We start from the raw sequence: 72,089 nt of genomic DNA on the forward strand, positions 1-72,089 counted from the left end.
GGCTGATAAATGATGCCGGCAATATAATTTTTCCCGTTAAGATCGAATACGACAAACAGCGACTCCTAAGGACCATCATTATTATTGAAAGATAAGTCGTGTCTAATTTCACATGGTTCTATCTGGTTTTGTATATAAAGAACAACTCCCCCGTCTAGTTGTTGTTCGGTCTAGGCTGAATAAGCGGTGGAATCTGGGGCCTTACTCAGATTCACAACTGATTCTGCTTCCATTGAAACAGGACCTACTTGTTAAAAGGTAATTCGGGTGCAAATTAAATTTTGACCTTGTCTTAAGTGACCTTTCCACCACATCAGCTGGTCCTCAGTTGGTGTATTGATGGAGAGATCAAAGCCTTAACCTTTTCCACAAGTCTTCGATCCGCTCTGTAGGTTAAAATGTACTCGTTTTTTTCTCAATTAAAGCAGAATCATCTCACCAATGCGGTCGCTGTGAGTTCAAGTCCAGCTCATGCTGGCTTCCTCTCCGGCCGTACGTGGGAAGGTCTTCCAGCAACCTGCGGATGGTCGTGGGTTTCCACCGGGCTGTGCCCCGTTTCCACCCACCATAATGCTGGCCGCCGTCGTATAAGTGAAATATTCTTGAGTATGGCGTAAAACACCAATCAAATAAATAAATAAATAAATAAAGCAGAATCAAAGGTCATTCGGTGCACATTTACCTTTGACCTTATCTGAAGATCAACTTATGTGGTGGAAAGGTCGCTTAAGTTAAAGAGATCAAACTCATTTATGTTGAACCTACATAGCTGAAAGCTGGTGGAAAATATAGTCGACTAAAGCAGAATCAAAGGTAACCATTATAAGCAAATTGACCTTTGAGATTGTCTTATGTGACCTTTCCACAACATTACTGATGAAGATAGGAGTCTCTACATTTCCCACCAGTTTTCATCTATGTAGATTCTTTGTCAATTAAACAAGGCTGCAACAAGGGTTTATGTGGACAGGTAGGCTTACCAAATATTCAAAGTGTTAATGCCTTCCATGTCAATTCGGCGTAAAACACCAATCAGATAAATAAATAGCTAAATTTCATGGCAAGTGAAATTCAGCTACTTGGGCTATATAGGCCTATACACCATATCCCAATCAATATGCATTTACGAATTTCCAGACAACTTGAATGAATTTTGTTACACTGAATATTGTAACAAGTTTGTAGTAAAACTGAATGCTGACTAATTTGTAACGTGGGGTATGTGCAGTTCCGATATTATCGCGATGCAATGTTTGCTCTAAAAGCCCAAAAAAAAAAAAAATTCGGTGAAATCCGCTCCGTGAGTGATGGTTTTTAAAGTACACATAAAGTGTGCCACTAAATATACATAGAAAAATTTGTATAGGACAGTTATCACAGAAAAATACGTAAACAATTCTATAACGTTTTCAAAGCCGAGAAGATGAAGTTCAGCACTGGAGATACGGCACTGACGGACAATTCACTCCGAGTAACCATGCTGTAGAAGCCGTCATGGACTTGGCCAGTCACTAGCGCTGAAAGCGTCACGTGATAATTGGATGTCACGTCAAAGAACCTATTAGCTCTCGATTGTCAGTGTGGTTTCCTATAGTGGATGGACAGACATCAATGCAATAAATTGGATTTTGCGGTTAGTTTAAATGTTATACTGATGCATTGTTGACCGCACATTTACGAGCGGGGAACTGAGAACGGCTGTCCTTTTCACAATGCGTACATGTTAGGTAGGAGACTGAGCTGCCAAGAAAATCGCCTCGGGATAGTCATTGCTTGAAACTGATATCGTGACGCTGAATTATTTTTCCTCAGCAAAGTCAGATTTATTACGAAAATATCATCCCAAAATCTGAATGAAAAAGTCTGTTATCAGTCAGAAGGTCCAGTTAGGTTCGGTAAATTCCCTTATGTCGGTACAGCCAGCTGGGCCAAATGCCTACACCCATGCAGAACGAGGACGAGCTGGACCGCTAAAACACGACGTTTGTGTCCACAAACATCGCCCTGACCAGGGCCAAACTAAAAGAAACATCGGCCCTTTGATCACGTAACAGAGTAAATACTCTTTGGTTGGGTATCAGGCGTTTTTGTTTGTATTTTCTTATTGTAAGATTGATTAATGCCTATGGTACGGGAGAGCCCCAAGGTTTTGTGATGTGACTCTAGATAGCCATATAACATGGCAAAATGGCGTCACCAAATGAGCGGCTAGGTGCTGGCAATTGTTTGCTATTTATTTTGTTGATAAATGGTGTATATATGTTTAAAAAAAATATTTTAGAACATTTCTGGAATTCTACTTATTAAATAATTCAGCTTTAGTGGCTGACATTAAGTTCACTTAATGATCACAAGATATGCAGTACCTATACGTATGTTCTGAACCACGTGTACAGGTTACTTCCCTTGGCGACCGCTCTCTAGACTTATGGTGTTCGCAACGAAAATCGAACCAAACTGTGAATGATGGGGTTGTGTTTTGTCCAAAAATCGTAAGTGCATATTGGTTTAAGTGGCTGTAATCGACACTCACAGTTCTCAAGTAAACATGAAATTTACTGGTACGTAGAAGTAACTAGATAATAAAGATTTCTTTACGTTGTCATGCAACAAAATCCCTTGGCTGTGCCTATACAACAACAACACTGAACACTTCTTCTCCAGTGACAAATGGCTGATGGAGTCAGGACTTCAGCTGCAGTTGAACACAGTTTAACATATGCATGCTGCACAGTTAATTTCTGTAGAATGATGTGATGGAGCAACAAAAACTACAGGCAGTAGGATCCAAATTTCTCACCAGTGCCGTTACGACACACAACCAGTTAGCTCTGTATAGCTGTGATTACTTGTAGGCCTATATACACTTTCATTTTTACAGTTCACAGCCTTGTCTTGTTCTGTAAGCTTACCTTGAACAGAACACCTTAGTACTTCCTGTGTTGTCCTCCATATACTTATGTGGTCAGCAAAGTAATCTGTCCATCTGTCCATAGTATGCGCCATATGTCATCAGGAAAGGACAGCAGAATTCCTTGCTGACCTTCACCAGCACCACTCCAGTAAAAATATAGGCTAAGTAAAAAAAAAAAAAAATTGCTGATGCTGTGATGTGTTCAGGCACAGCAAGGACTTTTGTACTCTGAGTTTGTGGTGACAATAGGTTTGGCAACAGTTTTTTTCCAGCCACGTTTTTAATTGTAGTGTGCTCTAATGTTGGTTTGGGGCCATTCTTGCCGAACAAAATTTTTGCCAAACCTAATGTCAGAACATTTGTGGAGTTAGAATTTTTGTTGTTGTTTGCTGATGTCTGATAGTATACAGCGATAAATATACATGGATCATATGCAGAAATTGATCCAGATTTAGTAGGGACATACACAGTTTGACAGACAGTATTAGTATACTGAGGACAAGGTACAGAGATGTGCAAGATAAATCAAGATTATGGAACAATACAGTTCTGTGATAGTGTACATAATCTCAGCCCTGCTGAGATCACAACTGATAAAATCTAGTGTAACAATGTAAGTGACGATCGTAAACCTTCTGGGTGTGGAGTATGGGTGATTGAATGCTAATAGTACAAAATTATAAGCATTATGGTGTAATAAAAGTCTGCTCATTGGTGGCTATTGTGTAGAAAAAGATCTCTATACTTCCTACATTTTCTCAAAGTTTCATCTCGTAATGCTCTGTGCATTTAATGGGCATATTGCCAACATCAGCTAGTCATATTCTTGTTGTATCCCTGAACCTCAGGGTAGCTGTTACCAATCAGTGTGCAGGGGCCTCCGTGGCTCAGTTGGTTAGCGTGCTAGCGCAGTGTAATGACCCAGTGTCTCTCACCAATGCGGTCGCAGTGAGTTCAAGTCCAGCTCATGCTGGCTTTCTCTTCGGCGGTATGTGGGAAAGCCTGTCTGCTACCTGCGGATGGTCGTTCTGCTCGGTTTCCACCCACCATAAATGCTGGCTGCCGTGGTATAAGTGAAATATTCTTGAGTACGGCGTAAACACCAATCAAAAAAAAAAAAAAAAAAGTCAGTGTGCCATAACCTTGAACTATTTTAAATTCCACTATTGCTATTTCAACACTAATGGTTTCTACAGAAAGAAACATGTAGTTGCAAATGTATGATGCGTATTGATGTGGTGCAGCTACAAGAGTTACTGTATGAAGTAAGATGCAGTGTATCGCAGTCCCTACCACTTCCACCGAAGGATATTGTGTGCATGATTTACTCAGATAAAAGCAATGCTTTCATCCTCAGTGGTCACTTGTAGTTGGAGATACAACATTAAACCCAAGCAGTCATTCATTGCAGTTTTAGAAAAGCGTCCATTTTTGTCGTATCTCCTTTCCTCTGTTCACAGCTTTTTTTTTTTTTCATCTCAGATGCACTTCTATCACAAATAAGTTTTGTTTTAGTCTGGTACCCTGCATGTACCTCCAATGCAGAGCAGTGCCACTGTCGGGAGGCAAGGGACCATGCTTCAAAGAAAAAAAACATCCCTTCTGTGCAAAGGTGTGGAGTTTGTAACTCTCTTGGCTGAACCACACAAATGAATAAATACAATTAGTTTGCAACTGAGGTTTCAAGGCAGCTGGCTTTCTGCATGAGTGTTTTTTTTCCCCTTCTTGTTCTTGCACTGTGATACATTGTAGTTATTTTGTAGCATTTCTGCTGCCCCTGTTAAAACATTTTGTGTGATTTGTAGAAACTTTGTTGCTGACAACAGTATGTCTTTATCAGAGCACACAGAAATGGATTTTTGTTGTGTGCATGGAAATGAATTAACAGCAGCATGTTGTAGTGTAGCATGGCTTTATTAAGATTTTTTCTTTCAGGCAGAAGGTAGAATGTTCAAACATTTTTTTTTTTTTGCAGTTGTTGACATTGATAAAACAGTTCCAACTTAGAGCCTTCTTGAGAGCATAACTAACAAGTAACCATGACAACAGAAGGGAGGGCACCTCACAATCAGCCTGGGAGGACAGAGGATTTGAAGACTGTCATTGAGGTAGATTACCTGTCAGACCAGTCTATTAAAAGAATATATGTATAAAGGTATACATGTGTATACTATGGTTACATGAGTGAGTGAGTGCTTCGGGTTGAACATCGTACTAGTTACATGAGCATTTTGCTGTTAACATTGGCCTACTCTGATTGAGGGCACAAAGAGCTTGGACCAGAAATTGTTGAGTCTTTCACCAGTGCCATCATGGATTAGAATCCCTGACTCCTGTTGCTGGTTTGATTTTATTAATTTACTTGATTAGTGTTTTGCGCCACACTCCACAACCTTTCACTTATACAATTATACCAGCACAGTGGTGGGGGGAAACTCATGACGGTCTGCAGGTTACTGGTTTGGTTGAAGCTGCTTTACTAGTGTCCTAGTGGTTGTCTCTGGCCTATGTGTGGATTGTCAAATATCTAACCTGCATCACTCCTAATGGTTTTTGTGTTCGTCTTGAATTTGGAGACCTGCGATCAAACCCGGGGTCAGGTCATATCAAAGATTTTAAAAATGGTACTTATTGCTGCGTCATTTGCCAGGTGCTCAACACTGATTTGAATGAGAGGCTAGAGCAAGGAAACAGGGGACACTTCCACTTTCCGTAAAGTACGACGTTAAACCCCAAGCACTCACTCCACTTTCGGTAAAAGATACTGTCTAGGTTATAGTGTCATAAGGGGATGACATATACAAGAAAAAACGTGAAAAATTGATATGTGGGCCCTGCAGGGCTTATTGTCCCCATGTTGGTATAATGTGACAGTCTGCATGATTTTTTTCAACTATAAACCTTACCTACCATCCTAAGAGTGAGAACGTTTTGAGAATAGTGTTCAAATGCATGTATGAATAAGATTTATTTACTTATTTACATTGATTGATGTTTTTTTACTGTATTCAATAATATTTAACTTTATGACGGTGAGCAGCATTATGGCAGAACCCAGCAGAAACCCATTACCATCTGCAGGTTGCTGTCAGACCTTCAGTATGAGTAAAATAAATAAATGCATAAATTTAATTATTTGAATGGAGGCATAGAATAGAATAAACCCTTTGTTACATAAGCATATTAGTATTTCATGTGAAATGCATTTTATGTGTATATTATTAAAAGCTCCTGAAAAAAAGAATAGACATCTTTGTTCTTCAGTTTTACATGTACTAACATTAAGATGTAATGAGATATAGTCCATTATCTGACCTCTGATCATTTTGCCTGAGTTAGGGTTTTATTCTATCTATTTGTGTAAATTAAACACCCCTTAGCATCCTGGCTAGAATTTTAATAAAAAAAAATATTAATTGATATTAATTGCAATTTAATAAACGTCACTGGTCTAGAATTACTCAAACTGCTGTGTTGCCATCATATTTTAATAACATACAACAGCATTAAAACATTTATAGCATTAGCATTAAGTTGCATTAAATATAAATGGTTTTAAAATCATAAATAAGAAAGTACAAAACACTTCCTAGTCTCATTCATTGTAGAGGTCAGGCAATGTCAGAAGTGCTTTTGCATTGCTATATATATATATATATATATATATATATATATATATATATATATATTACTAATGTTTGCAAATATATATATGTCTTTGATATACACTTGCTTGTTCTTTGTTTGAGTAGATTTTGAGCCTCTTACCAATGCAATTCAAGGCTAGCTCCTCTCTGACCACTTGTTGCAAGATATGTCAGCAACCTGCGTATGGCCATGTGTTTCCCCCAGGCTCTGCCTGGTTTCCTCCCACCAAATAATGCTGGCTGCTGTTGTATAAGTGAAATATTCCTGAATTTGGCGTAAAACACCAATCAAAATAAATAAATATAAATGTTTTTTTTTTATTTATCTTTCCACCATTTGTTGTCAGCACTTTTGATACAGTTTATAGCAATTATCGAGGAAATAATATGTTATCAAGATTCTTCATTTTACTGCAGATATTTGACACAGTCACAGCTATTGTTTCTCAACCCTTCCTCAACCTTTTCAACTTTGCTGATCATGATGCGTGCAAGAAGTTACTTCTGGAGGTATCAGAAGCGTCCAGTGTTGAGCTGTGTTCATCCCCAGGCACCAATCCCAACCACCCAGCATTCAGTCTCACAGGATCACTGTCCAGTCTCCTCAAGACTGAGTCTTTTCTTTTCGAGGTACTGTGAATGATTCCCTTTTGTACAAAGTACAGGCATGTCTTATGTCATACCCCAAGCATTGGCATCAGCATTAAATAACAGGCTGACTGGGAAAGCAATGTTTAAGTAGATGTTAGATTTGTTTTCTTTATTTGATTGGTGTTTTACGCCGTACTCAGGAATATTCCACTTATTTGATGGCAGCCAGCATTATGGTTGGAGAAAACCGGGCATAGCCCTTGGGAAACCTAAGACCATGCGCAGGTTGTTGGAAGACCCTTCCGACGTACGACCAGAGAAGAATGAGGATCGTCTTGGGTTTCCCCCGGGCTCTGCCTGGTTTCCACCCACCATAATGCTGGCAGCCGCCATGTAAGTGAAATATTGTACAGATTAAAAAACCAAACAAACAAAGCAAAAATAGAACATTTAATCAGAGAATATCATTTATTTCAGACACTTCAAGTAGTCATCAGTTTGTTAATAATTGCATTAATTTGAAAATATGAATTCCAAAATTTGCCTCTTTCAGAAATTTCAAGAATTGAACCAAGTGGGGAGAGCAGAAGCAAGTGTTGTCAGTGCTAATGGTAGGTTTCAGTTTATACAAAAAGTCAGACAGGGCTGAAGTGGCCCTTTGGTGTAGGTCATTGGCTCAAGAACGTGAATTCAGTAACGGTCTGTAGAAATGACTGGATACTTCTCTGTTGTGCTTCGCTGGTGCGGATGTATCAGTTGGGAAAAACTGCCTGGCAGCCATAGATTTTTAGCTCACCTGTGCTAAGTAAGGAAAGGAATTTTGAGAGGGGGATCATAAGGTGTTTGTAATGGTGTCAGTGTCCAGTTTGTTTAAAGGTTTTGGCCAATCATAGGGTTGCAGTGGCCACCCATTGTACACAGATAGCCATTTGTTGGTAGCGATATGCATATCAAAGACCAAAGAAATTTTTGACCTCCTACCTCAACATTTCCTCAGCCATCCAGAAGGTTGCAATTGCCATCATGGATTGCCAAATACATTTCACGATTTGCATATCAAACACCGCGGTGGGTAAATCTGCACATGAACATGTAATCATGGCAATGATTTACAGCTCCATAACCTACTTATGAATATGATAAACTGTCATAGTTTGGCCTTTCTTGTTAATTTCATTCCAAGATCTCAGCACTATGTAATTAGAGAATCGGGGCCTCTGTGGCTCAGTCGGTTAGCACGCTAGCGCAGCGTAATGACCTAGGAGTCTCTCACCAAAGCGGTCGCTGTGAATTCAAGTCCAGGTCATGCTGGCTTCCTCTCCGGCTGTACGTGGGAAGGTCTGCCAGCAACCTACGGATGGTCGTGGGTTTTCCACGGGCTTTGCCCGGTTTCCTCCCACCATAATGCTGGCCGCCGTCGTATAAGTGAAATATTCTGGAGTACGGCGTAAAACACCAATCAAATAAATAAATAAATACTAATTAGAGAATCCGATTTTGGTTTAGATGTCAATATTCGCACGTATCACATGACTTGAACATTATGCAGTTTTATGAACCGCTCAGTCAGGTGAGCTACTGATATTTCCTGAATGCCTTGATACCTTTTGTAATAAATTTCTTTTGTACATGATGTCATAATGGTGAAGATTGGCAAGGATAGTTGTGTTAAATGTTTCAGGGTAATTCCAGTGTTGAACATGCTCAAAGAGGGCCAGGAATCTAGTTTAGTTAAAGAATGAAAGATGTGTTTGACCGTTGTTCACGCTCTTTACATGTAGCTGTTGATTTGACTTAGAGCACTGCTACATGTAGATGAGTTGGATGTGTGATTGGTTATTGCTTTTATTTGAAAGGTTTACAAGTATTGGCAGAGGTCACAGAAGAAACCTTAAATGCTCCAAGAGTGATGTCTGAACCATTAGAGTCGTCTGTCCTTCCAACCAGGGTATATCAGCTTTCTGATGCAGCTTGTGCAGAGTTGAAGAGCTCTTCAGGAGAGAGCACTCAAGTTGATCAGGATTCGGGAATTACCACTGCTATTTTAAACCAGAGTTATCAAGGTAAACGTCCTGCTAGGCCGGAAAGCAAGGATTTAGTTGCAATTTCTCAAACTCTGTCCTCGAACAAAGAATCTAAGAGCAGTAAGCAAGCGTCTAGCAATGTATCAGAATGTAAAATTAGCCCGGAAAATAGGAAATATGAGACTTTATGCGCCTTGTTGGGTTTTGGAAAGCCACAGAACAAATTGGTTCATGAAGAACATGGGGCGGCAGCTCTCCGAGCTAAAGCCACGGAGTCGAAGGCAGAGGCCTGTCATGAAATTGAAGGAGAGTTAAAGATTGAAAGAGTAACAGCTAAACATCCTAATGTAGTGCCATCAATCATTAGTAAAGTCCATTCTGTGTTGGAAAAGTGCCGTGGCGAAAAACGCAAGCGAAATAGTAACGTCATAGTTGCTGATTCTGAAAGGAAAAGGTCTTTGAGAATTAAACAGAGGGCATCCGGTTCAAGCACTAATGTAAAAACATGTGGTGCACAGACGCAAAGGGTTACATTGTCTGCTCAGAAATATGTACAAAAAAGAACTCTGAACAAAAGGAATCATACAGATGACAGAAGTGAAGCTCCACGCAGAAGCCTGCGAAATAAGAGGAGTGGAGCAGCTGTGGAAAACACCCAGCCAACAAGCACCCGAAAAAGTGTGAAACAAACAAATGCTGAACCAGCGAGCACCAGAAATAAGGATTCCTTTTCCAATTCTGAATGTGAGACTTCCGCTCATCAAGAACCGGAAGTCCAGGATCATCAACTAAGAATAGACAGTGCATTTAAGCTAAGTACAGGATCTGTCAAATCGCAGACAGATGCACACACAAGTGAAGCATCTCAAGTGGAATGCCGGCCAGAAAATGAAGAGGAGAATCGTCCAGAGAAAGGTATGAAAGGTATGTGGTCCAGTGAAGCCGCAGAAACCAGTGGCTTAAGTGTAACGTCTGCTGTGGTTTCTGGGAATGATGACCTTTTAAAGGTTCCAGTGGAAACTCGTGCAGCGGATGAAGAAGTAGTTGCTCCAGGTTTAAGTGACTTAAGGCAGCCAGAGTCTTCTGTTGAAGAAAGCAGTAGCCAAAATGTAGAAAATGCAAATTCTGTCACAGACTCATTAGAGGATCTTTCTAATAAACGCCCAATACATACGGGTCAGATCAAGGGGAATAAAAGTGACTCCAACAATCAGAAACTTGCGGCTCTAACGAATGCGTTTCATTATTCAAATCCAGTTCTCAGGGAAATCGATATGTTTCGAGAGGATAACGGTATTGAACTCTTGCAAATCGTAGAATCAAACAACAAAACTGTCATCACGAAACAAAGCGGACATTGTGCGATATGTGGTCAGGAATTCGAAAGTTGTCAGTCCTTTGCAGCTCATATTATGTACAGTCACTTTAAGTTCAAATGTCAGAAATGTCTGTCTGTGTTCTCCAAGAGAGAAGCTCTCGAGGATCATGTGCGTGGCGAAAACATCTGTCAGGGACCTCGGCTGAAAAGCCGACGTAGGAAAAGGAGCGACGCTCGTTCCGAGTCGACTCCATCGAAGAGGAAAGATTTACGGTGTGGGGATTGTGATCAGGTATTCGGTCACCGTTCTCGACTTGACAAACACCAGTTAGAGGCTCACAATCCAATCGTCGTTTGTTCTGTTTGCAATGAAACGTTCCAGTCCTTCGCACGTCTGCGAGTGCACATTGATCTCATCCACACGGAACAGGAGCACATATGCGATGTCTGCGGGAAAAGTTTCAAAGCTTTGGCAAATATGGTCGGTCACAGAAAACGCCATAACGCTGAAAGACGCTTCGTGTGTGGGAATTGTGGTAAAGCGTTTAAAGACAAGTGTGCCTGGAAGGAGCATTTAGAAACGCACAAGCCCAAAGAGGAGAGGACTTGCCGATTTATTTGCCCTACCTGTGGTAAACGCTTCCAGTCAAAGCGGGTGTGTTTGGACCATCAAAACATCCATACTGGGACCAGGCCCTATGAATGCGAGCTGTGTCGCTTGAGATTCGCAAGTTTAGGCATTATGAAAAGTCACATGAAGATGAAACATAGTGATAATCGCCCTTACCGCTGTGACTTATGTCCCAAAGCCTTCAAGGAAAAACGCGCACTACAAGCGCATACTGTCACGCACACAGGCATAAGCGAACATAAATGTCTTCACTGTGGTCGCCCCTTTGGAACTGCGACAATTTGCAAGACGCACATGCTCAAATGCAAGAAGTCTAAAGGCGTCACCCCGATGCCCGGAACCTTTGAGCCCACCAAATCGTTTGAGACGAGTGAAACTTCAGTCGTGGATACGTCAGCTGTGGAAGTGCATCTAGGTGTGGAGGAAAGCCAGAGCGCGGTGGAGACAATGGAAATGACGTTTGACGATCAGCAGATTACAGAGTTACAAGTGACCACAGAAGTGGTGGAGGACCCTGTGGTGTTCATGTGCAGTGCTTGCAATGAAACCTTCGATAACATGGAATCCGCCGCTACTCACATCAGCCTGTGTCAAGTGGAGGGGAAAGAGGAGAACGCATTGTCTTAATGGCCGGATCGTAAAGGTCATTGAACTGTAAATGCTCGTCGCTCCATAGCAATGGAGACTTCGTTTGGCTGGTTATAGTTGTTGGCCCATTAATTGTTGGCCCATTAATTGTTTAGATTTGTTCATGAACAAGGCGTCATTATTATTCTACCGTGACTTAAACATCAGTACACGTTCACAGGAGATCATGTTATATACTCACACACTTATCAACATGTACTATGTGAAAACCCCAAGAATACATACACACACTGTGTGACAGGGAGCGAATGTTCGCCATTGCCAATCTTTGCGTGTAGGCACCTGGCGGGAATGCTTTGGAGATTCCGCGCTTCCAAATTCTGAACGATTTCATTTATTAAAATTATCGCTGATACTACCGTCAAAACATGCAGAATCTAACAAATGATATCGTCTGTGATTGAAAGCGTGAGATTGTCCCAGTTTGGCCTACACAAAAGTGGAATCCAATGTTGTAGCAGAAAACTTGCAAAATCAGACTTGAACTGTGTCAGAAGGATATATTGATTTGTGACAGGATAAGAGACCATTTTTGTGATGTAATGTAACTGAGATCATGGTTCCAACCCGGCGGAAATTCACAACGGCGCACATTCGCTCCTGTCCATGCATTATGTATTGAGATCACGTTGAACTATGGGAATATAAGAGCTACTGGGTACACTGTTTATTTGTCACGTCTCAGTTTGGCTATTGTCATATTGCAATTGTTGTATGTAGTTGAAAACAATGTTACATAAAGTTTGTTTCTCTTGGAAGTTGAAAGTTTCTGCGTTTTAATCATGTTTGGCGTTGTTGAACAAAAGTAAACAAGCTATGACAGATGGTATGGTTTCCCACGAACTAGAGTAGGGCTACACCTGCACATTTGCTTGTTTGCACCCAAAACTGACCTGTAAAGCTGTATAAAATGCGGCTGTAAACGGCAGTCATATTTTTGGGTGGGCATTCGATAAGAATAGAATTGACTTTTACCCAAGGTTATTATTATTTTTTCTGCATTGGACCAGTCTTACAATGTTTAACACGAGTACGCGTGCCATTTCTAGGTTAATCAAGTGTAAAGACATTATTCATCAAATTGATTTATTTATTTTATTTATTTGATGGGCGAAACCAAAGACCATACCAAAGCCTTTCAAACTGGTACTTGCTGTTGCCTCGCTTGGCGCTCAGCACTGAGAGATTAGAGCAAGAAAACATGACTGGTTAACCCGGTGTCAGTATAATTGACTGGGTGGGATGTCGTCTGGTGTCTTCGCTATGTTAGTTCAGTTATGGCAGCACTTTAGCGGCTTTGACGCCCTGCCACAACACATGTACACACATCTAATGACTCCTCGCCGTCATAAGACTGAAAAATTGTTAAATACGGCGATAAGCCCAAGCATACATAATACATGCATACATTATTTGTTTGACGTTATACGCCGTATTCGAGAGTATTTCACTGAAAAACGGCGGCCAGCATTATGTTGGGAGGAAACCGGGCAGAGCCTGGGGAAACCCACTACTATCCGCAAGTTGCTGCAGACCTTTCTAGGTACGACCGGAAAGGAGTGAGTTAGTGCCTGGGGTTTAACGTCGTACGCAACAATTTTCAGTCATATGACGACCGGAAAGGAAGCCAGCCCTCTAACTAATGGAAGAATACTACGTTAACTAAGCTACATGTACACGTATTTGTGCTCAAAGTATAGACCGTATTCAGAAATAGGGAAATCCCCAACAATCTGACTTACTTATTTTTTAAAGCCCTGGCAGGGGCCACGGGGCGTTTATGGTCGCATGCCATCTTGAAGAAGGTCACTTATATAGTCCTCGTGGCCCGGGTATACAATTTGGAACTTAAAGACCTGATAAAACTCAAATAGACACTTTAAATCAACTGCGATACTTGTTTACATTTACCAAGTGACAATATACACCACTGTATCCCACCTCCACCCCCGCCCTCCCATGTATATCATTGATCTCGTCCACACACAAGCGTAGCTGAACACAGTATTCTCCCCTGACATGCCTAAGTGAAATGATATGTCTCACTAGGACCAGTCGTTGATGAGATGCTGTAACGGTTTCCTACATATCCGTGACGAAATTCTGCTGAAATAGCATGACTTTACCAGTTGATAGATGGCTGGGCTCTTGCATGCGTGGATAATGTTGGATTCAAGTCGTAAATGCATGCCAGGGCAATTTTGGACAACGTGTTGATATTGCCCAAACCGCACAGGACAAAGCAGTTTTTGCCATGGGTTGTCGGACTCTTATAACATGTGTGGGTCTTATACCTTGCCTTTTCAAGACATACTGTAAATCTTCAACATTTTCAACCTCTTTAAGAACTTTTTATCAGTGGAATTTATGCATACAATTATTATGAAAATGACAACAAAATGATCTTTTTGTGTCACTAAAGATACAAGCTTTATAAAACTGTGCAGATTATTCCTTGACAACCCGTACTTTTGTCAAAATGTTTTAAAATATTGATCACAGTGTTGTTTGAAAAGTCGAAGAATTAGGGTAAATTTACATGCCATACGAAACCGCTGATTGAGTGACTACTTCAACGCCCCCTTTGTCTTGAAGTCGTACATCTGTGTGTTGCTAGTTTCGGATGCATACAGCTTAATGTCAGTGGGCATGATTAGTCCATACCTGGCTTTATAATGTCTTGGTTTCCCCACGTTCTCAATCCCAATGTATGTATGATATAGAAAAGTGCAGCATAGATAATAAAATATTAGAGTAGGTAATAAAATCAGAGTAGCGACGTGTAATAGCTGGCAAAGTCACGTCTAACCCGTGAGATACGACCTCTTTGCACCTTTTCCACAGTAAGGGTTTTTTTGTTTGTTTTTGTTTTAACTGTTCATGTAAAATGTTTACAAAGCAGCACCTTATATGTAACATATATTGGTCCAGGCGTCAGTAGAGCCTGTTATGAGGGTTACTGAATCATAAAAGCCGATGTACGGTCGAATCGCTTATGGGTCGTCATTGTTTTCACAGCCGATCAAAGGAAGATAACTATCAACAGGCCATACTCCTTATGGCGCATGCGCCGTTCTCTACTTATCGCTTTACATCAGTGCCGCCACTAGACAAGCTTGACCTTCAGAGCCTGAGTCGAATGTAGACTTGTTTAGCCTTAGCCTTCTCACGCGTGTCCTTCCGCGAAACTATTTAATCAACATTCATCAAAAAGATTGTTTCAGGTGTTGGTTGGAATCATGTTGTGCATAATGTAGTTAGCGGAAATGCATATGTATAAAGTATTGTTACAGACAAAGGTGAGACGGATTGCTTATGTTTTGTATCACTTCCTTACCTCATCACCGTGACACCACTGTCCTCGGCGTTGTTCAATATTTTCTGTACAAAATTTAATAGAGATGGCAGTGACGTAAAGCGAAAGGTAGAGAGCGACGCATTCGTTCTAAGGAGTACGACAAAGGACGCGTATGATATCGGCTGCAGAATATGGGAATATACACGTTAACCACTTGACTTATGCTGTCCAATGAAAACCGGAGTATTTTGCCAGATTCGGGATAAAGAGCAAAAAAACCAACGCACCTTTACCGGAGAAACTTTGATTTCTGTTTTACGCAGCACTTAGGAATTTTTGACTTAAATGACCGCGTTCAGGTTTATAGGTGGAGGGGGTGGGGGGGGGGGTGTCAGCGGTGTATACCCAGTTACAATTTACAGACATTTTTGGCAACTAATATTTGGTCTTTCCCTTTAGAATAAATGCCAACGAAATAACTACAAAGATTTTGAATTCAAACGCACATGAAACAATCGCCACACTTAAAAATAATTGGCCACACCCTCTGGGTTTGCCAGCTCTGGTGGCATTCCAATCACTGAAAATAAGTTTCCTTGAAAATCAGTCCGTGTTTTCAGAGTTGTAGATCTTTGGTAGTCTGAGAAGCTTAATTGGATATGGTGGGAAACCTCAACTGGATTAAAATCAAGCGAGCATTTTGGTGCCAAAGCAGTTTATTAGAGTCATTCTGATACATTCTCACAGCAGAGGAAATGCAAGCAGCTAACATCTTGATTACAGCACCGTGTTTTGACAAAATTCAGCCATATTAGTGACTCATTAGAATCTATTTACATACCTTTTTAACTGGTGTTTTACGTCGTACTCAAAAATACTTCACTAACATGATGGTGGCCAGCCTTCTGGTGGGAGGACAATTTGCAGAGCTTGGGGGAAACCCACTACCACCCGAAGGCTGTTGAGCAACCTTCCCAGTGAGGGCGAAGTCATATATTTAATTGCAGGCAGGCCACTGACTGTACATGAATGATACAGTCTTTAACATCTATGAATTTGGGGAAACACCAAGTGCAATCTAAAAGCTACAACCCATATTTACTTATGTTTTTTTTTTTTTTACAAGATCCGAAGGACTCTAACTATCAGGACACTTGTGAGACCAAAATATGGTTGTGGTATATTTCCGTATGAACAACTGGACTTTATATGAACGAATATGTGAATAAAAACACACACTGCTGAAAACACTACAGAAAAAAGAAAGTCTACACGCCTATATAAAATCATACGCACATGGCAGTTTGAAAAGGAGCTGCACATGTAGCATTCATGAACTAAACTTAATCCTACAATCTGATAATATCGTCTACACTGTAAACGGTATCTGGGATGTTCACTTAATCCAATACTCTGATAATATCGTCTACACTGTAAACGGTATCTGGGATGTTCACTTAATCCTACAATCTGATAATATCGTCTACACTGTAAACGGTATCTGGGATGTTCACTTAATCCTACAATCTGATAATATCATCTACACTGTAAACGGTATCTGGGATGTTCACTTAATCCTATAATCTGATAATATCGTCCATGCGGTAAAAGTTAATCATGATGTTTAGATTAAGATCACTATAATCACTTCACTTTTTATAAGTACATGTACAATAACATAATAAAGATGGCTTAACAGAGAACATGTAGAGGGCGCCGTAGACTAACTCACTCAACAGTTAGCAGGGTCCACTTCAACAATGCGTTTAATGTGTGTCTTTTTTTTTCATTATGAACTCATTAGAATTCTAACCCAGACAAATGAACAAAGAACATCTCTAAGAAAATCCGCAAACAATTTATACCCCATAACCAGAATCAAAATGTGGCCTTTTCTGCAGTTGTTGAAGAAAAAAAAAAACAAAAGCTTTGCCACCTTCACCTGTCTGATTAATCAGTGAACACAAGCAGCAAACTCAGAAACAAGTATTTGCATATGAACAAATGTTCATGTTTGCATATGAACAAATGTTCTTGTATGCATATGAACAAATGTTCATGTATTAAACTGCAAGGACTACAGATGCCACAACAGAGATCAATCAAAATTTGACAAGCTGTGTAACACAGCTCAATAACTGATTGATTGACTGACTGATTGATTGATTGATGGCTACGTTGCAAGGTTGTGAGGATCGCATTAATAGGCCCTGTCATGAGTGAGGGAGCCGTGTACCCCTATCACCAGGGTGCGTGTGCACTAGCTCGCTATGATGACATTTCTGTTTACTTCTTTCTTCCTCCTCTCTCCTTGAGTTGTAGTGACACACAAGATCCATTGAGGAAGTTGTAGTAAGCCAGAGTATTGGAATCTTTGATGAAAATCCCCTTGAAAAAAAAAAAAAGCAAAAAACACAAATGAGTTTACACAGGTGGAATAAAACTGTAAAAATATTAATTACAATTGCTATGATCAAATTAGAATTGCTATGATCAAATTAGAATTGCTATGATCAAATTAGAATTGCTACTATCAAATTAGAATTGCTATGATCAAAACTTTAAGTTTTAACCATATATATTACTAATATACCAAGGGAACTTTTCGGAAGAACTAGAAAAGTGCACAGGCAGTAAATAACAGCATCACACATTTTCAATTGTTGAGTGCGACGTTAAACCCCAAGCACTCACTCACTCACTCACATTTTCAACTTAACCCCCCCCCCCCCCAACCCCCTAACCCCACCCCGCACATCCACATACTCCACCACCCCTGCAAATCCAGGGTGTAGATTACAGAATGTGTCACAAATACATCTCTCAATCCAAGCTACGATCATCTGTTCAGGTCTTCATTGCATATTATTACAACATAGTGTCTTAATGCTTTTCACCATTTCGTCCAGAAAGTTTTGTTTCAAAATTTCCATTTCAATTATAGCAAACAATTTCAAACAGATTATTAATGTATACAAGAAGCATGAAAATCATGACAGGTATTAAAAATGTTCGCTTTACATAACTAAAAAAAGTGTACATGAAACAAAGTGACCAAGACAAACATGACCAAGTAAGCGACTTTTTGCAGGGCAAGGCCTAACTTTCTGTTTGATGCTTGCTTTCTTTTCTCACGAGCAAGAGAACATACATACCTCGTACTGGAGCTTCTGCTTTCCTGCTGGCATTCCCAAGGCTTCATTGACCTTTGCCTTAAGCACAGACACCTACAAATGGGACAAAAGTTTTTGTACCAAAGTGCTTTCTGTTTTGTTTTATAAAATAATAAACCATTATAATGTCAAATCATATTTATTTATTTATTTCATGGGTGTTTTCTGCCGTTCTCAAGAATACTTCATCTATATGAAGGCAGCCAGCATTACACCGGGAGGAAACCGGGAAGAACCTGGGGAAAACCCACGACCATCCACAGGTTGCTGGCAGGCCTTCCAACGTACTGTCAAATCATAGTACACACGACAGAAAATACAGTTTTCAAGAATGACTGCGAAGCTGATTTACTAGTTTCTTTTGTAACTAGGTTTGTAACCATGATTTTTTGAAACAGACTTGAAACCTTGGACATCCATACTATAGTAATCAAGCAAAAACATAACCCCCTAGGCTCGGGGGCTAATGGTCAAAAAAAAAAAAAAAATCTCCAATTCACGAAGCTAACAATATGCAGATACTTGTAGGTTATTCCTTAGCAAATATGGTGATATCAGCATTGATTTCACAAGAGTTCACAAGTCAAACAACACTCTGGCCAAAGAAATACTGAAAACTTATAGCAAATTTTGGCTGAGCAGTTTATTTGGAGACATTTAGGAAATGAACGGGGGAATATTTCAACAAAGGGACATAACTACGTAAATGATTTTAGGTTTCACCCAAGGCTGAGTGGCCCAGTTTGCCTGAATGTTCTATTGGTTTTAGAAAGGTGATTTGAGGTTGTTTGGAAAGTTGGATGATATCCTTCTACAAACATTTTCAGCACCAAATACAATATTTTAAGACATTTCTTTACCCCTAAAAATACAATTTTCTTGCAAACTTTAGGTAATTTACTGTGTGTCAAATATTGTCCATCAAAGACAAATAAACATGCCAAGTTTCACAGCAAACTGTACATGATTGGTTGCTTACATTGTCTGTAAGGGGCAGGGTGAAGTTCAACATCTGTCCATTCAACTTCCATTCCGGTTTGTCAGGAAGATTAGGCACCTGCACTTTGAACGTCACAGGACCCTGTCAACAAAAACAGATTGACTGGTTGATTGATGGTTTGTCAACAGATTTATTCACCATATGTAAAGGCAGGATAAAATTCAGCGTCATTCCAGAGTCAGATTTCTGTAAAAAACCTGAGAAAGGAGCAAATACACACACACTTGCTGATTACTCGATTCTCAACTTATACTTATTTATTTATTTCACTGGTGTTTTACGCCTTACTCAAGAATATTTCACTTATACGACGGCGGCCTGCATTATGGTACTAGGACCCCAACCATCCGCACACTGCTGGCTGACCACTACAGCTGGAGAGGAGGCCAGCATGAGCTGGACTTGAACTCAAAGCGACGACATTGGTGGGTGCTGATGTGCTGGTCACGGCGGTCCCTCTGACTTAATAAAGTCACTCACTGACATGTGGAACACCATGGAAAGAAGATGCCAGTACAGAAGTGGTTTACTCTATGACTGTGACAGCCTCTAATGATATTATTTGTCTATAAATGACTTCCTTGTTTACTTCGTATATACAATAATGTTTATGGACAGAGGTTAACTGCGCATAAGTAAGTAGAGGGCATCACAACACCACTTCGGATTCATGACAAACCCCTGTACTCAGAGACAAAGCCAAGGTAGCAAGAGCTGGATTTGAACCCACAACCCTGACTAGCCGAAGACCTGTGTTCTGCAGAATGATATCCCAGGTTACATTAATTTATCTGACAGGTGTTTCACACCACAATGAAAATCATATTTGTTTTGTATTTCTTATTAACAGCTCTATTTTATGCATACTTTCAATGCTTAGGAATATCATCAAGTGACATGATCAATGAATGTACCAGTACTTGACATGAAGGACCAGCTCAGTGCCCACAACAATTCGGCCTCTCCCCCTAGCAAAGCTGTTTTGACAGTTATTGCTGCTGACCTCACCATAGCATTCTACTTTAATTTTTCAAACTGACCGCTGGGGCCTTACGAAAACTGTAGTTTAAAGCAATTTTCATGCCCCAAGAAAAATGGCAAGAAGCATTATTTATACTTTCATGTCCCCCCACATCCTTAACTCCACATTAAAAATAAAAAACCAAGCGTTTAATGTATCCTATAAAACCGCAGGTGAACTAACAAGAGCTTTATACAAGCCTGCAACTCTTACAACTGCTTAATGGTCTCAGGAATACATTTGTACAAAAACAACCAGCTTACATTGTGAGTCCTGAGGAAGTCGTCTTCTGGGATCAGCGATTCCTCCGTCTTCTGTTTCTTGGAGGCAGGCTCCTCCTCCATGGGAGGTGGGGGCGGCCGGTTAGTCTTTGGTGGCGGACCCGGGTGGGGCATGGGGCCCCGCATGGGTGGGAAACCATGGCCCTGGTGCATGGAAGGGTGCATGGGGGGCTGGGCCAAACCTGAAGAGGAACACATCAGAGGCCTGAATAAAACATGCTTCGCCGCATTTGATAAGATCATCACAACATAAAATTAAGATTCAGCTTTTCAGCATTAAGGTGACCTTTATCTGATAATGTTGTAATTATAAATGAGGTCTGAGGTTATGGTGACAGGCCACAAAAACAATCTATATATCATTTAAGTTCAACAAACATTCCACTAGTGCACAATGAACAAACTTCCAACAACCATTCCACTAGTGCACACTGAGCAAACTTCCAACAACCATTCCACTGGTGCACACTGAGCAAACTACCAACAACCATTCCACTAGTGTACACTGAGCAAACTTCCAACAACCATTCCACTGGTGCACACTGAGCAAACTACCAACAACCATTCCACTAGTGTACACTGAACAAACTTCCAACAACCATTCCACTAGTGTACACTGAACAAACTTCCAACAACCATTCCACTGGTGCACACTGAGCAAACTTCTAACAACCATTCCACTAGTGTACACTGAGCAAACTTCCAACAACCATTCCACTGGTGCACACTGAGCAAACTAACAACAACCATTCCACTAGTGTACACTGAACAAACTTCTAACAACCATTCCACTAGTGTACACTGAACAAACTTCCAACAACTATTCCACTGGTGCACACTGAGCAAACTACCAACAACCATTCCACTAGTGTACACTGAACAAACTTCTAACAACCATTCCACTAGTGCACACTGAGCAAACTTCTAACAACCATTCCAATAGTGCACACTGAGCAAACTTCTAACAACCATTCCACTAGTGCACACTGAGCAAACTTCTATCAACCATTCCACTAGTGTACACTGAGCAAACTTCTAACAACCATTCCAATAGTGCACACTGAGCAAACTTCTAACAACCATTCCACTAGTGCACACTGAGCAAACTTCTAACAACCATTCCACTAGTGCACACTGAGCAAACTTCTAACAACCATTCCACTAGTGTACACTGAGCAAACTTCTAACAACCATTCCAATAGTGCACACTGAGCAAACTTCTAACAACCATTCCAATAGTGCACACTGAGCAAACTTCCAACAACCATTCCACTAGTGCACACTGAGCAAACTTCTAACAACCATTCCACTGGTGCACACTGAGCAAACTTCTAACAACCATTCCACTAGTGTACACTGAGCAAACTTCTAACAACCATTCCACTAGTGCACACTGAACAAACTTCTAACAACCATTCCACTGGTGCACACTGAGCAAACTTCTAACAACCACTCCACTAGTGCACACTGAGCAAACTTTCAACAACCAATCCACTGGTGCACACTGAGCAAACTTCCAACAACCAATCCATTGGTGCACACTGAGCAAACTTCCAACAAACATTCCACTGGTGCACACTGAGCAAACTTCCAACAAACATTCCACTGGTGCACACTGAGCAAACTTCCAACAACCATTCCACTAGTGCACACTGAGCAAACTTCCAACAACCATTCCACTAGTGCACACTGAGCAAACTTCTAACAACCATTCCACTGGTGCACACTGAGCAAACTTCTAACAAACATTCCACTGGTGCACACTGAGCAAACTTCCAACAACCATTCCACTAGTGCACACTGAGCAAACTTCCAACAACCATTCCACTGGTGCACACTGAGCAAACTTCTAACAACCATTCCACTGGTGCACACTGAGCAAACTTCTAACAACCATTCCACTAGTGCACACTGAGCAAACTTCTAACAACCATTCCACTGGTGCACACTGAGCAAACTTCTAACAACCATTCCACTAGTGCACACACAGCAAACTTCTAACAACCATTCCACTGGTGCACACTGAGCAAACTTCTAACAACCATTCCACTAGTGCGCACTGAGCAAACTTCTAATAACCACTCCACTGGTTAACACTGATCAAACTTCTAACAACCATTCCACTGGTGCACACTGAGCAAACCTCTAACAACCATTCCACTGGTGCACACTGTGCAAGCTTCTGGCAGACTAGAGAATCACCCAGGGTTTTGAAAGCACCCTTGCTCCACAACCTCTGACGAGCTATTCAATTACCTAAACTTTCTCCGTGAATAGAACTTGTACATTTTGTATGTCCTGTGTATAGGGTTCATCAGCCGTACATGTAAAAGCTGATAATACATGGATATTCTAGTATTCTGTTTAAATATTGAATAACAATGAAACCTTCCTTTGTCATAGTTACTGGTACAATATTTTTGGTATTGCGTAAAAATCAATAGTGCTGCACTATAATTCATTCCCACCCCACCACCCCTCCAAAAAAAAAAATCAACAAACTGGACTTACCAAGAGCGAACGGCTGCATTGGAGGACGTGGAGGCATCATCATGACTGGCTGGGTCATCATTGGGGGGCGGGGCATAGGAGGAGGTGCCATGGGGGTGGGCATAGGGGCAGGCATGGGGGGCGGAGGTTTGGGGGGACGCAGAGACTCAGAAGTCATAGGGGGAGGGGGTTTAGGAGCCTGGAGAAGAGGTTGGTTGGGTTTAGCCGGCCCAATCTTCTCCTTTTCCTCATCAGGCCTAAACAGAGAAGAGAAGAGTTTTTCACTTATATGATGGCAGTCAGGATTATGCCTCAAAGAAACTGGAATGCCTCGTGTAAGCCACAGCCCTTTGGCAAGTACATGTACCCTATAAATTCCCCAACCATTTTGCCCATGAACGAGCAACTTTCAGGGCAATGCATGCACATTTTTAATTTGTTATTGGAGACAAATCCACATTGGTTGGATTGGTCAGTTTCAGAACTCCACAAAAAGTATAATTTTTCCGATCTACATAAAATAATGCCTTCAGAATATGCTTGAATAAACACCTTGAAAACATGTGCAAAGGTTGAAGAATTACAGAACTTCAGCATTTGAGTGACACTTTTCTATCCCAGAATTCTTAGACAAACTAGAAGAAAGTTGATGAAATATGCTTCAAAATAACATTCCTGTTTTAAAACCGGAGCTAAAGCACAGAGGTCCAGAGAGAACAGAGCTGTGCATATGAATACAGGAACTACTTACACAAGACCTTTGACCTTATGAATGACAGCAATCTGGTCCTCAATAGAAATGTTCTCTCTGGCTTTTTGCGTGACTTTTTCCATGGAGGCTGTGTGTCCATCCCAAACCACCTTGATCTCTCTCTTTTCTTCCTCACCGATCTAAATCAGAAATAGGAAACAAGAGTAAATTCATTTATTTACCTGTATTTATCTGATTGTTGATTACCATTATACTGTATTCACCTATAGGAGCACAGGACAATGGTCAGCTAGAGGAAACTTGAGTGGCCAGGGTACATCACTGACCTTTAGCAAATTACTGAACACTTCAATTTCCAAAAGTGACGCACATTATGTATGTATGTATGTTTATTGGATAGTTGTTTAACACCAAACTCATTTTGGAAAAAACAAATTTAGGAAAAATTCATCATGCAAAATCTCAACTGCTCACCTTTTTACCAATTTGAGTTTCCTCGGCACCAGATCCAAAGATATCTGTACGTCTTTCTGCGAGGTGCTTCAGCGATTCTTCGATGGCTGAGCCAGGCGCATACACCTCTTCCTGGTCGCGTTTCTCGTGGATGGAACGGTTGCGCTCCTCGATCCATTTGGGATCCAGCAGCCCTGGAAATCAGTGTTCGGGACAATTAGACTTCACATTCCCTTTCGTTGTGAGAACTGTTAAGCTAAAATGAGCTTTCTTTGTTTCAAGTTCATTGATTTATTAAGGAATTTTTCACTTATATGGCGGAATATATTTTATCTGGAAATCGAACAATAGGGAAACCATTGTCCTTCACCAGGTGACGGACAAACTTAATGACGTACAGTTGAAGATGGGCTCCGTGCTGCGGCTTCATTGGTTCATTGCAAAATGTCTTCTATCCAGAACCTATAGTCTGCTACATGTATGGCAGCAGGAGCTCTTTATTACTATAGCTTTATTTAATCACTTGAGTTATAAGTTACTTATTTATTTGACTGATTTTATGCCGTACTCAAAAACACAGGTATTTCACTGCATACAAGATGGTGTCCAGTATCATGGTGGGATGAAACCTGGAGAAGTCCTGAGGGAAAACACGATCATCCCCAGGTTGCTGCCAGACCTTTCCAGGTATGGCTGGAGACGAAGGCAGCAGAAGCTAGACTTGAACTCACAACAATCCCCTTAATGAAAGGCTTCCGAGTCACAGTGCTGTTTTAGCACACTGACCACCTGGACACAGAGGCCACCACTTGATATTTAATCAAGAATGTTTCACAAAATAGCAATTTATTTTCTTGATTGGTGTTTTACGTTATACTCAAGAATATTTCACTTAGATGACTGCAACCAGCTTTACAGTGGGAAGAAACTGGGCTAAAAACCACGAGCATCTGCAGGCTGCTGGCAGACCTTCCCACGACAAAATGGCAATTCAGTTTATGGATAAAATTACAACTCATCAAACAAACATGAAAAAAGCTGGCAAAAACCTCATGGGTCAAGCCTTGCTTGTCTTTAGGTAAGGCAGTTTGGCCGGAAATGACCTCCAGCTACAAGCCTTGCTTGTCCTTAGGTCAGGCAGTTTGGTCAGAAATGACCTCTAGCTACAAGCCTTGCTTGTCTTTAGGTCAGGCAGTTTGTTCAGAAATGACCTCTAGCTACAAGCCTTGCTTGTCTTTAGGTCAGGCAGTTTGGTCAGAAATGACCTCCAGCTACATGCCCTGCTTGTCTTTAGGTCAGGCAGTTTGGTCAGAAATGACCTTCAGCTACAAGCCTTGCTTTAGGTCAGGCAGTTTGGTCAGAAATGACCTCCAGCTACAATCCTTGCTTCAGGTCAGGCAGTTTGGCCAAAAATGACCTTCAGCTACAAGCCTCGCTTTGGGTCAGGCAGTTTGGCCAGAAATGACCTCCAGCTACGAGCCTTGCTTGTCTTTAGGCCAGGCAGTTTGGCCAGAAATGACCTCCAGCTACAAGCCTTCATTTAGGCCAGGCAGTTTGGCCAGAAATGACCTCCAGATACAAGTCGTGCTTGTCTTTAGGTCAGGCAGTTAGGCCAGAAATGATCCCCAGCTACAAGCCTTGCTTTAGGTCAGGCAGTTTGGCCAGAAATAACCTCCAGCTGCATGCCTTGCTTTAGGTCAGGCAGTTTGGCCAAAAATGACCCCCAGCTACAAGCCGCGCTTTTGGTCAGGCAGTTTGGCCAGAAATGACCTCCAGCTACAAGCCTTGCTTTAGGTCAGGCAGTTTGGCCAGAAATGACCCCCAGCTACAAGCCTTGCTTTAGGTCAGGCAGTTTGGCCAGAAATGACCTCCAGCTGCATGCCTTGCTTTAGGTCAGGCAGTTTGGCCAAAAATGACCCCCCAGCTACAAGCCGTGCTTTTGGTCAGGCAGTTTGGCCAGAAATGACCTCCAGCTATAAGCCTTGCTTTAGGCCAGACAGTTTGGCCAGAAATGACCCCAGCTGCATGCCTTGCTTTAGGTCAGGCAGTTTGGCCAGAAATGACCTCCAGCTACATGAACTATCTCATTTCTTACCAATCCTCATGTGTTCATGCCTTGCTTGTCTTTAGGCCAGACAGTTTGGCCAGAAATGACCTCCAGCTACATGAACAACTATCTCATTTCTTACCAATCCTCATGTGCTCATGCCTTGCTTGTCTTTAGGTCAGACAGTTTGGCCAGAAATGACCTCCAGCTACATGAACAACTATCTCATTTCTTACCAATCCTCATGTGCTCATGCACTTTGTGAGCTGGAATCTTCTCTCCTGTGATAGGTGATATCATATACTGATCTGAAGTGGGCTCTGGGGCAACCGGACGCGCTGAAAACAAAGTAACAAACACATACGTTATACTGGGACAATAACAAAACAGAGGTGTGAAGTGTAGGATCATTATAATAATTATATTTAATATATTTTAATTTTAAATTTAATTAAATTAATATTTAAATTAACTGGGCAAATCCTACTCTTGTGTATCACGGTAAACAAGGTCTGTAAACAAGAAAAATGGAAAGATATATAAAACAAATAATATGTAGATCAGGGCTTAACACTATCAAAGTACACAACTCATACATGACCATTCAAATTCCTGACACTGTTCATCCAGTGTCTTAGCACAGCAAGGTCATCTTCATGTAAATCTCTGATTTATATCTGTATTTTTTATGATTTATTTACTCCCTTATACAACAGCAGCCAGCAATAGCATTATGGTGGGTAGAAACCCGACAGGTTACTGGCAGATTTTCCCATGTACAATCTGTATTTTATTCCTGTTTATTTATTTATTTGATTGGTGTTTTACGCTGTATGCAAGAATATTTAACTTGTGCAACGGCAGCCAGCATTATTGTGGGAGGAAACTAGGCAGAGCCTGGGTGAAACCCACAACCATCCGTAGGTTGCTGCAGACCTTTCCACTTACGGCCGCACTTGAACTCACAGCGACCGCATTGTTGAGAGGCTCTTGGGTCATTACACTGCATCAGCGCGCTAACCAACTGAGCCATGGAGGCCCCTTATTCCTGTTTAACACGGTACTATAAAATTCTGCACTAGCTAGGGCCACCATCTGGACAAACCAGATTTATTGATAGATCTGATCGAGGTATATTTGATATACAGCACATGAAGATCACGTATATTGTGACAGGAGCTGGAAATTTTTATTTAATCATTTGATAGGTGTTTTACGAGCTACTCAAGAATATTTCACTTATTCAACAGCGGCCAGCATTATGGTCGGAGGAAACCGGGCAGAGTCCTTAGGGAAACCCACAACTTTACGCAGGTTTCTGGCAACCTTCCCATGGATGAACAGAACTTTTGCTACACAAGAACAGAGGATATTGCCATCAGCCTCTTACACTGCTGAACTCTTACATGCTTTGTCATCATACTGGTGTTCTTGAGGTACAGTATTTCAAAAGTTGAGGTTTTTTATTTTTTTTTTAAAGCAAAGCATTTTGCTTGATTCTGACTGATTCATTCATTACATGATACCAATAATGATTCATTTGTGTTACTAAAGATGCAAGCATAAAGCTGTGCAAATTATTTCTCCATACCCTAGTTCACTCAGAATAATTCAAACTTTTGGTTGCACAGATGGACGAAGAATTAAGGTAGTCCGTCAGCCTTACCTTTAGGGTTGTAATCCTTCCTTACTACCACCTGATCAGGGGTAGGGGGAAGTGGAGGAGGGTTGGGCAGGTCAGACGGGGGTGGGGGCGGGGGTTTGGGGCGATCCTGCTTCTCTATCTCCATCTCATCATCAGAGTCTTCTTCCATGTCCTGAAAATGACATCACACAGATTACAGGTTATGATAACATGTTGACAATTCAATAAGCACAGTATTGATTGCTCTTCTTCAATATCTATGAGTAAAATAAAATAATAGTTAAATAAAAATAATAATAATAATAATAAATATAATAATAAAATTTAATAAAAATAAAATTTCTCTCTGCACTACAACTAATTCGAATGTGATTTACCTGAGTAATAAATAGGATTAATATTGGAGCTGATATGGACACATCATATATTTGCACACCCAAGAAATAGGGACTCCTCCATACCACCCAGTGTTCATTAATAAGGAAGATGGCTTGTTGGAGAAGTTTGTTGGTTTAGTCTTTCATATCTATTCATTTTTTTTATTTAATTGGTCTTTTACCCTGTACTCAAGAATATGACGGCAGCCAGCATTATTTAGGACACTGACAAAAATATAAAAAGACCATATTCACAGTCAAATAAATTCTTTAGACATGCATCACATCTTTATTTAGAACGCTGACAAAAATATAAAAAGACCATATTTGCAAATAAGTTTTCACACTCTTTCATCTGATTTTGGCATCATTTTTATGTTTTGTTCTCCTTTAATACCAGATACTACCAAACAAAGTAAGCTGTAATTCGGATGTCGGGTTTTCTTTCAAAACATTTGGATACGGCGCTGTGATCAACTTACCTGGACTTGGGTGTTATCCATGACCTGTGGGCAGGTTGCATTGGGGGGTGAGGCTGATTGGGCCTGTCTGGCTGCGGTGCAGGCTGCTGGGGAATGGTGGGACCTGCATCCTTGGGGCGTCGATTCTCAGATACCTCGCCTTCATCTTCGTCATCAGATTCCACTTCCATCTCCACGGCATCATCAAACTGGAATTATAGACACTGTCTACTGAAGAGTGGGATATTTAATGTCACTGAATTATTTTCATTTTCCTTAATGTTCAACACAGCAGCATTATTACAGAGGATATCGCACAGTGGAGGTGGAATACCACAAACATGCTTGCCAGTGAGAGATGGAAATAACAACCCACAACACATGAAGTTATTATTATTTTTTTTTTATTTCATTGGTGTTTTACGCTGTACTCGAGAATATTTCACCTCTACGACAGTGGCCAGCATTATGGTGGGAGGAAACCGGGCAGAGCCCGGGAAAAACCACGACCATCCGCAGGTTGCTTTCAGACGGCAGGAGAGGAAGCCCGCAATAGCTGGACTTGAACTCACAGCGACCGCATTGGTGAGAGACTCCTGAGTCATTACGCTGCGCTGGCGCACTAACCAAGTGAGCCACATGAAGAGTTGATTGGGCTATCATTACCAACTTTCATGAGAAAAATATTTACATTTATTTATTTATTTGGTGTTTTACTCAAGAAGATTTCACTTACACGACAGCGGCCAGCATTATGGTGGGAGGAAACCCGACAGAGCCCGCAGGAAACCCACGACCATCCGCAGGTGGGTGGAAGACCTTAACATGTATGGCCAGAGAGGGAGCCAGCATGAGCGGGACTTGAACTCACAGTGACCGAAAATAGTTATATATACACTATTCAACTTTCACTGTGCAATATTCCGTACATTATTTTAGCATAATTTAAACAATTTTGTATTTAAACAAGAATAGTCAATGTTTTCAGCTGTAGGCCTTCCCAGACTATACAGTATGACATTGCAAATAATCTCTTGTATGACTTTGCGTCTTGTTTTGTGATATAGGAATGTAATAATTCCCACTGAGCTCGGATTAGAGCATCATAATACAAAATGTTTCTTCACTGATGTCACAGCGTTCGGGTGGGAAATATCAAAATGCAATAAAAAAAAAAGTGAAACATGTAACTGATGAGTGAAATAACACTTTTATCAGTGAAAGAAATCCTGACATTTCAATGGTGTTCAACACAACTTTTCACTAAGGTAAGTTGCAAGAGTAAATTAGTAACCACTGCCAATTACTACATAAATATTTTGACCACGTTGATTTAAAGCTGTTGACAAACCTATGAGACTATAAATTTGGCCCTGAGAGCTCACTGTTCTGTACCACTGAATTTCACGTAGTTTTTAAAATAATGGTTTAAGGGCTGTTTCCCTCCAGGCACTGTGGTCCATTAAATCAGTCCTGTTTTAATTATAGATTTGTCAATGGCAGTCATTTCTTAGTTCCCAATGCCTATCATCTACTTACATTTGTTCAAAGATTTTGCATACTGACTTATTTATTTTTATTTGATTGGTGTTTAACGCCTAACTCAAGAATATTTCACTTACACGACGGCCAGCATTATGGTGGGAGGAAACCGGGCTGGGAAACCCACGACCATCCGCAGGTTGCTAATAGACCTTCCCAAGTACAGCTGGAGAGGAAACCAGCTTGACCTGGATTTAAACTCACAGGAACCGCATTGGTGAGATGCTCCTCATTGCACTGTGCTGGCGTGCTAACCTCCTCATCCACTGAGGCCCCGTGATGGTTTTGGTATCTACATGTAAAACCATCACGATAATCCAGGTTGCCGAGAGACCTTCCCACTTACGGCCAGAAAGGAAGCCAGCATGAGCTGGACTTGAACTCACAGCGACCGCATTGGTGAGATGCTCCTGGGTCATTGAACCGTGCTGGAGTGCTAACCTCCTCAGCCACTGAGGCCCTGTGATGGTTTTGGTATCTTCATGTACATGTTGACACACACAAGTGCACTGTGCATTATATACACAATAGGGGTCAGAGCTCATACTCTGCTTCTGACTAACCAAACAGAACAAGCACGAGGCAGGGCAAAATAGCATACGACTTACGTCTCCTTTGTCAAAGCGTTCTTGCTGAAGGACACGAACACCTACTTCCTCAGCAGACGTAGGAGGCGGAAGATGACCTGTTGGAAGACGAAGCAGAAAAACTCACGCACATGTACAGCTTAAAAATCACATCAATTCACATCTTGCATTTCCTATGTCTGATTTTCAAACGAAAACACAACATACTGTAATTCTCATAATTTTTAGGACAGATATTGGTAGCATTGAAAGCCAGAAAAGAAAATACATTTCTCTCACAGTTTTTCAGAGTTTAAGTGAACACATGTATATGTTGTTCACTGGATTTAGCACAGTGTTAACCAAGTGGGAAAATAAACACTGTGATCGTGTGTTCCTGTTATAAATAAAGTGTATACTGGCTAAAAATAGCAGACAAGATGTCCCAAATTAGAAGAGTTCTCCATTTTTCTAACTTTACATCACAATTTACAATGTTCACATATGAACTTAAGCCAATAAATATTAAAATCTTTTCAATATAAGCATATATTCATCTATGGGAAACCGTCCTTATATATACAGTGTATCTATGGGTAACCTTCCTTATACATACAGTGTATCTATGCGTAACCTTCCTTATACATACAGTGTATCTATGGGTAACCTTCCTTACACATACAGTGTATCTAAGGGTAACCTTCCTTATACATACAGTGTATGCACGAATGCACTTCTCCCTCATTACATCCTTCTAACCATGATAACAGGTTATCCTAATTCCTCAAGCTTTTTGTATATGAAAGAGCAACTTTCAGCGCAATTTATGCACATTTTTAATTTGAGTTTGGAGACAAAACTACATTGGTTGCATTGGCCAATTTCAAGGCTTCCCCAAAAGTAGAATTTTATCAGTCAAGACAGAACAATGCCTTCAGAATATGCTTGAATAAAACACCTTGCAAGTATGCAAAAAAAGGTTTACAGTATTATATTAAACACTGCCACAAATGCATCCCCCCCCCCCCAAGTTTTTCACAAAGCTGTTTTATTACATACACGATGCATCAGTACATACCTTCAAATGTTTCAGAGAAGAAAACCTTCAGATAGTGTATCTTATTTACACTCAAAGGCTTGGTTATCAGGTAATTATTCAATGGAAGCCATGATATTAGGCCGACATTGGCTATCATTTAACATCCTGAAACATACCACACTTACTCCTATATAAATACACAAATCTATGCATACCTTGTTCATTGGGTTGAAAGTCCACTGTTTCAACAACAACAAAGTCATGCCAATCAATCTGGGCGTAGGCAACTGAAAATAATGAGAGCAGGAAATAGAAACACTTCATTCAGGCTTACAAAAAAAAAAACTCAACAGCTAATGCAAACGTGATGATGTGATAAGATAAAGATTTGACATCTTTTTAAAATCTGTAATAAAACTCCAGACTTTTAGCACATCTGTACCAACTCTTACAACCTGGCAATCTTATAATTTGACTTTATCCAATGTCCGTCCAAATAAAAAATAAGTTTAAACCACTACAAAGGAATGAAATCATTCTCTACCTCTCTCTCGCTCTTGAGCCTCTTCTTCCTTCCTTTTCTCCCTGTCCTGGTGTTTGGCCCATTCCACTCTGTAGTTCACCTCATCTAAAACCTACACAAATCAGATCGATCCAAAATGTGTTCAGGGGAGTCAGGTACATGTGCACTTAGAGACAAGTGAACAACAATCACAAAAGTCTCAATTAATTTCAAGTTCCATAATACTGCGCTAACATTAAAAAGATACAAAAAGATCACAGGAAAAGTATATTCTCGAACTATCCAGAAGTGAATAGTGAGTTCTTCATTAACACATGAAAAAAAAAAAAAACATAACTGCTTCTGTAAAAATGGTTTCCAGTGTGTACATGAAATGAGAATGAGGTTTACAGCCCAAAGTAAGTAATCAATATCAAAATTTAAATGCTCATGAAGTAAAATTACATGACAGCCACCATTGGCAGAGGGCCACAACTCTGTAACAATCTGGGTAAATCAAATGGATTCGGGTCCCATACTCAAATACAGCAAACAGCTGACTTGAGCCGTCACGTTTAAGATTGAAAACTGGGAGCTTTGGTTAAGGGTACAAAATAAGGCATCAACTGTGACATGATCAACAACATTGGATTTTGGAAAATACATGGACTGCGAGCTTTGGTTAATGGTTCAAAATAAGGCATTAACTGAGACATGATCAACTTCATAGGATTTTGGAAAATACATGGACTGCGAGCTTTGGTTAATGGTTCAAAATAAGGCATCAACGATGACATGATCAACAACATAGGATTTTGGAAAATACATGGACTGCGAGCTTTGGTTAATGGTTCAAAATAAGACATCAACTGAGACATGATCAACAACATAGGATTTTGGCACATGGACTGCGAGCTTTGGTTAATGGTTCAAAATAAGGCATCAACTGAGACATGATCAACAACATAGGACTTTGGCACATGGATTGCGAGCTTTGGTTAATGGTTCAAAATAAGGCATCAACTGAGACACGATCAACTTCATAGGACTTTGGCACATGGACTGCGAGCTTTGGTTAATGGTTCAAAATAAGGCATTAACTGAGACATGATCAACACCATAGGACTTTGGCACATGGACTGCAAGCTTTGGTTAATGGTTCAAAATAAGCCATCAACTGAGACATGATCAACAACATAGGATTTTGGAAAATACATGGACTGCGAGCTTTGGTTAATGGTTCAAAATAAGACATCAACTGAGACATGATCAACAAGATAGGACTTTGGCACATGGACTGCAAGCTTTGGTTAATGGTTCAAAATAAGACATCAACTGAGACATGATCAACAACATAGGACTTTCTCATAAACATGGATGGGAGCTTTGGTTAATGGTTCAAAATAAGTCAGCGACTGAGACATGATCAACAAAATGGGACTGTCTCATATTCATGGACTGCGAGCTTTGATTAATGGTTCAAAATAAGACATCAACTGAGACATGATCAACAACATGGGACTTTGGTATATACATGGACTGGGAGCTTTGGTTAATGGTTCAAAATATGATTAACAACATAGGACTTTCGAATAGACACGCACTGGTTATTTCTGGGATTATAATTTTATTACAAACTCGTGTGAAGACCCTGTTTACAACATAACACACAAAACATTATTTCTGACTAATTTATTTGAATCTAGATGAAATGCTTCAAATGATTTCTCCCAGGTCATGACTCTTGAAGATTTCACAGGTAGTGTTAAAGTTTCAAGCTGCACACTTTAATGTATAACAGCCGTTTTTTCGAAAGGGCCAATGACAAAACCATTCAACTTCAGTAATGGAAGTCACAGTCTTATTAATATTAGGAATCACAATTTCTGGATACAGCACAGATTCAAGCACTGAAAATTAGTTTCAGCACGAGAAAATGTGCTGAACCTGCTCCCCGACAGCCTTCACCTCAGAAACTGTAATCCATACACTGTATAAACAGCATTTATAGTACTATGACTTTAAATCAGCTTTCTAAATGAGATCTACCTGTCTGAACTAGAAATGACTTAAAAATGGAAGTGTGTACCGTTTATGTGAGACGTAGCACATGATAGCTTTTGCTGTTTTAGAACAGATAATGACGATATGTCCTCATATCATAACTCACCACTGACTTGACAGCTGTACAAATTCCATTCATGGCATCTATTCGTGTTAAGGGGAGGTAATTAGCACAAGTATGTCAGGTGGGCTTTTAGAATTTAACATGAATAAGTGCTAAATCAGACTCACGGCTTTGGGATTTTCAGACTCCTGTTTCAGTTTGTTCAGCAAATCCTTTGGTGGAATTAGAATCTGAAGGATGAAATAAAGCAAACCTTTTTCCAACAGGAATTCGAAGAATTACCAAGAAACATTTATAAATACGTTCAGGTTAAGTGTATTCCATACTAAACCGAACTACTAGGCACCTTTGAAATTATCCAGTGAAAGTAATAACAAGAAAGAAATAAAACTAATACCAACTCAGTTGACTAATCTGACAAAGGGTTATCACTGGTGCTCCAATAAACTGAATATGTAACACTTAAAAATTACATGTATGTAAATTTCACTTTTGGAGATTTTAATACAAGAAACAAGTTGACAAACTAAAAAAGAAATCCCTTGGATCTGTTCTGACCTTGGTGTACTGTTCGACAAGCTTGGTGAAATAGTTGAACAGACTGTGCTGTGGTCGGAGAAAGTCAAATTGGTAATTCCTCTGTTCCCGATTCATCAGGTTTGTCAAAAACTGACGTCCGTTTCTGGCCACAAACTGCGCTGTCAGTTTGACCACATCCCTGAGAAAGAAACACGTGAACAATTTAGAAATGAATTTTACATCGATCGGTGAGCACTGTACATATATTACGTGACATAATTTATTTATTTATTTGATTGGTGTTTTACGCCGTACTCAAGAATATTTCACTTATACGACGGCGGCCAGCATTATGGTGGGAGGAAACTGGACAGAGCCCAGGGGGAAACCCATGACCATCCGCAGGTTGCTGCCAGACCTTCCCACGTACGGCCGGAGAGGAAGCCAGCATGAGCTGGACTTGAACTCACAGCGACCGCATTGGTGAGAGGCTTCTGAGTCATTACGCTGCGCTAGCACGCTAACCGACTTAGCCACGGAGGCCCCTACGTGACATAAAAGAGACATGTTTTTTAATGTTAACATATTATTAAAATGTATCAGTTCACTATTTATTTAGTTGAGGATTTATACAACACTATGCAAGAATTTTATTTCCATATATGCACCTAGCCATTTATTTATTTATTTTGATTGGTGCTATATGCCGTACTCAAGAATATTTCATTTATACGACAACGGACAGCATTATTGTGGGAACCCACATCTGCACCTAACCAGGTAAAGGACAAAATTAACCTATTAGCCTAAATGACCTAAAATTTCGTCCATGACCAAGCCGCTCATTTTCCTAGATTCTGGGAGTTTGGCTGATTTCAGAAAGGTGCTTTGAGAGGTAAATGCTCATTTGTGGTAGAATTTTTAGGTCATTTAGGGCAACTAACAGGGACCTATTATTCAAAAGTGTATTAGGACATGACCCCATTATTAACTTTGGTGTTGAGTCAACATCCATTGCATTTTCAACCTGGTTTTGGTTGGGGATTAGAAGTGGGGAGGGGCAGTGGCCTTGACCCATCAGCTTTCCTATGTTAAATAAATCTGAAAGGTGGGAATCGGCCCTCAAGCTGGTATTCCTTTGCCAATAAGTTCACCACAGACATAATTTCTGAAAATTTCCCCCCATTGATGGAAAAGGCGCATTAAAAAAGAAGGTAATTTTGAGACGTAAAATACAACCCAAAAATGAAAATAAAAAAAATATGGGCATGATTTTGGTTTCATTTCCCACATAACCGTACAAAAATTCAAACACACAACTTGAATTTGTCATAGCGTGGATTTATTTAATTGACTGCATTCATAAAGTAACTGTCCTTCAGTACCAGCAAATGATTCTTACATGTATGTTTGTCTAGCACAACAAAACACTAGCACCATGCCATAAAACAGCATTGCCATATTGCACTGGAACAACACACTGTTGCCACTACTCGAAAACTGCAGTTCGGAAGCATGCCTGATACATCCCATAAACACCCTTCAGTACCAGCAGGTATTTACGGTTCAAAATACTTACAGGTCAAAGGCTGATATGGATGGCGGGTCTGCGATGAACTCAAACTCAGCCGGAGGATCTTTGGGCACAATGATCTCTTGGATAGGCTTTACAATGTCCTGGGTTATCTTTAGGTTAGACTGGAACAGGGAAGGCTGGAAACAAGAGAACTAGCTGTGAGGAAATCAGTACGACAGAATTTTTTTTTAGATCTTGATAGTAAGGAATCACTGCTTTTGCGTCCTCAAGTTTTCAATGACTGATTCCAAACACTGTACTCAAGCATATTTCACTTACACGACAGCGGTAAATTTCAAAGGTGGAGTAAACTGGAGTGCCTAGAGTAACCCAATAGCCTTTGGCAAGAAAAAGGCACTATTTTATTACATGTAATAATCATTATATGCATAATACGTACATTTATTGGACAAATGACTGTCCTTTCTTTACTGATGATGGCTGACCATTTAGCCAAAATATCAAAACACAAATGCTTTGTCCGCCTGGAAGCAGATTTGAATACAAGGGTGTAGTATTGTGGTTTTCATTCGTTAGTATTATGGTTTACGTGTACATTCTTAAACACAAAAACCTACCACTGTAAAATCAAAGTCAAATGATAATAGCTATATACATGTACGCATATATATATATATATATATATATTTATTTATTTATTTATTTGACTGGTGTTTTACGCCATACTCAAGACTATTTCACTTATACAACGGCGGCCAGCATTATGGTGGGAGGAAACCAGGCAGCGCCCGGGGGAAACCCACGACCATCCGCAGACTGCTGGCAGACCTTCCCACGTATGGCCAGAGAGGAAGCCAGCATGAGCTGGACTTGAACTCACAGCGACTGTATTGGTGAGAGGCTCCTGGGTCATTACCCTGAGCCACGGCGGCCCCTACTATATATATATTCCTTTCACACTCACCTTGGGAGCTGGTGGTTCCTGGCCTGAAATTTCAAAAAATAACAGAATTAGATTTGACACATAGGAGTTAAGCACATAAACAAAGTTGGGAGAGAAATTTGATAGGTAAATTGTCCAATTCATATCAGCATATTTAACAGAAAGTTGGAACAGAATCAGTATTCTAAAACTTTACATCTCAGTATTCATAGTCTAATAATTAATTTTATTTCATAAAATGTTTAATTGATTGTGCAGTTCTTGTAAAGCAGAATTTCTGAGGTGAGGTGACCAGTGATGTAAATAAAGCCAAAAAAGTTCACAACAATTAAAAACGTCATGTTACCTTTCCCTTCCTTGAATTCTTTGACCTTATGTTGGTAATACGCATGGTACGGATCAGCAGGGTTCAGGAAGTTGAACTTCGGGTTGTTCACTTCATTCTGGCGAATTCTGCTCTCGAACTCTGGGCCATTTCTGGCAACAAAGCTGGCAGTCTTGTCAACAATATCTTTAGCATGAATTAAAGATTCATAACTCAGTGCAGCTTGTCTGATGAAAAACATGGTCCATGTGAATGTACAAAAAGTTTGTTGATGATGAACATGAACGCTTGTTACTGTTGATGATACATGAACACTTGTTACTGCTGATGACATATGAACATTTGTTATTGCTCATGTTACATGAACACTTGTTAGTGTTAATGTTACATGAAAGCTTATTACTGTTGATGATACATGAATGCTTGGTATTGTTGATGATACATGAACACTTGTTATTGTTGATGATACATGAACACATGTAGTTAACAATAACATGTTATTCTTATCCAGATTCAGATGTACTTTGGTTCATATTAATTAGGATTAGTCCTAGTACACTGACCAGAAACTGTAGACCCACACTGAGAAACGTTTGGATATGCTGTAATGATAATCATGTCTGCTTAACTCCTGATAGGAGACCACAGCATAAGTACATGTATTAGTGAACGGATTGCAGTGCGGCTCCACATACCTCTATGTGGTCAAATTAGGGGAACGATAACATTAGCGGAATGATAACATTAGGGGAATGATAACAATAGTGGAATGATAACATTAGGGGATTGATAACAATAAGGGAATGATAACATTAGGGGATCAATAACATTAGGGGAATAATAACATTAGGAGATCGATATCATTAGGTGAATGTTAACATCAGGAGATCGATAACGTTAGGCAGTTTGCAATGAAAAAATATTTGACTGAAAACAAGGTTTTCACACACTACATAGCATATACTGCAGCATGGTAGTTTTAAAATCAGCTTGATTGGTCAGTGATGCTCTGAATGGGAGATATTTTTTGAACTACTGTAGAAGGGTTTTTCTATTAAAAGTGACCTATAAAGTTGTAAAATTCAGAAATGCAGCAACTACAGAATTGCATGCAGTAAGCATATTAGGAGTGAGTGAGAGCTTAGGGTGTAACGTCGTACTTAACAATTTTTCAGTCATATGACGACGAAGGAGTGCTTAGGGTGCATGTCATGTGCCTCCTCGTTGCAAGACAGATTTCCACCACTCTTTTATCTAGTACTGTTTCAGTGAGATGACTTACCCAAGGCAAGTAAACCTTCCCACTCTAATCATTATAATGATTCAGGTCAACCAGTCATTGCAATATCCCCTTTATGCTAAACGCCCAGCAAGGAAACTTCCTTTTTTAAGGTCTTGGGTGCGATGCGATCCAGAATTGACCCTGTATCTACCGCTCGCAAAGCAGACGCTCTAGCAGCTGAGCCATCAGGGCTGGTAAGCATATTCATTGACATGCATGTATGATTAGGGAATTCAGATCAAGATTTTAGCTGATCTGGATTAGGCATCCTGGCCAATTTAACTGGTTACCTCTGATTGCATGTGGCGATGAGAAGGGCAGATGTTACATCATGCATTTGACCGGCTGGAGGTATGTACAGTGTTTTCTCACACCAACACTCATGCTGTGCATGACTTGGTCTCTGACCAAAGGTTGAGCAGCCATAATTATAACATTTGCTAACAATTCTCCATCTAAAAGCTGAGTGTACTCCGATTAGTTCAATGGCAATGCTTGTTCATATCAGATACATTTTGTACCTGGTGCATCAACCAACCAGGTAAATATCAGAATCAAAAATAAAGAGGAAAGACATTTAGTCTACTGAATTATATTCCGACTAGTCTATCTAGATGACTAAGTGTGTTATTTTTAAAATACTGACATTCACAGTAACACTGAATCCATCCCTTCCTCTGAAAAACCATGGTGGGATTTTAAATTCACATCTCCTTCCCACTCATGGCAACCACACCTACCTCCTCATTTTTTATGTAACTTTGCGGTGGAATCTCAAATACTATCTTCTTACTTTACCACCCTCACTGATGAAATCAATTAACTTGCTGCCTTGTGGTCACATTAACTACTAGAACTTCAGCGGTACCAAACACCACACTGTAAACAGCCATTTTGAAATGTCATGGGACCTAACTGTAGGTCTGAAATGTAACTGAGTGTTGGCACTGAAATCTTCCAAAAAGTTATTCTATTTCCATTGTCGTCTGTAAGCACCCCTTCAATCGTCTTTATGCAACCCACTAAGGCATAAAAAAAGACTTGTATTTTTACTTCGCGCAGTTAAGTTTGGGTGCCATCAGCACGGACATCTTTGAGATCTGTTCCATCAAGTTAGCGTTCGTAAATCTGCAATGAGTTTTTGAAAGGCAGGGATGGACTCAGGGTCATGATTAGCTCTGTAGGGCTATGATTATGTATACTATCACAGCCCTGTCTTGTTCCATAAGCTTAACTTGGACACCTCTGTACTTCCCTTGCTGGCTTTAGTATACCAAATAATTTGTCGTACAGTCGAGAGGGAATAGGCCCCTATATTCCGACTAGCTTTCCATTTATTCAAGTGTCAGTGTCACTCAATGTGATCACAATCAGTTCCATAGACGCCCATCAAAATAAGTTTAATCTAGAGTCAAATTTTACCCCCCCACCCCCCCTCCCCCCCATGTCAAGATTAATTACGACATAAATACGACAATTTGTTGTTGTTGAACAAGGATACTTCTGACTTCAGGAGGCGGGTAGATGATTCCTATCACTGGCTTGGACACAGTACCTTTGGTTGGCTCTTCGGGATCAGTTTGTTCCTCTTCCACAAGAGGCATCTGTACATCGATAGCCGGCATTTTGACGCTTTGCTGAGGTTACAATATCTAAATTTAGGTCACGTTTTTCACCGTCACGCTAACCTTGTCGCAGCCATTTTAACTTTACGTGCCAACAAAAGGAAGAGCTCTAGTCAGGGGAGGTAACACATGACTTAATGATCGGTTAGCCACAAAGGCGGTAAATAACGGTGGTGTGAAGTGTGTCGTGGTCAGTAAATGCCCAATGGTGCGACCAGAGCACAAGAGAAACAAAAGGGGAAACAAAGATACATATGAGTTCATTATCAAGTAATGTGAAGATGTCTATTTTCTCTGTCTTTCGTTTATTTATTTATTTATTTACCGGTATCTATTTTTTTGTAATTCATTGCTGTTTTCAAGAATATTTTACTTGTGCATATCGGATCGCGGACAATCTTGGTAAGATGCATGTATGCTACATATGTGGTCAGTCTATAAAGCCACTGACAAATTTTCACATTTGTGACACACAGATATACAATATGCATGTACAATAGTGAATTTTATTTTTTTATTTTTATTTTTTTTCATCAGGGAACATAAAATTGCGTAAAAGGACTTCAACACCAAATTCATGAATATACCGGAACTGAGAATTAACTGGAGAAATCCAGAAATCTCCCTTTATTTCCATCGGTTGTATTTGTTTTAGGCCTACACCCTACACAGAAAATCTAGAAAATATATAAAATACGATAGCTATAAGAACAATCTCTTTTCGGAAATGATTAGACTGGAAACCAGTCGCATGTGTGTGATTTTCATTTGTTAAGTATTTTGTGTGTGTGTGTGTGTGTGTGTGTGTGTGTGTGTGTGTGTGTGTGTGTGTGTGTGTGTGTGTGTGTGTGTGTGTGTGTGTGTGTGTGTGTGTAGTGGCAGCAGTATGAAATCTCACGTTAATAACGACCTTAGATAACCTTAATGACCTTAGTGATGACGAAAAGTAAACTGACATGGCTATAACGTGATGTATGGCTATAACGTGATACATGGCTACAGTCGGCACTAATCATATTGGTCCGTAGCCTGTAGGTAGTATGCCTATATCTACCTACATGTTAAACCATGGCCGGTGGTTTCATGATTTTTGCAGGAGAACTTTTTCTGAAAATCAAAGCGAAATCACATGCACTGTTAGCTGACTTAACGCTAGACATGTATGTTTAAGTATCTATAGGCCACATGCACAGGCCAATACACCTATTCAAAATCTACCATAAAATGGCCAGCTGTTGATGTTGGTATGCCTAGGCCTACATGTAGGTTAACTAGACACAATGACACTGATTGCCTATCAGGTGAAATCAATATTGTCATATCTGGACTTTTCTCATCGTACGGCAACTCTAAAATTAATTTTTGTGTGATCCCTTCAAGCATATAGATTAAATCCTGTTTTAAATCCTGTTTTAAATCCTGTGACCCGAGAAGACTTCTCAAGTTGAAGCCATGAAAGGCAAAGATGCATATGGTTAGCGCGATGTTTTCACCGTGATTTATTTATTTATTGGTGTTTTATATATTGATTAGTGTTTTATGCCGTTCTCAGGAATATTTCACATATAACAGCGGTTACAAACATTATGATGTTTGAGGAAACTGGACTCAATTCCACGACCATCCGCAGGTTGCTGGATATTATAGCTTCCCACATACAGCTGGAGTGATTGAGTGAGTGCTTGGGGTTTAACGTCGAACTTAACAATTTTTCAGTTATATGACGACCAAGGAATCCTTAGAGTGCTTGTAATCTGTAGCCTGCTTAGGTTTCCTATCTCACTGAAGTCAGATCTATAGTCGTTCGCTATACCGGTACCAATAACTCGCCAACAAGATCTGCAGTAGCCTACTGAGGCTTCCCATCTCACTGAAGTCAGAACTAAAACCGTTCACTTTACCGGTACTAATAACCGTCGTTCACTATGCTGAACCCACTGACAAGTTCTGAAGAAACACTTAGTCCTGCTAAGTCCGATAAATCTTCCTCTTGAGGTCAAACGTTAGTTAGTCCGATAATCACAATATAATCCACCAACATCACTTTTTTGCAAGGGTTTTGATCAGTCCACATTAAAATGTGTTACGACCCTAACTGTCTGTGTTATAAAGAGATGGCTTGTTCGAAATACACGACAGTTTAGCCGCACAAAAAAGTAACCAAAACCAGCAGATTTTATTTTACAACAATTTATTAGGTTTAACAAGAACAGATAACAAGACTTTTACAAATACTAAAGTACTTAAGTTTAACAAGAAAGGATAGCAGTATCTTTACAAATACTAAAGTACTTACATGTACAACGGTGTCAAGTACAAACGGACGCATATACTCCACAACGCTTAAAAATTGCACAGAGGCAATATTCACAAGAGGGAAAATCATCAGTATAACTGAGTGTATGACGAAATATACACAAAATTCCACAGGCAGGGTCCGTGTACTAATAAGCACTGTGTACACAAGAGCACAAATTAATTATACAAGTTCAGACTGAACAGGTACTCGGTGGAGATAAGATATAACAAAGCCAGAGGCTATAAAGACACCAAAATTCAGCACAAATGGCCCACTAAAGTAACACACAGCGAAAGCATCAAAAACTCTCAATAATTCTCCTTTCTCCTACTTTGACTTGCTTTCATTGGTCTTATGTAGACTGGTATATAAGTCTATATAACACTTGTTGTAAACAAACAGACCCCGAACTGAGCGTATTCTGGAGCGTATTAAGGCAGAGGCAGACAGCAGGCCCTGAATTCAGCATATGTAAACAGTGGCAAGCTAAATTTAGAAGCTGTTATGTGCACATAACAAATGGTAATCATTTAGTATAGCGACTGCTTTTAGGCTCTCTAACTTCTTTGTGATAGTTGGAAAATGGCCACTCGTATAACCGGTGAAATACACCGTTATCTCAGTTGACCTTGGTTTCCCTTTTAACCATCAGAGGCTAAAATGTTCTCATATTTCTCAGAAAAGTTGGGACTTTAATCCTAAACTAAAGTCTGGGTGGACTTAATCTGATTAACCAGCATGACCAGTAGTCTGGGTATTTATTTATTAGTGTTTTACGCCGTTCTTAAGATTATTTGTACGTGCATGGCACGCAGTATATCATACCGGCCCCCGATAGCACAGCTGCTAGAGCGCCCGCTTCGGGAGCGTTAGACTCAGGGTCAATCCTGAGTCGAGTCACACCTAAGAGCTTTTTTTTAACTTTTTTGTTCAACGACTGGTTGACCCATATCAGTGCCTTACTTGCCTTCGGTAAATCATCTCTGCAACGCGATGTGTACATGAAGTTGGTTAAGGCGAAGATGTAAAGCCATCAACACCTCTATAGGGACTATACGTACAATCAAGGCATACAGGAAAAACCAGAGCATCGACGACAGTGTATCAGCTGACAAATGGTCGCATTTAATCGGTGAAATACGGCCTCGTGTCAATTTACATCAGGTACTGTTTTATTCTAACGGTCCATCTACATGATGAGAAAGTAAAGAATTACCACGAAGGCCACCCCGAGAGCTTTGGAAACAGGGGAGATTATCCAGCACTGAGATTAAATCAACATCTTGAGTCCACGACTGACGGGAAGACCAGTCACACAATACATACTACATATACAACATACATCTTAGTTCCGTGTTTTGAACATGATTTGTGGTATGTCTCAGAAGCCTCTCATCTATGTGGTCGCTGTGAGTCCAGTTGATGGTGGTGGCTTCTTCTTCAGCCTTACGTTGCAAGCAACCTGCGGTTGGTTGTGGGTTTCTCACGGGCTCTGCCCGTTTTATGCACCATTATGCTGGCCGCCGTCGTATAAACGAAATGTTCTTGGGCACGGCGTCCATTTCCAATCAAATAAATAAATCAATACTTGTATATAAATATATAAATAAATACTTGTATATAAATATATAAATAAATACTTGTATATAAAAAAAAAAATAATTGTAAATTAATAAATAAATAAATAAATAAATAAATACCGTTGGGCAATGCTGAGCCAGACTCAGTGTACGCACGTGTTTAAGAGCATTATTTATCCAAGAAAGTATACGTACACATATAATTCAGGATTAGTTCACGTATGTCTTTGTGTTTGGACACTCATCTAAGTGAAGAATTCTTTGAGTACAGTATTAAACACGAATGATGTAAATAAATTTAGGTTGTCACCAATGGCTAAGAGAACCTGAAGTGCTGAATTTGATGCCATTATCCTTCGCCCACTAACCGCCCCTGTTAGGGTAACTGTTGGTGGCGGATTGTATCAAAATGAATAGCAATTTATCTTGGGAAACAAGAATTAAGACGAAATCAGGTGGAATTTAAGCATAGAACCATTGTGTTTTACATTTTGGTGATAGTGACATGGCTAGTGAAAACTAAATGACTTTCAGCAAAGATACTAAAACCAGAGCAGGGACAACAGAGTCATAATTAGCAAATGGTAACAGGTAACAGTTGAAATAGGGCCTCTTGCCAGGTTAGCTCAGTGAGGGTATTATTCCAACTGTTCATGTAAATGCTTAAATAGTAGCAAATTACACGCCCCCTGGCACTATGACTTAAGCATAATTAGGTAAAAAAATGCAGAGATGTTCGTTGCATTTCATTACACATCACTGATCTAGAATTACTCAAAATGTTGGGTCGTCGTCTTACGTAAAGTACAATCACATTCAATCAATGCCTAATGACCTTTTATCTGGGCGATAATTAAGGCAGAGGTTAACGTAAAAGTCGTTTAAGTACCCGTCATGATATCTCACGGATTTCATACGAATGCACATTCATTACTGCAAAATTGACCTTGCATGCGTCGGGAATAAAAGGAATTTACAGTGTTTGGCCAAATCATGTTTTTAACCTTTATGTTTTCTAGCTTAGATTTTTGTCCCATTATCGTGTGTTTCTGGCATAGTTTCTCACGCTAGAGAACAAAGAGTTTAGCACAAAGCTTTTATATCCGGAACCATTTACTGTAATTGGCGAGTGTATTGCAAGAGACCTAAAAGTCATCGGGCATGCGTTTTGGACATCGACTTGACTATGCATTTGTCACGATGGCTGCTGAACGGCACCGCGAACCTCCGCTCGACGTGATTGCTCGTCCAAGCGGCAATGGTGCCCGAACAAGACAAAGCTCTCTTCACGGAGACGTTTCTGGGAAACTTCGCTTAAGCCAGCAGGATCAGCTGTAGAGACGCTACTCTCGTTAGCTGTCCAGTTTTAATCGACGTCCCTTGACAGGGTTTATTTGTGAGGCCAAAATATGAGCGTCCTTAACACGCTAGTCCGCCCCCAATTAGCACGTCATTAACACGCGCGGAACTCTGGAAGATATCAGTGATGCTATGAGGATAGCGCTGAATCTCTGTCTGAAACAGGCGGCTCACAACAGCACAAATTACCGACTAAGTGTTTCCCCTCATGGAAATGAGGTGTAAAAGATCTTGTGAAACAAAGAAATCGAGTTTGCACTTCCAAAGCACCATCACTAACGAGCATACCAAATTTACAGTTAGGCAGAAGCGTTTCTCCGACCGCAGACAATCGACTCGTGACCATTGATGTTGCATGCTCGAATCCAGCTCCCGCTGAGTCGACTTCGGATTTTTGCTGGGACACTTGTTAGGTTCCAATAACGAAGTGCCGTGGTTCAATTTCGTTCCTCCAACTATATAAACCGTATGAAAAAAGTACACAAAAGCACAATGTTTTAGAAAAACACAAAAAAAAAACAAAACAAAAGCACCCCCCCCCCAAATAGCCCCCCTCCCCAATGTGTAAGATTCTCACCAAAAACATGACTAAATAAATAAAATCAGATTACAGTTACAAATTTGACACCATGTATAGTGAATACAAAACTCGCTAAAATAGCAATCTTTTTCGCACCAAATTGCGTGATTCTAAACTTTTAAGAAAGCGTTTATACAATCACACTTAAGTGGCCGTACGTGGGAAAGTCTGTCAGCAACCTGCGGATGGTAGTGGGTTTCCCCGGGCTCTGCCCGGTTTCCTCCCATCATAATGCTGGCCGCCGTCGTATAAGTGAAATATTCTTGAGTACGGCGTAAAGCACCAATCAAATAAATAAATAAATACACTTCAGTGCTAGTATGTCTGAGTTGTCGCTCAATTAGGCAGGCATTGGTTTAACATCATAGCCAAGAATATTTCACTTACACCATGGCAGTAACTCTTAGCGGTTGTGAAACCGGTGTGATCTGGTGTAATCTACCGACATTGTCAGTGAGTGAGTGCTTGGGGTTTAACGTCGTACTTAACAATTATTCAGTCATATGACGACGAAGGAGTCCTTAAAGTGCAAGTAATATGCTTCCTTGTTTCAGGACGGACTTCCACCGCTCATTAATCTTGTACTGTTTCACTGAGACGACTTACCGAAGGCAAGTAATCCATCCCACCCGACCCATCACACTGATACGGGTCAACCAGTCATTGCACTTTCCCCGCAATGCTGAACGCCAAGCGAGGGAAATAGTCGTAGGTGTGACTCGACCCAGGATTGATCCTGGATCTACCGCTCTCGAAGCTGAGGCTCTACCAGCTGTGCTTTCAAGGCTTGCCCGACATTTTGAAAGTTACCAACTTTCCAGGGATATATAAATATGCACACCACTGGTGGAAGAGAAGTGATCTTTAACGAACATAACACTACTCAAACGATCAAACAAACAACGTCAATTACTTATTTTCACATAAACCGTGGGGAGGGGGGAGGGGGATAAAGTCCATCTCCATGCACCTTACGTGCTTCGTGCGTAAGATATCATTCAAAAGTATTGAAATATGTTTTTGTTTTTGTCGACCATATTTAAATGATGAACGATTGCTTATTTGCTCGAAATTTTATGTCGTTTTAAATATTATTTTGGTCACATGAGAACAGGTCGGATGTACTGACATATCTATAGTACTGGAACGCCTTGGCGAGGGCACCAAATCTGACCAATCTCTCCCAATCACAGTATACATACACTTTTCCTGCCAGTAGTTGGACTACCGCCTACGCTTAATGCCACGCCGGTGAAATCCTACCATAATACGCCTACTCTCGAATAGGCATAGCATTTTCTTGATGTCACAAGAGCTGTCATTTTCTAGCCCAAAGGATGTTTTCGTGAATATCTTCAAAAGGAAGCGCAGTCCACATATTCGAAAAAAGTACAAGATCAAATATATTTTCCACCTAATAAAGAAAAAAAGTTATGCATTAATTGGCACGTCAAAATTAAGTTGAATGGTACACCTGATAAAGAATATTTGGCTCAGTGTACAAGTATATTACGGCGGTCGTATATCGTACACCTCCCCCAGCAGGGGGTGAGTATTTTTCTCAGTATCTAAAAAAAAAAACAAAACCCAACAATATTCAGCAGACTACTACAATGTATAGGCAAAGCTAGGACGATGGGTTTGTAAATCACAATGCCCATTAATCCAGTCCAGTAATCGTACCAAATCTCTTCTCTTCGTTTTTCATCGATTCACTCTTTTCACCCAGCAACCAAAACATTTCCGGGTTTATCTTTTAACACCGAGATATACCCACCAGAAGGTAATTCAAGTGGCCGCCATTCTGGTTCCAAAACGAGGCTGAAGTGTCTCAGGAATGTTTGTGGGGTCATGTTTCATCAGACCGGCTAGGGCGTCGGACAATGGTGCCACAAAGGTTCTGTCCACACAGAGATTATAAAGATCGATGATTCCGTGGATCGATCAAATCAGGCTTTTGGGTTTCGACGACATTTTATGAAAGTTTCAACGTTTCCAAAAAAAAAAAAAAGAAAGAGAAAAGAATAGACAGGATAAAAAGGAGAATCAATTCCGTATGATTATAAGACACCGTGCAGCGGATTTCAGCTGTAGAGCATGACAGCAAAACAATGCGTCCGAATGCGTCACAATCCTTTAGTGAAACCTTTCTTCCAGACCTAAGCCGGGAGAAAATCTGACCACGAGTTTGCTTTTGTTCACTGAGTTGTCTTCAAACCAAGCAAAAACAAACTCCCTGCAATCTTGGGCTGGATTACATCTATGTTCTTCTCATTTCATCAGGAAAACTATAGATAGTTGTGAAAATTCCTATATATATATATATATATATATATATATATATATATATATATATATAATATATATATATATATATATATATATCCACAAACCCACACATTTCCGTGTGTGTAAAACGTATCTAACCAGTTTGGCTGGCCTCTTACTCGTTCATTCGTTCAAACGATTTTGTAGCATTTACAGATATATATCTACTCAACAATCTAGCCTCGGACCCATTAGTTCATTCCAGCGTGTTCACAACTAGCAGTATTGCGCCTTATCAATTGTCTAGCCACTTACCCTGTCATTTGTTCAAACATCCACTTGGCACGTATAGCTGCTCACCAAGCGATCTAACCACTCACTCATACATCCATCTGTCCAAACGTATACGTAACAGGTATAGCTGCTCGCCAAGCCATCCAACCAATCACCCATCCATTCATCCGAAAGTCCACATAACACATATATCGGGTGGGCCTAAAAAATGAGCCATATTTTGATGCTGCATTGCTCCATTATGCTTTGTTCAAACTCTTTCAAACATTAGACACTCAAATGACATGATTTTGTTAATATACTGACCAATTTTCAAGGTCATAGCTTGAGTAGTCTGTACACAGGGTTAAAATGAACACATAGCCTCAAAAACACACGCTCCGCTGACCCACATTGCACCACCTGTCAGGTGTCATGAGTAGAGCGCACGCTGCACCTGTGTGATACGCGTCAATAAAGTGTTGTCCGGAAAAATTGTCTGGATGTAGTGTCAGAGAAACCCTTCTGCCAGAAAGGCACACGTTTTGCTGAATCAAGATGGTTTTCTCTCCGGCGGACAAGGAATTGATCGTCTTTTCAAGTAAAACAAGGTAGGACATCATTTTGAAAGGTCCGGAACATGCGTTTTTGAGTCTGTTTTGATCTTGGTCCCATGAACAGAAATCTTAAAGGATGAAATTGAAATTTGGTCTGTATACTTAGGACATGATGGCTTTTGGGTGTGTAAATTTTTAGAAGCTGACGGAAGAGGGTTTCGGAGATACTGAGTTTCAAAGTACGGCCCATTTTTTATACCCACCCGATAAAGCTGCTCACCAAATCATCTAAGCACCCACCCATCCATTTATCCAAATGTACACGTAACACATATAGCTGCTCGTCAAGCCGTCTGACCACTCACCCATCCATTTATCCAAACGTACACGTAACACATATAACTGCTCGCCCAGCAATCTAACCACTCACCCATGCATTTTTCCGAACATACACGTAACACATAAATAGCTGCTCGCCAAGCCATCTAACCACTCACCCATCCATTTATCCGAATGTGCACGTATCACATATAGCTGCTCGCCAAGCCATCTAACCATTCATTCATTTGTCCACACGTAGAGATAACAAGCATACCTGCTCGTCAAGCCATCTGACCACTCACCCATCCATTTCTCAAAACGTACACGTAGCCAGAAAGCGAACGGAGCTCGGACAAAATGCCATTGAAAATCGTGTGGAATTTCTCGGACAAAACTCTCAAACCTAATTTTCAGCTGAGTACGGTGGATAAAGAGCCCTTGTCCATCCTACCGTGTCATCTTTTCCTCAGCTCGCATTGATGTTAACTGCTCGTCCACTCACCCATCCATTTATCCGAATGTGCACGTAATACATATAACTGCTCGCCCAGCAATCTAACCACTCACCCATGCATTTATCCGAATGTGCACGTATCACATATAGCTGCTCGCCAAGCCATCTAACCATTCATTCATTTGTCCACACGTAGAGGTAACACGCATACCTGCTCGCCAAGCCATCTGACCACTCACCCATCCATTTCTCAAAACGTACACGTAGCCAGAAAGCGAACGGAGCTCGGACAAAATGCCATTGAAAATCGTGTGGAATTTCTCGGACAAAACTCTCAAACCTAATTTTCAGCTGAGTACGGTGAATAAAGAGCCATTGTCGATCCTACCGTGTCATCTTTTCCTCAGCTCGCATTGATGTTAACTGCTCGCCCACCCACCCATCCATTTATCCGAATGTGCACGTAACACATATAACTGCTCGCCCAGCAATTTAATCACTCACCCATCCATTTATCCGAATGTGCACGTAACACATATAACTGCTCGCCCAGCAATCTAACCACTCACCCATGCATTTATCCGAATGTGCACGTAACACATATAGCTGCTAATTAAGCCATCTGATCATTTCACCCATCAAGTTGTCCAAATGTAAATGTAACACATATAGCTGCTCACCAAGCCATCTAACCATTCATTCATTCATTTGTCCACACGTACAGGTAACAGGCATAACTGCTCGCCAAGCCATCTGACCACTCACCCATCCATTTGTCCAAAGGTACACGTAACACATATAGCTGCTCGCCGGGCCATCTGACCATTCACCCGTCAAGTTGTCCAAACATAAATGTAACACTTATATCTGATCGTCAAGCCATCTGATCATTCACACATCAATCTGTCCAAATGCATATGTAACTGTTCACCAGCTCATCTAACACCATACACATCCATTCGTCCAAATGCGTGTGTATTACACTTAAAGCTGCATGGCTCACTGTACACATGTATCAGGTCAGCAATCTATCAGCTTACTCATCCATTCTTCCAAACGTGAACCTATCTTAGGCGTCGATCTGTATAAGAGTCCTTTGTCAGTCAGATCACGTGTTGGAGTCCGCTGCAACTTTAAGTCAGGTGGCTTCTCACACAGCTAGGTCAGAGCGGTGGTTTGGTTACCTCAACCCATTCAAACCGCTGCGACTTTAAGTCAGGTGGCTTCTCACGCAGCTATGTCAGAGCGGTGGTTTGGTTACTTCATGCCATTCAAACCGCTGCGAATTTCAGTCAGGTGGCTTCTCACACAGCTAGGTCAGACGGGTGGTTTCGTTACCTCAACCCATTCAAACTGCTACGACTTTCAGTGAGGTGGCTTCTCACACAGCTAGGTCATAGTGGTGGTTTGGTTACTTCAACCCATTCAAACCGCTGCGACTTTCAATCAGGTGGCTTCTCACGCAGCTAGGTCAGACGGGTGGTTTGGTTACCTCAACCCATTCAAACCGCTGCGACTTTCAGTCAGGTGGCTTCTCACGCAGCTAGGTCAGAGCGGTGGTTTGGTTACTTCATGCCATTCAAACCGCTGCGACTTTCAGTCAGGTGGTTTCTCACACAACTAGGTCAGACGGGTGGTTTGGTTACCTCAACCCATTCAAACTGCTACGACTTTCAGTCAGGTGGCTTCTCACACAGCTAGGTCAGGGCGGTGGTTTGGTTACTGAACCCATTCAAACTGCTACGACTTTCAGTCAGGTGGTTTCTCACGCAGCTAGGTCAGAGCGGTGGTTTGGTTACTTCATGCCATTCAAACCGCTGCGAATTTCAGTCAGGTGATTTCTCACACAACTAGGTCAGAGCGGTGGTTTGGTTACTTCATGCCATTCAAACTGCTACGACTTTCAGTCAGGTGGCTTCTCACACAGCTAGGTCAGAGCGGTGGTTTGGTTACCTTATGCCATTCAAACCGCTGCGACTTTCAGTCAGGTGGTTTCTCACACAACTAGGTCAGAGCGGTGGTTTGGTTACTTCAACCCATTCAAACCGCTGCGACTTTCAGTCAGGTGGCTTCTCACGCAGCTAGGTCAGAGCGGTGGTTTGGTTACTTCAACCCATTCAAACTGCTACGACTTTCAGTCAGGTGGCTTCTCCCACAGCTAGGTCAGAGCGGTGGTTTGGTTACTTCATGCCATTCAAACCGCTGCGACTTTCAGTCAGGTGGCTTCTCACGCAGCTAGGTCAGAGCGGTGGTTTCGTTACCTCAACCCATTCAAACCGCTACGACTTTCAGTCAGGTGGCTTCTCACGCAGCGAGGTCAGAGCGGTGGTTTGGTTACTTCAACCCATTCAAACCGCTACGACTTTCAGTCAGGTGGCTTCTCACGCAGCGAGGTCAGAGGGGTGGTTTGGTTACTTCATGCCATTCAAACCTGACAGCAGTCGAATCAATATCATCAAGTGAAATAAATTTATTTACTTTGTTAAAATTTTATTTAGACTGGTGTTTTACGGAACTTGTTTTTTTAGACTGGTGCTTTACGCCGCACTGATACGACGGCGGGTTGCATTATTGTGGGAGGAAACCAGGCAGAGCCTGTGAAAAACCCACGATAACCCGCAGGCTGGTAACAGACCTTCCCACGAACGGTCAGAGAGGAAGCCAGCATGAGTAACCGCTTTTGTGAGAGGCTCTTGGTTAACTCAAGTTTGCAAGGCCTTTCTGGATACATACCACAGTTGTCGCATTTACAATATGGGTTATTACTGTATGAACCTATGACCCATGAGCATGTAAGCATGTAAGACTTTATTTTGTAATGACGGACAGTAGACATCAAGCATTTGCTGTCTCTATACAAGTGTCTTCGGAGAGGAGAGAGCATCATGATCAAGTAAGTTGGACTTTAAGGCTCAGCTGATTTAAAAGATTTGTCAGCAATCAATTTCTCCAACTTTCGTAGCTTTTTGTCAGCAGTTAAAACACATGTCGATTTATTTCATCAGGTTTGATAGTATAATATTACAAAATGTACTTCTCATATATGTGGGCAAATTAGTAGGAAGCGATTTTTATCTTAAACGTCAGGGTTAGTATTAGTTTTCCTTGGTCAACAGGCAGTTTGTTAGACTTGTGCTACCTTCAAGTTTTGCTCGGTAATGCGCAGGAAGAAGCTTTTAAAGGCAAAGAAAACACTAAAATAAAGTATTTATCAGTTGAAAGACATTTAAACACTGTTCAGGAAAATAGTTTGATTCATTTTTGTTAGAACTTTTCTAACCGACTAAAATGCATTCAAAACGTAGAATTCTGTTGCGGTCTGTTGGGACCCATCAGGTATCAGTGACGTCACAGCAAATATTTTTTGGCCTAAAATAGTACCTTTCAAGGTCTACATTTGTAGAATGTATCTAAATGAAAATGCATTTTGAATTACGAAATATAGCAGTCTATATATGTCAAGGGACAAAGTCTATATATGTCAAGTGACATCCCTGATCTCATTATTGTAAGAAGAGGCCACAGTAGAATCCAAAGTTTTATACGTATTTAACTAGGGCGAAAATTATTCTAAAACTAATTTGTCGGATAATATTTAATGGTCTTTCATCTCACAAGTATTTCATGTTAGTGTGTTCTTTGCTTTTAATCTGGCTTTAATCTGACACTCCAAGCTTCCTTATATTGTGATTGTATTTAAATAGCGTTGCATACAATAACTTGACATTTCATATATCATACTGAAGTCTCCCCTACTAAGTGTGCCCCCCCCCCCCCCGTTGTCTGGTTGTTAGCGTACTAGTGCAGCATAATATCCAAACAGTCTCTCACCAGTGCTTCCGATTGAAGTTCAAGTCCAGCCCCTTTGCATGTTGACTTTCTCTTTGGTCGTACGCGGGAAGGACTTCCAGTAACATGTGCAGGGTCGTGAGTATCCACGGGCTCTGTTCGGTCTCCTCTCACTACAATGCCATCGTATAAGTGAAATATTCTTGAGTACGGTGTAAAATTTCTATCAAATAAATATAATAATCTACTCAGGCTTGAAAGTCGTCTCTGCCATCCTTAATAAATGTATACGTTGAATTAAAAGTTTCATGAAGACATTAATTTTACCTACGCATTGGGCATGGGTAAACTCAAGATTATCTTACAAATGATTTAATTTTGACACCCAGTTGTCTTTGTTTCGTTGTTTAACAGTCACCCACAAACATATTGTAATGAAATCTTGTCGTACGCCTATCCATTATTTAACAGCTGAAAGCCTCTTGGCCAACATTGTGTTGCCACCGGTTATCTCCAACAAATGGTTTCACATTGGCGTACTGGCTCTATGTACCCACTCTATGACTGGTACATTTGCAAATACAGGCATAACGCGTTTATCAAAACAAATCTAGCATACAACCAACTTGTCGTTGAATGTGTATAAACATGGATTCAGACTAAAATTGACCATTCTTGATTGATCTTTCAATGTGTTTTGGGGCATTTGCAAAGGATCCACCAGAATAATAATAATAATAATAATAATAATAATAATAATAATAATAATAATAATAATAATAATAATAATAATTCCAAGAAAATATAATTTTTGGAAAGTAAATTTGTCAACAACTTATTATCATAATAGAAACTCAGATTATTATTATATGTTAGGGAAGAGCATGTTACCTACACCTGCACATAGGGCAACCGGACGCTGAATTCAAATTCGCAACCTGGTAATCGGTCAGGGATTATTGATCTCTATCACAGTCAGATCTTTTGATCACTCGGTCTTGGTTTACATTCCACAATACGATGACGAATGTCTAACATTCATAGCCAGGCCACCGATTTACAGGCATGATCAGCACCATGCTCTGTCAGAAAACGAACGGAGCTCAGACGACACGCCAATGAAAATCGTGTGGAATTTCTCGAGGACAAAACTCTCAAACCTAATTTTCAGTTGAATACGGAGAATAGAGAACCCTTGTCGATCCTACCGTGTCATCTTTTCCTCTGCTCGCATTGATGTTAACCGCGTCTTGATCACAAATCGATAAACTGGATGCTTCTCAACGGTCCCGCCATGCGGCAATCTTATTTAAATTTCACGCATCTGACTTTACACTAAAGCCGTCACGTGACTCGCGCACCGGGCCAGCTAAGCGTTTTATTGGATATTTGTAAGCCAATGAAAGTGGAGAGATTCCGAATGCCTGGTTGCGTCTTTTCAGACGTCTTTTTTGGTGTTTTGTTCAGAAGATGCCGGGTGCGAGTAAGAACACAGCTTTGGTCTTAGCCGGGAACAATGGCGAACCTGGCATCGATCTTTCATAATCTGGGCGATAAGACGGGAAAGAGACCCCCAGTGAGTTTACCGTTCTAATGAAACTTAGCCGCTGTAAGGGTTACGCACACACTTGATCTTCATTTAGCCCCGCGGAAAGCGCATACTTGAATTACCAAATGGTGGGTAATAGGAAAACATTGACCAGGTGGTTGGCTGGACTGGGGCAAATCAATGGCGTCTAAGGAGAAAAAGCGAACATTCGGAAAGGCTGGCGGGGAATAGCTAGCTGGCGAGATGCCGGGCTTGGATGCTGAAAGTAATCGGCAAGTCTGGGAGGAAAAGGAAATGGGAAAGAATTGGAAGGAACGCGAATAGTTCTGAAGGGAATGCAAGGGAACTGAAATGCTCCTTTAGTGTGTTTAACATTGAACACTGTAACAGATTTCTATCTGCACAACTTAGTGAACCAAGTATTTTATTTGTTTTTATCTACAATACACAGTATTATAGTCATTCATCTGGCCAGCCGTAGGCATAGTCAAATAGTTTGTTCTGAAATAACATAAAGTTTCGTCAAACGATCATTATGACAGGGTTTGCGTATATGTAATCTCCCTGGTGACGTCTAGCTAATGAACTGCTAATAAAACCACTGTAAGGTTTTTACTTAATTTTGCATATGCCATTGTGCTAGGGTGTTCGCTACTATTTATGCATTTACAAAAACAGCTAGAATAAAACCCTCACTGAGGTAAATGACAAGAGGGACTTCCTGGGCCGAGCTGTTTAGCGTATCAGTGAGGTGCAATGAACCTCTTAACATTCCGGTTTCTGTGAGTTCAAATCAGGCCCATGCTGGCCGTACGTGGGAAGGTTTGTCAGCAGCCTGCGGATGCTCGTGGGTTTCACAAGGGCTCTGTCCGGTTTCCTCTCGCCATAATGCTGGCCGCCGTAGTATAAGTGATATATTCTTGAGTACGGCGTAAAAATACCAATGAAATAAATAAATTAAAGTAAACTGACTAGAGGCAGGATTTCATCCGTTGAGAACGTGTGACTAACTATTTCACTGTCGTCACTACTCTGGTTTAATTCTCTATGCTGTAGTCTTTTGTAAGGTATGCCTTTATACAATACACTATTTTTTAATTATGCTAGCTTCATTAAGCTTCTGAACTCTTGTCAACTCTACTGCATGCCGGCATGCACTAGTTGGCTCGGAGTGACAGCCCTGTAACGGAACATTTAAAAAATTACGAATGCAACATCAATTTCACCTGAACTCAGGTTGACTTCCGTTGGCAGGTAATGTTTGCCGTATGAAAACTTATTCCTTAAGGTGTCGCTTTCGCTGCTGTTGACATACCCTTCACCGAGGAAGTCCAGCGCTACACCAATAGATTCGTCAGGTGTAGAACATTGTTTCATTATTTTGTTCCGACTTTGGCCGTAAAGGGCGTAATTCCTGACACAATAACCTGACTTCCAGACTTCAGGAGTAACACAGTATTTATTTATTTATTTAATTATTTATTTATTTATTTATTTCAATGGTGTTTTACGCCGTACTCAAGAATATTTCACTTATACGACGGCGGCCAGCTTTGTGGTGGGTGGAAACCGGGCAGAGCCTGGGGGAAACCCACGACCATCCGCAGGTTGCTGACAGACCTTCTCACCTACGGCCAGAGAGGGAGTAACACAGTAATTCATACGTTTGAACGTAAGAGTATTCACATTCATTTATTTTTTGATTGCTGTTTTATGCCGTTCTCAAGAATATTTTACTTATGCGAGTTTGGCCAACATTAATGGTGGGAGAAAACCAGGCAGAGCCAGGGAAAACCCACAATCATCCTCACGCTGCAAGCAGACTTTCCCACGTACGATACTAACATTCAATCAGTGACCCAACATCTTTGAAGTTTGAACGTTCTGTCACTAAAGTTGACTTAGATGCCATAAATATCATGACAACACATACAATTAAAATGTTAAAGGCAAAAGAAATAATTAATAGCGTAACGGATAGAGGCGTCTTTAGTACGCAAATATTCCTCTGTACGCGCCTATGGTAATTCTGAGCTAAGTTTTACTGAACAGTTTTTAAGGAGGTTTCTTACATCGCTTTAATGATTTGGTGGTTTTTTTCTCTCCCAGTGGCTGGGTCTATAGAGATCTTATGATGGCCATGAAAAAGAATGACGATGACGGTGACGATGAACGAGGAATAACGGTGTTGACGACGGCAATGACAATCTACAGATTAACGAGGCTAGAGTTGGTGATGAGGCTGATGATTTCAATAATACGTATGACAACATCTTCAGTGATAATGACGTAGCATCGGTGAGATTATTTGTGATGTCGGTGATTGTAACGTTTGTGATGATGCGAATGCCTTTGTAAATGAGATTAAAAAATGAAATAATGTTCACACTGACTAGTTAAGATTGTTGAAGACCTTATGTTTGTTTACTTTTTTAATTGGCGTTTAATGACTTTCAACTTCTTTGATGAGACTTATAACCAGATTGTGCGGAAATGAAACCACCGACCTTAGAGAAGTACCTGGCAATCAGCCTGACTTAAAGTTGCAGCCGTGTTGATGGTCAATTATTGCTATCGTGTTTACTACCCACTGTGATGATATGCTGGTACAATGACCAACAGTCACCGGCCTTTAGTTTTGTTCGCGAACGTTCCTCTAGTGTGCTTGGAAAGCAGTTCGCCCGGTTGTCCAGTTAATTCTGCTCTTTTTTTTTTCCTCAAAGCCAAGACATGCCACCTAATTCAATTTGCAGCCGCAAAACTGGACAATGGTGGTGACTTTTTCTTCAAGCGAGGAGTGTTTTCTGTAAAGAAACGGAAGTCCTATTGGCTGAAAGACGTGGCCAAGCCCATTACTGAAGGCTGGCACCATCACTGTCACAATACAGCCATGTAAATGGAAATATTTCATCGCTGAGCGTTGAGGAGAAATTCATCTAGACGAACAATTATGGCTCGGTATGGCGGTTTTGTGTGAGAAAATGCTTCGAGACCAGACCCCAAATAGTGTGCGTGAGCGCTGGGTAGGTTGACCGAATAAATCTTTTTAGAGGCGATTTCGATCTGAATCACAGGACACGATTTTGCTTAGGCCCCATTGGGAACTGCATTTCAACTTTGGAATTCAACAAGTTGAACGTGAACGTGGCATACAATGTAGACATTATGCCAAGAGCCAGGTATTTCAGTAGAATGGTCCGTACCATTAATTGGACTAGAACATTAAAAGAATTAGAAGAGGCCTGAGTAAAGGGTGAGTCCTTGGCTTGCTTTCGGCTAATCAGGGTGGCTTTCACAATCGATTATTATCGTTAGTGACTATTGGATTGAGTGACTGAGCTTGAGACAGACGGATTGACAAGTTTACTAGCTGCTATCCAAATCGCCAACTGGATATAGACGTTTTGCTGTGTGATTGGCGGACTCGCAGACAAGACCATACTTTTTCTATGAACAGCAATTTCATAGTTCTTCATACTGTTGGTAACTGACGGATACTTCTGATGTGTAATATCGTAACCGACTAATAATACGACTAACTGACTGAGAGACCGACATTATGAGTTTGCATTATTAGTAGTCGTCTTACTTGACTGATATCCGGACCCGACTGACTCTTTACTCTGGCTAATTGATTGATACTCGGACTGACTGAGAGGATACCTGATGCTCTGACTGACTTGGTAATGCTCCGGCTAGTTGACTGTGTGACTGATATTGTGACTGATTGACTGGCTCACTGATACTCGGACTGGCTGAGAGATACTGCCCTGACTGATTCTCTGACTGACTTGGTAATGCTCTGGCAAGTTGACTATGTGACTGACACGTTTTCTGGTTTTGACCGATGACCGATACCTTCAACAGCCCAGTGGGTAAATGACAGATACTCTGTTTGGCTGACTGGCTATTATTCTGGCTACCCGCTCAAGATGCTTGAGTATAGCTGTCTGGCTTTATGATTGATAATCTAATTTTATATATGTATCTGCATCATTGCTGCTAAACAATCTGTGCTAAAGAAACTTTCACTTATAACAAAGCAGTAAGATTTATGGGTAGAGCAATTTGGAGTACCAGGTGCCAGTAGTACCAGTGCCAGGGATAAAGTACCTTCTTATGGGATGTCACTCAAGAACTTTTCCGCGCTAGCAAAATTTCAGATTATTCTTCAGCGAACAATGTTAAAAATCATTAATATAAACAAATAAATTGACCAACGAAAGCTGCAAAGTACCCCACGAACCCCGTCGCCGTCAGCTTATCGTCACTAATGGCCAGTGAACAACAAGGAATTTAGAAATCAAGACACAGTCTGTATCAGCAGTTACCGCTTTTCAATAAGTTAATTGGTTGAATGAATGAATGCATTCATGAGAACACGTTTGCACGTTTGAGCCATCCACTTGGCTATTAAGTACATCGACAGTCTGATCACTAAAGTATATGGCCATCCGCAGGTTGCTGCAGACCTTCCCACGTGCGACCGAAGAGGAAGCCAGCATGATCTGGACTTGAACCCACAGCGACCGCATTGGTCGTAAGTTTCAAGACAGAGAAGAGAAGAAAAGAGAGAGCGTAGAGTAAGAGTAAAACGTTTGACAGAAAACTGGCCAACCTTCTTCTCGCATATGACACAATTAATGATTTTCGCTAGCTGCGCGAGCGCAGTATGTAAACCATATTGGTCGACTTCAGATGATATCAAAAGAACTTCACGTAAGAGCACCGTTTAAAGGTTGATGTTGGCGTGCTGTATAGTCCAAAATGGAAACAAAAACTGCATGCCATACGGTTCCTAGACAAGCACTCCAACCGTATTATAAGAACCGTGAAGGCGGTGCTGATTACTTGCCTTCGGTAATGCGTCTCAGTGAAGCAGCACTAGGTAAAACAGTGGTAGAAATCCGTCCTGCAACAAGAAGGCGCATTACATGCACTCTAAGGATTCCTTCGTGGTCATATGACTGAATAATTGTTAAGTACGACGTTAAACCCCAAGCACTCACTCACTCACTCACTGACTCACTGACTCGATGAAATGTTCTTGAAATGTTCTTGAGCGCGTGAAAAAACACAAAACATGTATAAAAGTGAAACAGTGTAGCCTAATGAGGATGTTATCGGCCCGGATTTCATTTTATTGTGATGTGAATAAGATAATGTAGCAAAATCATGTTACGTGACTTTGAGATATTAAATAGTAAAGACATTGTTATTGTCGGTCCAATGTCACTATACTGGAATGAGCGTCTGTTGTGACCATATTACACCATAATCCATACAAACATTTATAAGCTGATACAAAATCTATTCACCATGAACGATAATGGTGCTCGTCATTTTCTATAATTATATGTCTGTAACATCAAGGGAAGCGCAGTACCAACGCAAACACACCATCCGCTCGTGTCGAGCGCAACCACTGGGCCGTTTTGTTAGAGTTTCCCACCAGATTGCTGATCTTTTTGTTATCGTTTATTTAACGAAGTGATCCAAAGTCAATTGTCCAAATTGGTAAGCTCTTCTGTTGGTCTGTTCTCCACGAGGCGGGATTTGCCCTTGTTGCATGTCTTATCAAAATGCGGCTCACGTAACCTTTCAAATTTCGCCTCCTTTCAGCAAACACTGGCCCGCGCTGCTCTTTTGTCGTTTGTTGTTTTGGATTTCAGGCAGTAATCATCGTATGTATGAGGCAGGCATTCAGCAGACTCAGAACTTGTCATGCGGCCTCACAGAGCTTTTGTTACCGCACATCCGCGTCTTTCATTCCCGCAGCCATCCTTCCATAAGCAGTCGCCATCAGATCATTGTATATATTTATGCCAGTGGAAAGGATATAAGGCCGGCCATGAGGGAAGTGTCTCTCCGAGCTTTGGTATTGTTCAAGAAGAGGCCTCTGCGATGCCGTGACGTTCGTATCGTTGGGCAAAAAAGAGAGTATAGAAGGAAAAAGTATTGTTAAAGCGCAGAAACACTAAACCTGCGAGAATAAAGCCAAACATTTTGTCACTTGTCACATGCTTCGTCCTGCCTTTTCACACTGATATTTTTTATTCTGCCAATTCACTAGCCAGGAGCTGATTTGACAAGGTTGCACGGATTAGCAGTGACTCGGGACAAAAAGAGATACGGCAAGTTCCAGGCTTTGTAGGTTGGTCCGTAGTACGTGTTTATTGTCTTGTGTATAGGATTTTTGTCTAATGACTAACATGACTGACAGGGCACCGGCTGGCTTATTGGTCCACAGCGTCGGCCTCACCCCGGCATATTCACAAATGACCAATGAATTCTTGTGCTCCAGTTAATATAGCTAACAAAGTTTGGTGTGCGAGTCACGAGTTTTATCAGGAATGGCGGTAGTTTCCCCTGGGCACTGACCGGCTTCATACCGCTATAAATTTGAGCTTCATTTGATTGAATAAATTTTGTTAAATAACCCGTTGAAATCCCTATCAAATACATAAAGGCACTTTATGACTCGTTTACCATAAGCACCTTGTTACGGCGAAGTGGTTTCAGTATTCAAGCCTCTCCGGACGTACGTGGGAAGGCCTGCCAGCAACCTGCGGATGGCCCTGCCTGGTTTCCTCCCACCATAATGCTGGCCGCCGTCGTATAAGTGAAATATTCTTGAGTACGACGTAAAACACCAATCAAATGAAAATGAATAAAAATCAATATTCAAGCAATAAATCAATAAGTGGATTAGAAAAAGCGTCCGAGCTTCTTTTTCTCCGCAAGAATAGGGACGCCTAACATATCCATGTGTAGAGCTTGTGCTGTTACGTGTCACTGACTAAATGCAATATTGGTAAATCTGGCTAAAAGAAATAGACCATAGTGCTACACAATACAGGAGCCTCTCCCCAATGCGGTCTATGAGTTCAAGAGCAGCTCATGCTGGGCTTTTCCCCGATCTTACGCGGGAAGGGTCCATCAGCAACATGAGGATTGTCGTGTGTTTCTCATAATGCTGACTGCTGTCGTATAAGTGAAATATTTTTGAGCAACGCGTAAAATGAAATAAATAAATCAGTTCTTCGTATTATATGCCTGTTACCTTTCTTTTACCTTAAATTGCTCTGCAAGTGTATGACATATGGGAAGGTTCCTCAGATATTTACTAGAGGTCAGTGGTTTACTGCACAGGGCATTCCAGGCCTTTACTCCACACTCAATACTGAATCATGTAAGCGGAACATTCTTGAGTTCTGGTGTAAACGGTAATGCAATAAAAAGATAATAAATAAATATTGGTGAAGTTAAAATCCATTTAACTGCTCAGCTGACGACAGCCAATAACATTCTTCCTTGCTGACCCAATTTACCCCACAAGCGCTATTTGATACAACTCAGCCTAACATACCGTGCGCGTGTCGATTGACGTTCAAGGAAACGCAGGTCCACCCGTCCAATTTGTGTTTCCGGATTCCCTCCCTTTAAGCCTTTTTTGTCTATACCTTGCCTTAATCGATTCCACAGTTGCTTTGTTCAGCGATTACAATGGCAAGCTTTGCAAATCGAGTAAACCACGGAAAGCCCCACTGTCTCCATTTGTCTTGATAACATTAAATACATTTCTAATGTCGTGACCAAGTCCACCGTCTGTAGCCAACAATGAGACGTTATTCAAACCCTATAGGACATAAAAGAGAGACAACATCGCTATTTCTAATGGAGATATAGGATACGCTAATTTCCACGGCTTTATGCCAGTCGGATCTAAAGGCAAGCTTTATCAACGGAAAACTAAAGGAAAATTGGTTGGCTAGAGATTATCCTGGGGAAAAGAACAAAGGGCTCAGTAACCTTATACCGTGTATAAAACTTCAACTCTTCCACAGACGTTGAATTGAAAGCTCAACGACTAAGCCTTCCAAGCCTGGCCTGTATATTGTCGATTTTGGTGCATGAGAGATTTTGCAAACATACATTGTTGCCAAGTAATTGGAGAGGGGTGCTCCAAGCATCAATCAGCCTAGCCACCATTCACTTCGAATGGTCGCCAATAGTTTCCCTGAATCTCACAGGCATCGTTACCGCCTTCAAACCCTGGCATAAATTTGGCCTCGAACAAAGCGCTCGCTGGACTGGTACTGACTGCACTATGATAGATATTATATAGACTGAAGACTCGAGCTGCAGCGAGCCAAACTAAATTACTTCATGACTGCATTCAGCAGAATGATGTATGGTCGTTGCATTGTTTGAGCACACAATGTGATTTCAGAGACTCCAATGCGATTTCTGCAGGCCTTTGTTGCCGGAAAACTCTTGTGAGAGGAGGCCGTAAATGGAACTGGTGGACTGATTTGTCGTTGTATTCTATCAGTTTGCTTGAGTCGGCATTTCCCTGTTGATGGGGTAAAAGAATAGGGTAATTTCTGGTGCTGAAAGGATATTTTTCACATGCCATTGTAGACTGACTTCCAAGGCGCTCGCAAATTGCGAAGAAGCGTGCCGCACTCCCAAGTTCTGCTATTCAAAGCGATACTCCACCACTCTCCATTCAAAAGACATATTGTTCAAATTCAAATTTACCCCGTTACACAATCGCTCCTTTATTGTTGGTAATATATGCCGTTTCTTTTGAAGTTAGACGCACTGCGTGCCGACTTTAAATAGCGAGAAACATCTTTTGCGTTTAGATCGTGAACACAGATCCTAACATCGGCATTATAAGGCTGCCCGTCTTCTGTCTAGAGGAGTACCTTGTGAAATGTCTAATGGCCGAACTCTTCATCACTTCCGGTTTCAGTGTATTCCGACATTGGTGAGCTTTTTCATGTCGCCACGTTTCTCATTCATAGACGTTATTTTACGCGAAGCCTCCTGTTGTCCAGGCCCTCTTGACATTGTTCCATCGTCATTCAGGCCGCTCTCTCAAATGACCAAAATCTTCACGTACAAGCTCAGTGCAGAGAGTTCACTTCCCGCGTGCGCGAGACTTACATGTAGATTTCATCTTAATTTACTTCATTCCAACGCCTTCCAAACTGACATTCTGGGCACTTCCGGTCTTGGCGATTGGGATTGTAGACCTTTCCGGACAAGTGTCATTGAAGAACACAGATCTGGACAATCATAAAAAAAAGGTTTTGCAAATTTGAGATAACCGGATGTCCAATATATTACTTGCATATGCTTGACATCTCTGTGCTGTCTGAAGGACACAATTGCTTTCACTGATAGTTGAGTGCAAAAAGTATTCTTTCGAAAACTGGGATAAGACACTGAACCTTTGGGAGCCGTCCGTGAACAGTGCATGAATAGCACGGGTCGAGCCTGTGTAGTGATGCCTGAATGTGTTTTCTTGTGGCAGTATTGCAGGCGGTTTCCACCACCAAAGAAAATAAACATCAGATCAATAAACTATATGAGACAGTTGAATAAACGGTCCGCTCTAAGGCTAAATATCTGACATTTGGATCTATTGGTATGGCATTATCGTGGTGCATAACAGATACTTGTAAGAGCAGAGAAGCGCAGTTATCGAACCTGAATTGTCTTCAAATACTTTTTCTTATTTGTTTATTAATTTTGAGTAAACCTTATTGCTAGTATGTTAGTTACAGGTCTTTAGCTGTTCAGTAGTAAAAACTATGACATTTCCCAAAGCACAGGTGGGATGCCTGAGACAGACACATGAAGAATAGTGTACGTTTATTTGCGCAAAATAAATCTGTCGGTTCAAGTCAGTGTATAAGAGTATAATTAGATCGATCTTAATTACTGACAGCCTTATATATCTTGTGTAAAGACAGTTTGATCCTTTCATTGCTGTGCTGTGTTCAGTATTAACGAATATACATTTTCTGATAGCTGACCTTTAAATCATAAAAGCCCTCTAAACATGAGCACATTCAGAATAGCTGCGACATCCCACCACGATGTCGATGTTGTCTTGAACTGAGTGGTCCCGTGGTTAAAAGAAAAGATGTCAAAATCGTGACCAGCCGACAGACAGATTGACGGACCGACCCACAGATAGACAGGCAGACTAACAAAGCTGAATGGCATTGTATCATCTCAGTGGATTCTGTGGCGTAACATGGTTACATGGTTATTAATCAGATTAATCAAATTCATCTTCAAATATTCCAGATATAATTCTGACATTAAAGATTCATTTGTAGGGAAGGAACTTTATATCTCTTTTGTTTTACTTTTTCTTTAGCGATATAAAGGCAAGGTGAAAGACAACGTACAACATAGAATAATAAGAGTGCGTGATTATTTGAGAAATTCTACCGAAGGGCTTTTCCAATCAAACATTTTTGTTCTTCTTGCATGCCTTAAAGGCCACATTTCTCTCTATTGTCTATCTCCACTCAACGCTCCATTCTTTTCAGCTCTCAATGGAAATCATAGACCATTATTCATTCACAATAGAATATTCGGTTAGACGGTCTTCAGCTGCAACTCGGTTGCATCATTTCTCCTCGGCTAGAGCTATACCCGTGCACAATAGCTGTGACGTCATCACATTGTGTGTGAACAATATGGCAGCTAGACAATGCCGTCCTTGTGTATCGACGACAGAGAGCTCAGTTAGCCTTTGTGATCTCCGTTGATTGCGCCGGTAACAAATAAAGCTTTCGTGCTGCAACAAGAAGCTCAGTGCTCCCAATAGCCTAGTCCAGAGACATTGTGCAATACACAGCAAAGTTGATCCGAACTGTGTTTGTTTGGTTCACGTAATTCATACTTTTATATTATTGATGGCAAACTGTTATACAACACTGCAATGTGTTTCCAGACATTCATTTACAAAACAAAACTGTTTTGTCAATGCTGATTTCCTTTTTGTATATTTCTTATGAGTCTCGGAATAATGAATATCATGACTGCGTCATGTTAATACAAACAGCAGAGATGGCACTGGCACAAATTATACAGAGGTTACAAGCTGTACACAGTGATCCCGATGGAGGTATGGCAGCGAATCAGATGGTAGTTCCTTCAAGATAGCACACATATTCCGTTGATGACAACAATCTGTTTAGTTTTTGGAAAAAATAATTAGGGATCATTTTAATTTACAATTTTAAGAAATTATCACCCAGAAGTGGGAAATCAAAATTTGTCAATGATGGAAAGAACTACGGGGGCTTTATATAGAGCTAGTCTTAAGGCCTCCGAGGCCGAAGGGGGTAGCACGCCAGCAGGGCGCAATGACCCAGGAGCCTCTCACCAATGCAGACGTAAAACACCAATTAAATAAATTAACAACGGCAGCACAAATAGGGATAAAAATCTCAACAACAGTAAAGAGAAGCAGGAAATTTCCATGTCATTCAGTGGTATGAAGACACGGCAATTTCACTCTCAGAATAACTGTCAGTTAGACCACAGTCCAGATTAGCATGCCGTCAAGGAAAGTAAAATGGAGATAGATAGAATTCAATTTCGACAACAGTCACAATATACTGGAAATTCGAAAATTAGTATCGTCAAAGATAAGCAAACATTTCCATCTCGACAACAGTAAAGACTATTAATCCCCACTTTGTCAAAGGTAAGGCAACATTTTGTTCTCGATCACAGTAAACGGATACCGGAAATTCCAGTGTCGTTAAAGGTAGGGAGATATTCTATAACGACAAGAAGTCAGAACACACCGGTAATTCCTATGTCGTAAGAGTCAAGGGGACATTTCATTTCATACTCCTTACAGCGCATGAGTTGCTCTCTACCATTCGCTTTACATCACTGCCAACACTAGATAAACTTGACCTTTGGAGCATGTGAGACGCACGTATACCTGTTAAGGCTTAGCCTCGTCACGTGAGTCCTCCCACAGAACTATTTAATCAGTATTCATAAATAAAATTGTTTTACACTTTGCTTAGAATCATATTGTACGTACTATATATAAAGAGAATGTATGTGTATAAAGTGTTGATAGAGATAAAGGTTGAGACGGATTGTGTGTGTTTTCTGACATCACTTCCTGCTTTATCACCGTGACCCCAGTTGCCTCGGAGTTGTTCATTATTTCTGTAGGGGTGGCAGTGACGTAAAGCGAACGGTAGTGAACAGCGCATGTGCAGTAGGGAGTATGATTTCATTTTCGGCAGAATTAAGGAGATACATTAAATGATTATTTGCCAACTACCATGCAAGAGGAAATGAAAATTGTAAGGTTACTTCAATGACGTCATCTGATAACGTAGTTTATTTTTCCATACATAAAAATATCGCGACGTGTAACTAATTTATTTATTGATTTGATTGGTGTTTTACGCCGTACTCAAGAATATTTCGCTTACACGACGGCAACCAACTTTATGGTGGGAGAAAACCGGGCAGAGCCCGGGGGAAAGGCTGTTGTCAGACCGACGTGTAAGTAAAGAGAAGCAAACAACATTTGTGTTTTTTAGTTCATAATTAGATTACAAATTGAAAACGGTTATTTTACAGTCTAAAATCCAAGTGCAATAAATGTATAGTGGTTGACAGATATAACACGCGGACACACCAGCATTTGAGCTCGGGTCTCAGCAACCGAAGTCCAATGCTCTACAAACTGAGCTCTACAAACTGAGCTGAAGGGAGTTATCCGCTAGATAATGCCAGTATAACACTGTAAAATTGCTTCGGTTACACTCCTCCCCACCTACATCCATCCCCTTTTCCAAGACATACCAAAGTCCACAGGCCAAGAGGCCCACGCTTCATGAAAACCTGTGTGGTGACGGCGCCAGTGTAATGATTGAAGTATTTATCTACGTGGATGACACTAGGATTTGAACTCGGGTCCCAACAGCCTAAGTCTAGCACTCTACCAAAGGAAATCCCCAATGGCTACTGCAAGTATAGGCCTAAGCACTAGAAAGCTGCCTCCGTTACAACAGTGGCCCTTTAAAGGTAATGTTGCCGTACATCTGAAGGGGAAATAATATTCAGCTAAATAGAATGGAATATACAAGTTAAAAGAGCGCCTGGCACATTGAAGAAGACAGCAGTCAGACAACTCCGAATAATTTGAAATCGAACCGGAACTGTCAAAGTGTGTGTTTCACATCTTTTCGCTATTTAGAAAAAAAATAAGAACATTTGTGTTCTGAGAGGATGTTAAATCGAAGTTGTCAATTCCGTGTACATAGACATTGGAGAAAGCAAGAACTCTATGTGAATCTCTGTTGCTCCCGGCTAAAATGGCTATTGGAGCGAAGTCATTTTTCTGTAGCCAATCACAGCCGTCGGTTCAGCCAGAAGAGAAAAACAATCTGGTCAGGACCACGGGTAGGTGATTTCCCAATAGTCTGATCAAGAAGAAAGGGATACCTGGGTCCAGTTTACAGTTGTGCCCGTACACAATGAGGCTCGGGTTGATTTAGGGTCGGGCCATTGTTCAACGGCCTTTAGCACGGATATTGCGATGCCGCTAAAGTTAATACAAGCGACCAGAGACAAAAGCTCGATTCTCGTATCGTATTAGAGTAGAACTGGACTGCATGGGCTTCTCTGAAAAGATTCCAATGAAAAATGATCGGAATTATTGAATCGGTTTGAAGAAATTTCAGCTATTTTTGTGTCGCCCAACAAAGACTAGGCAGACGTCCAACAAAGTTATTGCGCTGCGCTTTGAGAGACAGGCAATCAGCTCTCGGTCACTGCACAATGGAGTCACAATACAGCCGTGTTTAGCGGCACTTCGGTTCTTTCCGGAAGTGAATGGTTGATGTCCGGACGGGTTTTGTTCTGCCGGAGGTTCTTTTTAAAGGAGGGTTCTGAAGTTACATATTGCCCTTACGGGGCGGCTAGAGAACGTTTATAGAAGTAGAGCAGATAAACACCTGTGCTTTAAGCAATGGCTGAGATGGCAGGTGTACTGTGTTAAACATGTTTTTTCTTATCCCTTATCGACAGCATCGTATTCTAAATATAGCTATTACATCTTGTGGCATTGATACATGATTTATTAATGGGGTTTTGTGTCATTTGCAAGAGCACATAACATTAAGTTTATAGGCTGTGGAAACCCGGCAATGCACGGAGGAAACCACTGTCCTCAATGAGGCACCGACAGAATTTCTTCTCCCAACAGGTGGCACTGTGAATTCCGATTTGATTGATGTCAAACATGTTACTGCTTAGGTTTCAACTATGGTCTACTCACTCCGCCGTCACGCTGTTGACGCTGCAGGAGAATGTCCGGCGTAACTGAAATGACGTAATACGTCCTGCTTTGGATTTCTGACGGTATCCCACTGTTTGAGGTAGGAATAACCAACACGTTAGACTAGTGAGTCAACTTTCAGATGCTTTCTGGCATTGGTTTTATTTATTTATCTAATTGGTTTTTTGCGGCGTGGTGAAGAAATTTCACATATACGGTGGCAGCCAGCATTATGGTGGGAAGAAACCGGGTCGAGCTATGGGGGAACACAGGATTATGGCGTTGGTAACTGGTTTGATTTTGTTGTTAGAGACTGAATCGATACCCATTGATTTGTCTGACTTTTGTTAACCCATTTTCTCTGGACATTCGCTTGGTTCATTAGTAATTGACCTTTATCCCAAATTCTATAAATTTATTTACAGAAACATTTTTTCAAGGGCGTAACCTGATAAAGGGATGTATGTTTGTTTGTTTATTTGTTTGATTGTTGTTTTACGGTGTAGAAATAAATAACTAATACATTAGGACAAAGTACTCACACAAATGGCCTACATAACGGCAAACTGAACAATCATGTATACGTAAATCCAAACCGTTCCTGCCCTTCATAGTTCGCCTTTGGATCATGCAAACTGTTTGCCTTTCGTAAACCACTTGATTTCCGTACCTCGATATACACCCACAGGACTGATTTACGTGCGGCTGAGTTTTAACGCACTCTAAAGTATGTCGATGTTGCTATATGTCTTTGTTGCCTTCCTGGTCTAACACTGCCTTCGACAAAGCCAGTTCGTCTCTCGACATGATCGCAGTCGTTAGGTTTTGCAGTTGTATTTTAATTGCCGTCTCTTCATAGACAGGTCAGAAAAATGAGGCTCTCGTGAGAATATACTAATATGCACAGGGGTGGGTCAAATGTACAGGTCCGACACATATTTGTGGGTTATATGCAGTTCGATCGCCAGAATTATCCGGCCAAAGAGATCATTTCACTCTACCCTCCATTAAACTATTATGCCTGGCGTTTGTTCATTTGTTTGAGTGGTGTATAAAGGCCTACATGGCATAACTATTTCTGTGTTAAATGTTTAAGGATTGACTGTAATGTTTTAGGGGTATGAAGCAAAAAATCGATGTGCAAACTGTATGAATCCGCTTAACAGCTCACACAAAAGTTTGCACAGCGATTTTTTCCTTTATTCCCCAATAAATATTACAGTCAATACTTATAATTCAATTTAAGGAATAAAAAAATGTTATCCGATGTTTTCCTTTCATTCCAAACTGTGAGAAATGCTAGTTGATTGTTTTGAAGAAGGGAACGCTGTGGACTCTTGAATCTATTAATGAGATTCTCTTGACCAATGAAATTGGTGATCGATGTTCTACCGTTACTAAGGGAAAGTTTACATCTGTGGGTCGTTTAAAAAAGAAACATTTAGACGTTGAAATCTGACAGAACTTTAGGCAAAAGAAATGCTGAAGGAGTTGAATTTATTTTGTGAGACGAATTCTCTAGATGAAAAGACGTTTGCACTTTGAATAACGGACTGCTGTTGTTGATGCACGCTGAGGATATGAGGGATTGCGTACACAGGTGACTTCGCAATGCCGCATGCAAGACGCGTGTAGTCGTAATATATGGAAGACATCTCACCATCTAAATCTTACTGGTTGTCCTAGGACAACACTGTGTATTTTAGGCATCACTTGGAAAGTGATTTTGATCAAACTGGCATGTTATGGCGACGTCATTCGCACTCGGTTGTGGGTAGCATGCACCCCACTGACTCAGCAGGATTGTCCGTGTCCGTGCCTCTATGTGATCGTACTGAGGTAGGCAGGACTGTTCAACAGTCTTAATTCCTCCTAGACTATCAACAGAATTTGTACTGATGCCCCTGTTTGTGAATGTGAATATAATACAGACAAAAGTAGATATATTGATATAAGATCAATGTCTTTCACTTCTATTCGTCGAAAAAGTAGTCTTACGTGGGCGTGGCTTCGTTTTTGTTCGGTTTATTGGAGTGTAAACGCCAAAATTTGACCAATCGGATTGCGCCTTACAAGCGCACATTCAGGAAAATTAAATTATTTAATAGTATCGATGGGTGATGTCCTTTTGAACTTCAACAATATTCACCTATATCATAAGATATATGTGTAGTACCAATTGTAAGAATCCGA

The 72,089-nt window shown here is 40.8% G+C and overlaps 2 protein-coding genes across 2 annotated transcripts; one reads left to right on the plus strand and one right to left on the minus strand.

Moving 5' to 3' along the window:
* Window positions 1–2,435: 2,435 nt before the first annotated feature.
* Window positions 2,436–11,844, plus strand: LOC135479683 (zinc finger protein 37-like). Its single transcript, XM_064759587.1, has 5 exons — window positions 2,436–2,492; window positions 4,890–5,022; window positions 6,979–7,191; window positions 7,706–7,763; window positions 9,009–11,844. Exons 2-5 carry the CDS (start codon window positions 4,954–4,956, stop codon window positions 11,750–11,752), a joined length of 3,084 nt encoding a protein of 1,027 aa, XP_064615657.1. The 5' UTR covers window positions 2,436–2,492; window positions 4,890–4,953; the 3' UTR covers window positions 11,753–11,844.
* A 4,219-nt stretch (window positions 11,845–16,063) lies between these two features.
* LOC135479027 (splicing factor 3A subunit 1-like) lies at window positions 16,064–40,816 on the minus strand. The gene is made up of 20 exons (XM_064758736.1): window positions 40,616–40,816; window positions 37,854–38,018; window positions 37,529–37,551; window positions 36,607–36,740; window positions 35,067–35,226; window positions 34,676–34,738; window positions 32,423–32,513; window positions 32,094–32,165; window positions 30,882–30,958; window positions 28,860–28,940; window positions 28,753–28,776; window positions 27,915–28,065; window positions 26,485–26,586; window positions 24,223–24,395; window positions 23,788–23,927; window positions 23,058–23,293; window positions 20,529–20,728; window positions 19,224–19,325; window positions 18,227–18,298; window positions 16,064–17,459 (listed from the first exon to the last, which is right to left on the minus strand). The coding sequence occupies exons 1-20, from the start codon at window positions 40,737–40,739 to the stop codon at window positions 17,358–17,360; spliced, it is 2,292 nt and encodes a 763-aa protein (XP_064614806.1). The 5' UTR covers window positions 40,740–40,816; the 3' UTR covers window positions 16,064–17,357.
* Window positions 40,817–72,089: the final 31,273 nt, after the last annotated feature.

This window comes from Liolophura sinensis, chromosome 12, assembly GCF_032854445.1.
Source record: "Liolophura sinensis isolate JHLJ2023 chromosome 12, CUHK_Ljap_v2, whole genome shotgun sequence".
Classification (NCBI taxonomy): Eukaryota; Metazoa; Mollusca; class Polyplacophora; order Chitonida; family Chitonidae; genus Liolophura; species Liolophura sinensis.

Coding starts and splice junctions, on each gene's coding strand:
- LOC135479683 (XM_064759587.1), top strand. CDS start 4,954: ATGACAACAGAAGGGAGGGCACCTCACAATCAGCCTGGGAGGACAGAG. Junction 7,192..7,705: donor CTGAGTCTTTTCTTTTCGAG/GTACTGTGAATG, acceptor TGCCTCTTTCAG/AAATTTCAAGAATTGAACCA. Junction 7,764..9,008: donor AAGTGTTGTCAGTGCTAATG/GTAGGTTTCAGT, acceptor TTTATTTGAAAG/GTTTACAAGTATTGGCAGAG.
- LOC135479027 (XM_064758736.1), bottom strand. CDS start 40,739: ATGCCGGCTATCGATGTACAGATGCCTCTTGTGGAAGAGGAACAAACT. Junction 28,777..28,859: donor AGAATCGACGCCCCAAGGAT/GCAGGTCCCACC, acceptor ACCTGCCCACAG/GTCATGGATAACACCCAAGT. Junction 24,396..26,484: donor GCATGAGCACATGAGGATTG/GTAAGAAATGAG, acceptor ACTGATTTCCAG/GGCTGCTGGATCCCAAATGG.